General features: G+C 36.9%; 2 long non-coding RNA genes across 3 annotated transcripts; both read right to left on the bottom strand.

Moving 5' to 3' along the window:
- Nucleotides 1-36,499: 36,499 nt before the first annotated feature.
- LOC137488078 (uncharacterized) lies at nt 36,500-65,152 on the bottom strand. 2 transcript variants are annotated; one of them, XR_012393261.1, is made up of 6 exons: nt 65,093-65,152; nt 38,824-38,930; nt 37,761-37,887; nt 37,499-37,584; nt 37,144-37,186; nt 36,500-37,046 (listed from the first exon to the last, which is right to left on the bottom strand). It is a non-coding gene; the product is annotated as an uncharacterized lncRNA (long non-coding RNA). The 2 variants fall into 2 exon arrangements; XR_011006976.2 differs by lacking the exon at nt 65,093-65,152 and adding an exon at nt 39,263-39,318.
- On the bottom strand, nt 61,306-63,056 carry LOC137488077 (uncharacterized). The gene is made up of 2 exons (XR_011006974.2): nt 62,968-63,056; nt 61,306-62,870 (listed from the first exon to the last, which is right to left on the bottom strand). It is a non-coding gene; the product is annotated as an uncharacterized lncRNA (long non-coding RNA).
- Nucleotides 65,153-72,089: the final 6,937 nt, after the last annotated feature.

Below are 72,089 nucleotides of genomic sequence, written 5' to 3'. Positions count from 1 at the left end.
TATAAGGGAGTCAGGGAAGAACGGAGATGAGGATCTAAATGCAGTTTATTAAAAATCATCAAGCAGGCAAAGGTCAAAACAGCAACAAACAGGAGCATTCAGGTAATCGAAATCACAGGCGAATGGTCGGAGCAGGCAGTAAAACAACATGAACAATAAAACAAAGCAAGGGTTACAAACCCAGCTAGACAAGGCAACAAAAACACTTTAAAATGCTCACTTGCAGTAGAACAAGACTTAGCAAAGAGTGTGTGAATGAGGTGTCTTTATAGTCCTAGTAATCAGTCCTTAAAAGTTGGGGGCAACAGAGATTAGCATCCACATGCAGTTTAAGAATTGTCAGGCAGGGAAAGGTCAACACAGGGACAGACAGAAGCATGCAGGTAATAGAAGTCACAGGCGATGGTCGGAACAGGCAGCAAAACAACGAATGAAATAAAACAAAGCAAGGGTCACAAACACGGCTAGTCAAGGCAAGAAAAAGAGAGCAAAGAGTGTGTGAATGAGGTGTCTTTATTGTCATAGTAATCAGTCCTAAAGAGTCGAGAAACAATGGAGATGAGCATCTAAATGCAGTTTCTCAAGAAACGTCAGGCAGGCAAAGGTCAAAACGGGGACAGACAGGAGAACGCGTTGTACCCTCACTTTCAGTAAAACAAGACTCAGCAAAGAGTGTGTGAATGAGGTGTCTTTTATAGTCCCAGTAATCATTCCATCATGAGCTTACAACTAGGGAATCAAGAACTGGGGCCTCATGTACGAAGACTTGCGTGGAAATCTTACTAAAACATTGCGTACGCACGAAGCTGTAAATGTGCGTACGCAGAAAAAAATTCAGATGTATGAAACACTGCGTACGCCGAATCTCACGCATATTCTTTTGTACATCTGAATGAACGTGAAACTGAGCGCAACATGCACGAGCACAAAACCCCTCCCTGCCTCCTCCCCCGTATGAATATGCTAATGACTATGCTTATGGCAAAACCCAACGAAAAAGCAATGGCAAAAGCAAGCAAAAAGAGAAACTTTGAACAGAATGTGAAATGGAGGTGCTGCTTTCGGAGGTAGACCGGAGAAAAGCGGTGTTATTTGCAAGTTTGTTCTCCGGAATTAACAACAAAAGAAAAAAATAGAGTGAGAGTTTAGCTGATACGGTTAACACAGTTGGGTCTGAACATCGCACTGAGTGCATTTAAAAAAGAAATAGTGTGGTTTATAAGTGAAAAATGTTGCAGTAACCTAAGCGGTCTCAGTGGCGCACCTCATAAGAAGCATGAGACCATGTACAGACATATTCGAACGTCAACTCGGCTCGAATCCAGCGTCTGATAAATTCTTTATTCTTTTTTCCCCCGCTACATATCAGATTTTGCCCACTATTTATCAAGAGAAAGACAAGTAGGAATCATCAATAAGTTTGTGCATCATATTTTATTTGCACATTTATTGAATGGAAATGTTTCTGATTCACGCATGCAAATTCATCTTCAGATAGTGTCTTTATAGCAATGTGTGCGGTAGATTGCTCAGATTACATTGCGACTGCTGCAATTTGCGCTTTAATGTTTAGCTGGTCAACTGTATGGTATGGAAATCTTACATACCTACTAAATGAACCCGTCTCATACAGCTGCCATTGCAAAGATCAGACACTTTGTAGAGAAGAATTTAACACAACTGCCTCTAGGAGTCGCCAATGGAAATAAAACAGACACGCACAAAAAATGTGCGTACGCCTGCCAAAAAGCTGCCGTCAAGCTGCGCACATTCCCACGTTCAGTTCATTGTTAGTAAATCCAAACGTGAGCGATTCTGAGCGTGAAACCTGGCGTACGCAAAGTTTTTGTGCGTACGCAGCGTTGATACATGAGGCCCCTGGTGTGTGTGAAGTGCATGATGGGAGTTGTAGTTCATTAAAGTGGCATATGTGTAGTCTGCACAGGCCAGATTGGTGGTGATCATAACACTTTGTTTACTAAACAAGTGGTTCTAATTGGATTTGCATTTTAAACCCTAAATAAAACTTAAAATGTTAGGTCCCGCTTTTTATTAGGAGGCCTTAACTTCTATGTTCACAATAAGTACTTTGTAACAAATTATTATTTTAGTGTAAGCACATATTAATTAAGACCACCTAATATAAATTGTGGGACCAAAAGTTTGTATTTTCTATTGTATGTGTTAAGATTTGAGTTACTACACCCTCAAAACGATCCAGCATTAATGATCAGATTTTTTTTTTTGAATAGACATTCTGCACAGAAACAGCAAAAATGTCCACAGATTCTGTCTGGCCCAGACTATGGATAATATAAACATTTGGTTTGGATGCATTTAAATTGGATGCTTGGATACATGTATGTGTGACCAAACTTCTTGGTCAATGGCCTGAGTTCAAAAAGCCAGGCGCCTGTGGTGTGAGCGGCTGAGTCTCTATAGCATGGCCTGTTAAGGGACAGACTTCTCATTAGTGCTGCCTGCTCCTTTAGTAGCGGGAGCCATGCTGGCCGCGCCATCTGTACAGGGAGGGAGGGAACGAGAGAGATAATTGCAGACAGAGAGAAACTGAGAGGTTGAGCGAGAGAATGTAAATTTCGTTCCGTGTCTAAACTGGCAGGCCTTCAGTCTGGCCGAGTCTCTTTTTGTAGGCCCCTCGCCATTCTCATATCTGCCCGGAGAACAATTAGAGTGTGTTTGAGACACACATGAGCGGTCCAGCGTCGGGTGAGTCCGCGTCCCCAAAGTGTCAACAGAATGCTCATTATCATTCGACGTTCACTTCCCGTTCCCTTCCTACAGTAGCAGTGGCGCCGCGGTCTGTGAGGCATGTTACTTGAAGCAGCGTGAGCTTGTTATCCCTTAAAGACAGAGGAAAAGAGCCCGACCGAGGAGAACCAGGGGTGTGGAAGAGACAAGACAAGGAATTTCAATGAAACCGACTCGCAAGATCAAAGTTTCTTTTCTATTTTTTTCTTTTTGCAGTGAGAAGTGGCAGTCTTCGTTTTTAATCACAGCGTTTCTTTCATGTGTCCTCTCAAACGGTGCGCAGCTGCGGTGGCCAATCAGCTTCGCAGTTGTGCGGCCCAGAGGGCTCATGGGAGGGAGAGCTGTCTGCTTGTCTTCACCCTTCGCTAATACAGAACCACGACTGATCCAGCATCACTCCTCCGTTCCTCTTATCTACACGGGGTGAGCACAACAGGAGGCTAGCTGTGTGAAGTGTTCTGAATAGATTACTTTGTTAGATTACAAAATGTAATCCATTGCTGATTCGCAATTACATGACATTGACAGTCTCTTTATCCATGGGCTTTATTATAATAAAATTTTGGGGGTGTAATGATTATCATTTGTACATAATTGTGCAGTAGATAAACTATATGGTTAGTGTAGCAAAACCATGGTGCATTTCTTGTTACCAAATGCCACATGATGTGGCCAAAAACACATCATGTCAGTCAAAATCAGTCAAACACAGCTCAAATGTGTCAACCAGAGGTGCGTTTCCAAACAATGACATAACTCGCGGCCGAACTATTATAGTATGATGCATCGATATTGACCACAGACATATCACCCTGCAACCCAAGACAGGTTACTCACTGAAGCTAAGCAGGGCTGAGCCTGGTCAGTACCTGGATGGGAGATCACATGACAACTTTAGGTTGCTGTTGCAAGTGGTGTTAGAGAGGCCAGCAGGGGCTGTCCAGTAAAAAGTGGAAGGGATGATATACTGTCAGTGGGTTCCATCTGTCGGATTAGACGTTAAACCGAGGTGTGGGACTCTTTTTCAGCCCTGGAGTTTCAAGCCTTAGACCGGCCCACCTCAGTTTACCACTGACTATATTAAAATAAGTTCATTTCTAATTTAGTTTCTAATTACACTATCACGTCTTTTTTTTTGGAGAAAACAGCTGTTTTAGAACTTCAAATGTTCAACAACCCTTACAGTATTATATGTCTTAACATTAAAAATGAAAAAAAAAAAAAGTTACTCAGACGAGGACCTAACCCGGGTTGGCGGCGTCGTAAGCTTATGTGCTAACCACTGAACCACAACAGCTGTACATTGAATGGTGACTTATCTAGTTATATCATCATTAACCTGCAGGCTGCATCTTGCTCACGAGGCTACGAGAAAATAGATAAAAAGAGCAGTGCTGCGGTAAAATAATGAATAAGAAGGCTGTGGTCAAGTAAATAAATAAATTATTTTTAAAAAAGTGTGACTGCTGAGAGCGACATATTCTGGAGCTAGGGACACCGGCCCTCGCGGCCAAAAAACGAACCGGCCCACCGGGAATTCTCCCGGTCCTCCCGATTAGCCAATCCGGGCCTGAGCCATCTGAAATGTTGTCATACATTGTTATGCCCTAATTTCATCAATATCCTTGTATTTACTAACACAAACTAGATTTGAAATATTTGTAAGTAATTTGCATTTTCCTCCTGTATGCCATAAGAGCAATGCTCTGTGGCTCAGTGTATAACAATAGTGTTTTTTTTTTAAGTCTAAACACTTTATTATTATAGTAAACAACGAATCACATATGGTCAGAACACAAATTCATCACAGGTAATGAAGAATTAAGCAAATCTCATCTAAGCAAAATGCTACAGTAGCAGGCATCTGTAGCTCCACTCATGCTCCACCTCTTTGCCCTTGTTTGGGATCCCCTGGTCTGTGCGATGACTCACGAACAAAATGGTGACAGTTGGCCATGCCTACTCATAGCTTCAGTTGCACTCTTCAGAAACCTATGGGTGAAGTTACGAAATGCACTACAAAAATGCACTACAAAGGGAATGCAATTGTCAATATGAATATCACTTAAACTGAATTGTAAAACTACTTCAAAGGCAAATAACACCTACGAGTGACGACTTTAATGCTTTTTTTTTTCTCATTATAGGTTTAAATGTTAGAATGTTCTAAATAAATAGGGCATAGGGGGCATAACAGGGAATGAAACACAAACAGGAACCATGTTTCTAACTACATAGAGGTGTAATTGCAAGCGTACAAGTTTGTGATGCAGTTTGTGAATGTTTGCTGGAATGATGGATTTAGGAAAGACAAAATCAGTGAACTATGTTTGTAACGATGTAACTCGCAACCTTAGTTGGCTAATGATGGTTTTCGGAAACGCACCCCAGAAAAGCTTCATGATCCTAGATTAAAAAAAAGAGAAAGAAAGGAAGGACACCTATGACAGTATTAAATTGAATGTCTTAGATGTAATAAATTAGGTAATTAATAAAGATGTGAGAGATACTGTGATTGGTGGTTACTTCAGTTATTTAATCTAAACCATACCACTTCATTTTGAAATAAACCAGCCAAATGCTGTTGGCAAAATGTATTGGTAAATTTCTTTCGCTCGAATCACTCACAATATTGTGTTCCCAAATGTCAGAACACAAGATAACATGTTTTTGTTTTTTGTTGCATGTGTCGTCTGCGTTTTCTGATATCAGGGTTCCTACAGATAATTACATTTTTGGAATGTCATGGAATTTTAAAAGATCTGCTCCAGACATTGAAGTTCTGGGAATTTAACATATTTCTTTATCATAGTGATGGAGTATCAGGGATTGTTGTTTGTTATTCTAAATTTATCTTCCCATTTATCAAAATGTAATTTTTCTTTAGTATGTTTCGATCACATTGTTTCATGTAATTTGCCTATTGTTATGTCTATTTCTTCTGCCATTTTAGTCATTTCCCACTTGTCAACTGGCAATCAAATACAGTTACAGTACCAGACTGTACACATTAGAACACTATATGTGGCTGTTTTTTGCCTTCTCAGAACACAACCAGTTCCTCCTAGATTTAGTGAAAAACATTTCTGGTTATTCTGCACTAAAAACTACATATTTTGCTCGATTTTTCTCAAAATTTGCAGCAATATTTCTTGTCATTTTGCTGTGACAACATGACATGACTTGTTTTAACCTCAAGAACCACTGGTCTCTGGAACACAGAGAAATAACTTTAGCATTTAAAAAAATAATATAAAAATGTCTAACTTTAGCAGTCAATACAACAAACGTAGTGCTGTGCCATGTCTATGACAGCTAGAGTTATCATACACCAGTTGAGTACTTTCTTTACACAAATGTTCGTTAATGTTAATGTTATTTAATATAAAATAATTCAGATAGCACAGAAGGATATTGAACAATGTTCTGGCTGACCAAAACCTGACCAAATCTGTGACAATAAAAAAAAAAAAAAAAAAATGGCAAGCTCCTCTAAATATTGATTTTGCATTAAATTTGCAGAATAGCGAAACCCTGGAATTACTACTTGATGGCTGCCTGTTTTTCTATTCAGGTCATGTAAATGTATCATTTTTGGAAATTTGACTCTTGGCTTGGAGTGAAAAAGCCTGTGAAATGCAATTTATTTATTATGTAATAAAAAAATGAAGCTACAGTGGTTTCCGATGTTTAATTGTTTAACCCACTTTAATTAATTGATCATTTCAAAAAGAAGTGATTTTATCATGATATATAAGGAATGGAAAAAATGCCACCGCCAACACCCCCACCCCCATCCCCCCCACACACATATATTATTTATGTAATATTCAACCCTGGCTCATGCTAAAATTGTACCGCTATATACATTTCTGGAGAGCGCCAAATACTTGCCAGGAGGTACGTTTTTTTTTTTTTTTTTTTTTTTTTTTTTTTTGCAGTTTTTGTATTTGCAAATCCACCAGAGTCAGCTTTTAAGATCTCAGATTTCTCTTGCGAGTGCCAATGACGCCTGCTGTTCTTGCGTGAACCTCCAGAGCCCACTGTTGACTGACTGACTGACTTACTGAAAGACTGACTGACTGACCAATCGACTGACCCTCCCTCCTCCTTCCTTAAACCCAACCAATGGTGTTTTAAAAGCACCGATTGACCAGCGCCCACTAACTTCCCTAAACACAACCAACATTTTTCAAAAGCAATCCAGAAAAAGAAAAGCCCTTGTCTGATTTTTCAGATTTTACCATATTCTCACCCTGTTATTTTCTTGGTAATTTTTTATTTTGTATTTTTTTGGCCTCTGTTTTTGTTTTACCAGCTTTCTCGAACCATTCTTTACTAGACTGGAACCCTGTAGTTGTGGGCAACTCCTCTCTGTGCCTCAAGTTCACCGACATACATGGCGAGCTACTGGACAAACGTAACCTCGGGAAAGCCGTCCATATGGATCTAAGCCGTCAGCTTGTAGCAGTTGTTTTAAAGATGAAATACATAGTTCTGGCTAAATAATTCATGATCTCAAGAAATGTATATAGGGCTATATTTTCAGAATGAGCCTGTGTTGCAATATTCGACTCTTTTTTTTTTTTTTCTTCTTCAAAAGTTAAGCTTACAGCTTCAGACTATTTTGAGAGGGTATTAAAGAGTAATGTTCTGCCCTGTTTATTCACTATAGGCATAACAATGCTTTTAATTCCATGTTTCCTCTGAGCACCATCTATATGAGGCGCACATTAAATTCCTTCACTTTGCTCACTGCAATGGGAGATACGTCATCAATTATTCATTGATAAATACGTTCATTTGCTCTGCTTTTGCCTAACCAGCCGTAGAGAGAGAGAGAGGGAGCCAGAGGAACAGGGCAATATTGCTAAAGAGCTATTTTTAAAGCCACGCTGTGGGAGCTCCACGAGTCTCCTTGTTAGTTATTGTTTTAAGCAATTTGTGTGTTCAACTAGAAATCGAGCCTGTGGATTTCATTAGATGTCGTGAAAAAAATGGCTTTTGTGGTTATATCTTTAATGGATTTTTGCTTGTAATGGTTGCTGTCAAATGGTTTTGTGAATGATATGATTTAAGTGTGATCTGATCATGCTAATGGTAGATCTTCACAACTGTATCGTGATTTGTCCTTCGAGATGAAGACTGCTGAGCTCATTTGACAGATGTGATATATTAATGGATTATCCTTATTAGATGAAACAACAGCTGCATGGTTGAAGCTGATGAAAGCTGTGAATCTTGCAAGTGTTGTAAGTTTTTCTTTAAAAGCACGCAAAATTTAAACAAAATTTTAATAAAGAGGAAAGATCCAGCCAATCATAAAAGCACATTAAGTTTAAATTCTGTCTTTTTTGAATACCACGTTTTAATTTAAATGTATTATCTTTCTATTTTTGAGCGTATTAGGTGACCACTACCTTTTTCCAAATGATTAATTGTTTAACAAAACAGCTTTGGTTAAATGCATTAAAATATATTGTTTATAATCACAGAAATTGACGTTGAAAAGGCGTTGTACTTGTATGCAGTGCAATGTACACACACAAACACACAAAATGTGATTGTTGATTTGTGATTAGTACAATTAAAAAATAAAAAAAACAAAATTAACTTTTATTTAGGAGAGACTCGTTGAGGTGATAAGATATATCCACTTGCCAGCCACTTTATTAGGTACACATGTCCAACTACTTGTTAACGCAAATTTCTAATCAGCCAATCACATGGCAGCAACTCAGTGCATTTAGTCATATAGACATGGTCAGTACGACCTGCTAAAGTTCAAACTGAGCATTAGAATGGGGAACAAAGGTGATTTGAGGGACTTTTAATGTGGCATGTTTGTTGGTGTCAGATGGGCTGGTCTGAGTATTTCAGAATCTGCTGATCTACTGGGATTTTCATGCACAACTATTTCTAGGGTTTATAGAGAATGGTCCAAATATGAGAAAATATCCAGTGAGCGGCAGTTACATGGAAGTATATGCCTTGTTGATGCCAAAGGTCAGCGGAGAAAGGCCATCTCTGAAAGCACAACACATCGAACCTTGAGGTGGATGGGCTACGGCAGCAAAAGACCACACTGGGTATCACTTCTGTCAGTTAAGAAAAGGAAACTGAGGCTACAATTTGCACAGGCTCACCCAAATTGAAAAATGGGAGATTGGAAAAGCATTGCCTGGTCTGATGAGTCTCGATTTCAGCTGCGACATTCGCATGGCAGGGTCAGAATTTGGCATCAACACCATGAAAGCATGGATTCATCTTGCCTTGTATCAACGGTTCAGGCTGGTGATGGTGGTGTAATGGTGTGGGGGATATTTTCTCTGCACACTTTGGGCGCTTTAGTACCAACTGAGCATCGTGTTAACGCCACAGCCTACCAGTATTGTTGCTGACCGTGTCCACCCCTTTATGACGACAGTGTACCCATCTTCTAATGGCTACTTCCAGCAGTATAATGTGCCATGTCATAAAGAGGAATCATCTCAGACTGGTTTTTCGAACATGACTATGAGTTCACTGTACTCAAATGGCCTCCACAGTCTCTAGTCAGAACTCTATCCAATACCTTTGGGATGTGGTGAAATCTGAGATTCACTCCATGATAGTACAGCTGACAAATCTGCAGAAACTGCGTGATGCTATCATGTCAATACAGACCAAACTCTCTGAGGAATTTTCCAGTAGCTTGTTGAATCTATGCCACAAAGGATTAGGGCTGCTCTGAGGGCAAAAGGGGGCCCGACCCAGTACTAGTGAGGTGTACCTAATAAATTCAGTTCAATTCATCTTTATTTCTATAGCGCTTTTACAATGTAGATTGTGTCAAAGCAGATTCACATAGAAGATCATAGTAAATTGAAACAGTGTAGTTCAGTTTTCAGAGTTTAAGTTCATTTTAGCTCAGTTCAGTGTGAATAAATATTCAATACTGACAGTCCAAACACTGAGGAGCAAATCCATCGAGGCACAGCTCTACAGGTCCCGAACCATGCAAGCCAGTGGCGACAACGAGATGAAAAAACCTTCACCAATTGACGAAAGTGAAGAATTAAAAAACCTTGAGAGAAACTAGGCTCAGTTGGGCACGACCACTTATCTTATGACCAAATGTCTTTTGCAGAGCTGCAGTCTTGGCACTGGAGGACTAGGCTGGAGAACGCTGGACATCAGCGAAAACTCGTCTGTCCCTGGAGCATCACAGGAATCAGTCTCATGCTCTCCACTCTTCCAAGACCACCACAGCAGCTGCTCAGGATATGGCCTGGTCCAGGATTATGGAAACCTTGGGATCATCTCGTCACTGGTCTTGAATCACATCAGTGGCGTTGCGTAGTCTCTTGGGGCTTCGGGATAAGTATCCCCAGGTGAAAAAAGAGAATACTTAGAATAAATATTGTAGCTGCTGTTCAAAGTGTATGTAAACGAGATGCAAAAAAACATGCGTGGGGCACATTCATGTATCATACCGCTATGTGACACATTGAGTGTATGCTTTACTAAAAAGATAGGTCTTTATTCTAGTTTTGAACAGCAAGAGTGTGTCTGATCCTCGGACAATATTAGGAAGGCTATTTCAGAGTTTACGAGCCATAAATGAGAAGGCTTGACCTCCTTTACTTGACTTTTAGGTACTACCAGTAGCCCTGAGTTTTAAATAGCGGGTTGGATTGTAGCGAGACGGAAGGGTTGGTTGGATGAACAGGAGCTAGATTAGGCTGGTGAGTGTATATCAGAACAATAAAAAATATATATGCTTATATTAGTGCTGGCAAAGATTAATTGCAATTAATCATATTTAAAATAAAAATTAGTTTTGGCATAGTTTAAGTGTGTACTGTGTATATTTATTATGTATATATAAACACACACACACAGGTATGTATATTTTTGAGAAAATGTTTATTTGTATTTAAATATAAAATATATGTGTATTTGATACACACACACACACACACACACACACACACACACATATATATATATATATATATATATATATATATATATATATATATATATATATATATATATATATATATATTTTTTTTTTTTTATATATATATTATTAATTTTAATAATAATAATATTATATTATATATTTTTATATATTTATTTATTTAAATATCTATGTTACAAAATTATTCCGTATAGTTTTGTTTCTATGGATGGGTGTTTATCACATATACCTAATAAATATAAATAACACATATATTATATCAAAACAAACATTTATTTTGGATGTAATTAATCATGATTAATCGTTTCCCAGCACTAGTTTTATTTTAATCATTACTCAGTAATGATTAAATCACACTGAACTGAGCTAAACTGAACTGAACTGAACTTAAACACTAAAAAACTGAACTACACTATTCCAGTTACTATGACCATTTATGTGAAGCTGCTTTGACACAATCTACATTGTAAAAGCGCTATACAAATAAAGCTGAATTGAATTGAATTGAATAGTTTTAATATAAATAATATTACTTAAAATATATTCATGAAATAAGCAGCATTACGTATCTAAAATAAAGTATCTTTTATTATTAATGTAATTATTCATTCAGAATTCTTGTGAAAAAACGACATGAAAAGAGGAAGTGAATGACGAGACGTGCTGTAATTGTAACACTTTTAATCTGCTATCTCAGACAAGACAACACTGCCTGATAGGATTCCCGCTTTTATCCAGTGTGCTTTAATGGAAGTAAAATTAACTCAGCAGATTGTGTTTAAACCCACAGTGCATACAAGCAGAAAATACAAAGGTAACAGGCCATATGTTTAGCTGTAAGCTCTTAAGGGGATCTAGAGTAGAAATCGCACCGGGGAAGGATATCTTTGAGTCCTGTCCATATGGAGGAATCAGACATGTGCTTCACATGTGTGTGCATGAACAGTCTGTCTTTTTCTAGAGCGCAAAACATTCACACATCACCACCACCATCCTCCATTATCTCGCTCTGCATCTGCTGCTGGAGCTGCCATTTAAATCCTCCACATGTGCGTTGTGTGTGAAATCCCGGCTCTTCACAAGCCCAACAGGAGATGCTGTTGTCAGGCCCGTTCAGTTCTGCTGTCTGAGCTGGAGGTGAAATGGCTGCTGGAATGTTTCTCCAGCCATTAGCTCTGTTCTGTTCAGAAATACTTCAGCTCATATCCTGTAAAATTGGCTTGTGGATAAGGCTGTTTAAATGGCAGGGATGTACTTAAAACCTCAAAATTGCTGTATTATACGTGTCAGGCCAGTAGTTGGCGGTGTCACTTTGTAAAAAGGGTCCTGTAGGTCATTATTGTTGATTTGATTGTCGTGTAGACATGCGTAGGATTTCACATTTTCAAAAAATAGTCAAAAATGCATGATTAAAATGTTGTTGTGTCATTTTGGTTTATTTATTTGCTGATTCTATCATGCCAGATGTGCCTTTAGACATTTTGTTTTTGGCTTATTCCCTTTAATAATCAGGGGTCATCACAGCAAAATGAACTGCCAAGAAGAGGAATTTATTTATTGTAATTTATTTGTTTATTATTTTAAAATATATTATTTAATAAACTGCAAAAAAGGTGTACTGTATAAACATTACACTTTCCTTGTAAAATAATTGGCAAGTAAAGCATTTAATTAAGACGGAGAGTAAAAACTTTATTTTATAAAGGAATAATAGTCTTTTCTTGGAGTAATATTTTCTTTAAATCTTAATCTACAAATGCATTTTTCTGTGGTGTGTTCAAATATTTCAGTTTCAGCTCATATTCTGTGAAAATGGCCTGTGGATTAGAGTGTTTATGGCAGACATGCACTTAAAACCTAAAAATTGCAGTATTATACGTGTCAGGCCAGTAGTTGGAGGTGTCACTTTGTAAAATATGGTCCTGTATGTCGTTATTGTTGATTAAGTTGTCGTGTAGATGTGCGTAGGATGTCACATATTCAAAAAATTGTATGATTTAAATGGTTTTGTGTTGTTTTGGTTTAGTTACAGATTCTATCATGTCAGATGTGCCTTTTAAACTTTTATTTTTTAAGAAGAGGAATTTCCTTCATTCATTTTCTTTTCGGCTTAGCCCCTTTTTTAATCAGGGGTCATCACAGTGGAATGAACCGCCAATAAGAGGAATTTATTTAATTTATTTTAATTATTTGTTATTCTAAAATATATGATTTATTAAACTAAAAAAATGTGAATAAACGTTTTATTTTGCTTATAAAATAATTGGCAAGTAAAGCATTTAATTAAGAGGGAGATTAAAAACTTTGTTTTATAAAAGAATCATAGTCCTTTCTTGGAGTAATATTTTCTTTAAATATTAATCTATAAATGTATTTTTCTGTGGCGTGTTGTTCTGTTCAGAAATACTTCAGTTTAAGCTTATATCCTGTAAAATTCGCTCATGGATAAGAGTCTTTAAATGGCAGGCATGTACTTAAAACCTAAAAATTGCTGTATTACATGTGTCAGGCCAGTAGTTGGGTATGTCACTTTGTAAAATGTGGTCCTGTAGGTTGTTATTGTTTATTGTGTTGTTGAGTACCTAAACAAAACTATAAACTGATAATTTAGAAAAAATATTTATAATTTAGAAAAAAGGAATGGCTAAACAACGATTTTCATTTTAAAAGCAATGTTGTGTTTGTTGTCTTTATTTAAGTGTTTTCTCCAACCCTGGCTCATTCTGAAAACATAGCCTTACATACATTTCTGGAGAGCGCCAAATGCATCCCAGGAGCTACATTTTTTGCATTTTTTTTAATCCACCAGAGGCCACTGTGTACGCTTTTTGAGATCTCAAATTTCTCTTACATGTGCCATTTGTGCATGTTGTGCTCAAGTAAATCCATCAGAGGCCGCTGTCGACTGACTGACTGATCAACCGATTCTCCCACCCACCACTTTCCCTTGATTGACCCGCCCACTCAGTTCCCTATTTTAAAACTCGATCCAGAAAAAGAAAAGCCCTCTGATTTTTACTATGTTTTCAGATTTTACCACATTCTCACCCTTTTATTTACTTGTTTATTTTATTTTTTGGATTTTGTTTTAGTCTTACCTGCTTTTTTGGAACTGTTCATCGCCAGACTCGAACTCAGTCGGCATAGTCAACTCTTTTCTGTGTCTCAAGTCCACTGACTTGCGCTTTGAGCCTCTGGACAAACTGGTAACAGCAGGAAAGCAGTCCAGAGTTTGGCTGTCAGCTGCAAGTGCAAAAAAGAACAGTGTCATCCCGCCCTGTAGCCTTCATTTAAAGTCGAAATGCAGCCATACATACTTCTAGCTTCATAATTCACGATCTTTATATGTATATAGAGCTACTTTTCAGAATAAGCCTATGTTGGTTTACTCGATTAATGACTGTGTAATTGCAAACTTTTTAAAGAGCAATTCATTTAATATCATATAATTATTTATTACTCTGAAAAAAAGGATGTATTTCACATTATGTACAAAATAATTGGACCACAAAACCAGTCAGTGAACCAGTGGATCCTTTGGTAAATTGAGATCTATGGATTATTCTAATCTGACTAAATAAGCTTTAAATTGATGTATAATTTATTCAGGAAAGGACATTATTTGACAGATAGAACTATCTATTTGATCCTTACAATTTTTAGATTTTACCAGAAATCTGTGAAACATACAGTAAGACTAGTAATTTTTTTTCTTTTCTTTTAAAGTGTGTGTGATTATAAACACTTCAGTTTCAGTTCATATTCTGTGAGAATTTCTTAGGGATTAGGATAAATCTAAATGGCTGGGATGTACTTTAAAACAAACAAAAATAATTTAATAAAAAGCTAGTAAATTTAGTGATTTTTGTATTTTTAGAGTGTTTTATAGCTGTCTGGCAAGTTTGATTTTGCACATATATGTATAATTTATAAATAATTTATAAATAAGATTATAAAAATAACAGATAACCTCACCAACGCTGTGGTTCGACACACACACACACACAAACAGGGGTAGGATTTAATAGGAGCGATTCATGAGCTAACAAAGGGAGATCTGTGTGGTTTACCAGGTGAACCCGCTGGGTAAAAGCATTTGTTTGAGCATCATCAGAGCGATAAATTACCCACAAGGCTCGCAAAGTGTTCAGTTCCATCACACTTACAGGAACTGTCCTCGTCTGCGGCCTCCAGCACCTCACGTCCAAACACTCGTCCTCTAATTGTACCAACTCTGGTGCTCCTTACTTATCTCTTTTATTTCCTCCTGACCTGCACAACTTTCCTTTCTGTCTCCCTCGTTTTCTCTGTTTTACATGAAAACCGAAGCATAAAACCGGTTTACATAAATACAGGTTTGTAACCTTTGGTTGCTAAAATAAGTCAGCGTTTGTTGGATTTTTTATTTTTATTTCATTCAGCACACTTTCTATGTCTATATACTGTATGTCTACGTTGTTTATAATGAATGGTATTTGAATTTAAGTTTAATTTATTAACCCTATCAATGACTAGAATACACAAGACATGTCACTCATATTGAATGGGGACAAGTGTAATGGTCAATTGCGAATGAAGCCCCGTCTACTAGTACAGAGCCAATCATCGATCGCTTTAGACTGATGTTTCTCTAGGAGAGAAGCTCGGACAAGACGTGTGCTATAACGACAGTTTGTTGGTCAAAAAACGCACTGGAATCTCAGCGAATGCTTGCTCCACAGACATAAGATATATATTTACATATCACATGGTTTTGTAATCGGTATGAAATGAACGCAATGTACAGTCTGTCTTGTCAAGCGTACATCACATGACAGCAACTACTCAAACGCCCACAAACTAGTGAACAAAGAGTTGCTGTAATTTCTGGAGGGGATTCGCCATCAAGACTAAGTTGTGAGTTACTTCTGAAGACCAACGTGATCTGATGAAACATTATCCAGAGGCAGTGTTGCCAACTATTTCCAATAAAAAGGCACTAAGCTCTGCTCAAAAAATATCGATAAATGTTGCTAGATTACGCCATTCGTCAATACATCAACTACAAAAGAAATGCAAATATTACTGATGCCATCAAGTCCAGCAGTTTTTGTTTAGCAGCCTATGGTTAATAACGGGGTATTTATATTTACACTACGCTTTATATATGCATGTCAATTTAATTAAATGTGTTGTTTGAGTACAGTATATCGATATAGATGTATAATGAATTTGCAGTAATCTCATAATACACTCATACAAGTTCCAAAACTGTCACTAAAATCTCTCTGATTGTGAACAAGTAAAGAATAAACGGCCAATTTAAATTGTTAAATTTAAAACTATGGAGAAGCAGATCGGCTTGAATGTAACATTACAAGTAAAATACTTCTCGCTGGCGCACAGAGGGGTAATCTGCTCTCAGGTTGCTGGTGGGAGAGACTGGGCTGTCTTTGAGTGCTCTGAGGCAGGGGAGGGGCTGACGGCATCACCCACAGCTCATTGAGAAGAGTTGGAACAATAGAGTACGAACACGAGAGTCTATAAAAAATCTCCAGTAGCACCAAAAAAGTTGCTAGTCGCTTTTTTGAAAATTTGTCGCTAAAGGGATCTGAAAAGTCCTTAAACATAGCAACAAAGTGGCTAAGTTGGCAACATTGTCCAGAGGATGATGATGTGTAACATGGCCATACATAAGGTTATTGTAGTGAGCTTTGAGTGCTCTTGCGCATTAGCAAAAATGCAGATTTTGTTTGATTCGAACATTTAGAAACTAAACCTTTGAGACGGTTGTTGTTAATTTTATTTGTGACTCCAAATATGAAATGTAATTGTAAGCTTGGCAAACATTTTTGGAGCATTTGATGTTTCTAAATTCAAACTGAATGCCCGAGGCCTGTTTCAAAGATGGCCGCTGAGTGAAATGACTTGCCTTAAAGCAATGATCTCAAACTCCATTCCTGGAGGGCCGCAGTTCTGCATAGTTTAGCTCCTGCCACCACCAACTCACAACAGCTTAATAGTCTCTAGTAGTCTTGAACACCTTGATTATTTATATCAGCTGTGTTTGATTAGGGTTGGAACAAAACTGTGCAGAGCTGCGGCCCTCCAGGAATCGAGTTTAAGATCTATGCCTTAAAGGGACATTAACCCTATATAAATATTTGGTCACTTTAAAGGGTAATTAAAGGCTCTTTATTGAAATACTCATTGGACAAACCGAGAAGAGTTACTGCACAGTTTTTTAGTTTTTTTTTTTTTAGTTTTATCACCTAAAAACATATATTGTAAGGGTTAATTGTTATACAATACATATTTTCAGATTTTTGGTAGAAAGATTCAGGTAGAAATAAAAGTATTTGCTTTCAACAATTTTTTTTTTGTACAAATGCAGTTTAATGTTAGATGCATGTTCTAACAAATTCTATTAAAAAATCTTTAATTGTATAGTTTTTTTTTAAATATTTTCTGACTGTTTTGTAATATTTAAGGATATTTAAAGGATTTGCTTCAAACTTAAATGTTTTTTTGTTTTTTTTTACACTGCGAAAAATCAAATGCCTTAAATTTTCTTTAGATAATAAATGTTCATTATGGATCAGTTGACATTTCTATGTAGGGTTTGCATGTTCTCCCTGTGTTTGAGTGGGTTTCTTCCAGTGCTTTCGTTACCCCCACAGTCCAAAGACATGCGGTATAGATAAAGTCTTAGTTTGTTTTAATTTGGCTGCAATAAAAGTGACTTTTTAAAATAAAGGTTAAAGATCAATATTGTTAGTCAAGAAACAGCTAGTTAAATGATTATACTGTCATCACAAGAAAGACAAAAGAAATTCATTATTAAAACAATTTTGTTTAAAAACAGCACTTTGAATATGTTTGAAAGTATGTACAATTTTAATGGAGGGCAAATAATTTTGTCTTCAACTTTTAAAAACTATAAAAAAAAAATTACACTCTGATTGCCTGTGTAACTAGTTTTAATATAATCACCATCTATAGGCTACAATTTAGCACTAGACTAAAAATGTACAGCATCTTGTAATATTTGTGGAATGTAGTGGAAATACCAGTCTAGCCCCTTCTGACCCTGTGTCCATTACAATGGACATCGCATGTCAACCCATGTTTTTGTGGTTCTTGTGCATTTCATCTAATTTAAAGCCTACAGTCTATGAGAGATTGTCATCCAATCAAATGGTGGTAAGGCTTGGCATGTTGTAATTTAAAAAAAATCCACTACACTGAAAAGCAGCATGGCATCACTTCACCCCAGACACAGACATAAGCCACATTTATAATGTTTTTATTCAGATTTATAGATTTGTTTGCCAATAGCTCATACTGTAGATTGTATGTAAAAAAAAGAGGGATTACGCTTACCAATTAAAGTTTAAAATCTTGGTAACACTTTACAATAAGGTTCATTAGTTAATGCATTTTCTAACATGAACTAATCACGAACAACACATGTAAAGCATTTATTAATCATAATTGAACATTTACTAATGCATTATTAAGATTTAAGTCCATGCTTGTTAACATTAGTTAATGCACCATGAGTTAACATGAACTAACAAAGAACTACTGTATTTTCATTAACTAACGTTAACTAACATGAACAAATACAGTAGTAAATGCATTGTTTATTGTTTGTTCATGTTAGTAAATGCATTAGTTAACTTTAATTAATAAACCTTATTGTAAAGTGTGACCAAAATCTTTATGATGTTTTTTTCAAATATATCTGTCCATTAGGATGGACAATGGGTTCAAAATCTGTTACTGAAAGTAAATCTCCAGTAATACCGATTGAACTTTTTTATATAAGTGAAGTTTATTTATGAACTAATTTCGAGAGGATCACATGCTTATGAATGCTTGCGGCTGGTCCTGCATTATCCAATTTATGATCCACCAATCAGACGATTCCTAAGCCACTATAATTATCCAAAGTTCATAACAGCCATCTTCTCTTTGAAGAATCCCTCCCCATACGGTGGCCTAGTGGTTAGCACTGTTGCCTCACAGCAAGAAGGTCACTGGTTCTAGTCCTTAACAAGCCAGCCAACGTTTACACGTTCTCCCCATGCTCTCGTGGGTTTCCCCCCAGTTTCCTCCCACTGTCCAAAAACATGCAACTTAAGTTAATTGACTAATCCAAATCTGCACCATAGACATGCTCCTAGTAAGAAGTTATCTCTTTAGAGCAATCACTATCTGTTCATTAGCTACTACAGCAGGGTAGTTCTTGAGATCTACCTGAGCTCAAACTCCCCTTTTGCCTTGCAAACGGGAGGGAACCCTGTGCTTAAGGGTCTTATGAGCTCAGGGCTCTCTCTCGGGACGGCATGCCAAACAAGCTTTATAATCAATCATCAGCTAAGTGTGAACTCTTGAAAAAAGACTATATCGATGTACTAATCATATGCTGTTTCAAATGCAGAATATACAGATCTTGAAGTTCTTGAGCATATTAGCAGATGGAAATATATGTGGACATTATTATGATGAAGATACATTTTGCTATAAACAAGGTGCAGTCTGTACAACAAAAACCTCAAAATGAAAGTAAAAATGTTACATTATTGATGTTTGTGATTTTAAAAATAAATTTCAAGATTTTACCAGCAATCATGTATGGTTTTTATATTTTATGTGGGTATAATATTCAGGAAGTACAATTGGTCTGATCTGATGTCCATTGAAATGGACAAAAATAAACTTAAAGGGTGTTGAATTGTTATTATTATAATTTGCTCTGATTTATAGGAGCCTCAAGAACTGTGAAAACATACTTTTACATTTTTCAGAAACCTGGAACCTAATTGGGTCTGAACAGGCTAGACAAAGATCATTTTACTTGTAAAACGCCATTACAAAATACAATCAATCGCATTAGTGTACATGCACCCTTATTCCTGCTCATTCGTTCTCATCTGAAGGCGTTGCTCTGAGGTAGCGCTTTCTGCTTTGCTCTGACTCAGAGAAAACACTCATCTGTTTAGATTGAGTTCTGACACCCGGCTCTCCATCCACATTAACACCTGCAAAGCTCCCAGCAGAGCCCGAACACACGCACACACAGAGACACACACATGCATACAGCACCACAGCAGCTCCAGCCCCTCTCTATCCGACAGCAGGCCAGCTTTAGCATGCTTACATTAACACCTTGAGCCGCCCGAACAGCCCAGGCCTGTAATCGGCTCGCTGCTGTTATCTAATGTGGGTCATTAACTTCCTGCTGTCAGACCAAACGAGGGAATTCACTCAGCTGCACACCCGCACTCCACTTCTCATCTCCCTCCGAGTCAATCAGCCTCTGAGAAAGATGGAGATGAGAGGGATGGGAAAAAAAACACCAAAAAAAAAAAAAAAACGAGTGACAGAACAAACGAAGAAAAGATGGCACTTTCGTGACATTCACAGAGAACAGATGCAAGAAGCAAGAAAAACAAAAGGACAAATGATTGATGAAAGTAAAAGAAGATGAACAACGACAAAATATATAAAGTGAAAAGTGATCAGTGCCTCAAACTCAAAAAGACATTTTAACAATGCTCTTTGCAACAAAAACATAAAGAAAAGAAGCAGGTGAACAAGAAAGAAAGAAAGAAAGAAAGAAAGAAAGAAATAAAGAAAGAAAGAAAGAAAACTATGAATAAGAAAAATAATAGAAAAGAAAGCATGAAAGAATAAAAAAAGAAAGAATTTGTTCATTCATTCATTTTCTTTCAGCTTAATCTCTTTATTTATCAGGGATTATCATAGTGGAATGAACCGCCAACTTATCCAGCATACATTTTACACAGCTGATGCCCTTCCAGCTCTAACCCATCACTAGGAAGCATCCCCACACACACTAATTCACTTTCATACACTAGGGACAGTTTTTAGCTTACCCAATTGACCTATTGACCTTATTCTCCGCAGACGAGCGGGTGCTGTTATTTGAATCTTTTTGGCACGAGACTTCCGGTCTCATTCACTTCCATTCATTTTTAGACATTAAAAACTGCTCGTTTCGCTGTTTGATGTTGCAAACTGATATTTTCTTATTATATTATTCTACTTGGTCTGTATAGTCATGCAAACATTTGTTTGTAGAGCAAGTAGTTTGACCGTTTTTTGCCGTTTATTATTCCTTGTCATTTCTCCCATAGGCGACTGAAACGGAAGTTCTAAGACAATCACGAAAACAGGCACACTTCCGCATTTTAGAATAAGGTCAATACCACGTCTTTAAACTGTGGGGGACACCCACTGCGCCACAATGTCAAAATTTTGAACTTTCTTTTAACGAACATTCACACTATTATACTATTATCTGATTCAAATAACAACCATACCTTGATTTCACTAAACTGGATATTTTTTCCTTTTTGAAAGTTTTTTTTCCTTTTATATTAAAAGGCCAGACTCTGATTAAATATTAAATATGATCTTTTTTTTTTTTTGGCAATAATCTATTGCAACAATACATAATATCTAATATTATGGTCAAAGTAAAAATAAATAAATAAATAAGCATGTAAATTTTACTTATTCATCCAATCATTCATTTTCCTTTGGCTTAGTATCTTTATTTATCAGGGGTTGCTAGAGCGGAATGAACCCCCAACTTATCCAGCCTATGTTTTACACAACGGATGCCTGGGAATACCCAGCGGAGTACTGGGAGACATCCATACACACTCATTCAACACACGTTTATACACTACAGCCAATTTAGTTTACTCAATTTACCTATAGCGCATGTCTTTGTACTGTGGGGGAAACCAGAGCACCCGGAGGAAACCCACGCCAACACAGCGAAAACATGCAAACGTCACTCAGAAATGTCAACCAGCCATGCCTCAAACCAGCAACCTTCTTGCTGTGAGGCAACAACGCAAAACACTGAGCCACTGTGTTGCCCCATTTTCCTTATTACTAGAATGCAATATTTAAATAACTGTCTTAGACTGGCTCTAAATGAGATTCTGACTTATTTGTTTTTCCAAATGGCCTCTATGGTCAGTTGTTGCTTATGCAGTTCAGCTTGACCCTAAAGAAGTAATTTTCTGACACTTTCCCTATTTAAACAAGATTGAACCAGAATCGAATATGAGAATCAGTGTGAACCCCTGGATAAATGAAATATTCAGCAGCTGGATTGCTTCAGAGGATGTTTAGACATTTATCTATAAACAGAATCCCAAATGCACTCGTCTTTTGTCTTTCAGTCAGGGCTCTTGGGCAAAGGTTGTGTTTACTGCTTTCTGAGCAAGCATTTGAGGGACTGCTGAAAATGATCCATGGGTTAAAGTAATGCTTTCACAATAGTTTGAGTAACCTGCAGAAATCACCTCTTTCATGGCAATGCAATATTGCTCTATAGATCTGAGGAACTGTGAGCTGGAAGAAGTCTTTTCTCAAATATCTTCAGCTCAGGGTCAGTGACTCTGAATGAATATAAAATCTTCAGAGCTGCTTTTGTACCAATGTTTATGCTACAGTATATATAATAGGTATACTGGATTCCACCACATATATAGGTCACATATAGCACAGGTTGAAAGGACGCTAAAGTTAGCCCACCGTTAAACTAGATACTATTGAGCTCTAAAGAATCACAGTTGAACTGTTGTTGATTTTTGAGGTCATTCACCATTATATGTTGTGGATTTTGGTGTAATAAATAAATGTTTTTACTTAGCAAGTGTGGGTAAACTGAGTTATAATATTTCCGTTTTTAGTTTTTTCATCAGACAAAAAAAAATCCTGACAAAGGCTGTACAGCTGTATTTAACGCTAAAACTGCAAAATAAAAAAACTACAATAATTTATAGTAAATATAGTGTTACTTATAGTGTTTTTGAACCACAGTAAACAAAAAAAAAAAAAATAGTTGTGCTAATTGTATAGCCCTAGCTCTGGTATTGCTACAGTACAAGCAAATGACCCATTACTGTACTAAGTTCTCTGTAAGTTTATATATACACTACAAAAATAAAATATTTGCAACACTCCAATAAATTAAATTAAAGTTATGTATAAAAAACTCTCAACAATCCAAACAATATTGTTGGAGCAGATTTTGAGAGCACTAGAATCTGATTTATGGCATGCTTTTATTTAAAAAAATAATAATTTAGAGGTGTCCTATAAAAAGATTACAAACTGTACATATAATAATAGTTTGTTAATATGGTGTGAAATAGTTCATTAGAATCAACTCTCTCTAAACTTCATCCTTCTTAGAGTCTATTCTACTTTGATTGGTCAGATAACCTCGCCAGTGATTTGTTTATTTTTTTCTGCTTACAAAGTCTGCCATGTAAATGGCAAATACACCATGGCATTACTGCAATTCACTCTTAAAACAAATAATAGAAGAGGGTTCCGATTGGTTTAATGCATGTTACACACGAAACACAACCATAAATCATTCATTCATTCATTTTCCTTTGGCTTAGTCCCTTTATTCATCAGGGGTTGCCACAGTGGAATGAACCGCCAATTTATCCAGCATATGTTTTATGCAGCGGATGCCCTTCCAGCTACAAACCAGTACTGGGAAACACCCATACAGTCTCACATATGCTACGACCAATTTAGTTTATTCAGTTCACCTGTACCGCATGTCTTCTTGCTGTGAGGCGACAGTGCTAAACACTAAGCCACCGTGTCGCCCACCCATAACTCATGAAAAGAATAAGCACAACCCTTTTAGACCATGCGCCTGATGCACCAACTATTTTTCCCCTATATTTAAAATAGCATTCAGGGCGTACTCACACTATGCTATCCAAACTGTGCCCAGCCGCATTTCCCGATTTGTTTGAGAAGTGCTCTGAATCAATTGGCCAGCCCTGGACGAGGAAGAGTTGTGCTAGAGTACGTTGACTTCTGTTTTGGCGCGGTACACTTGTAGTGTGAGTACAAAGTACACCTAAGCCAGAAACTGAAGACGCAATGTCATTTAGATGACTGTTTGTTTTGGATTTATTAATCATCTTTTTATTTTCAATGAACACAAACTGTCGTGGTTTATTAAGGGTGCAAACCCCTCGCTGCACATCAGCTACACCTTCAAGAAACCTCATAATACCTGCAGCACGAGGACTTTTTTAATAATTTATGAGCGTCGAAAATGGTGGATCTGTTCGGCAAAGTAATTGACTGCATATCACTGCATCCCAAAACCCTTAATTATAATACATAACAACATAACTAAAGCAATGTCCACTGTGCTGAGCGAGAGTGCTTCTCTTTCTGTTAAACTGAACAGTCACGTCATCGATGATGTAAGCGTGCTCAGGTCAAGGCAACTGTATCAATTGTGAGTGGGCCCTTAGTTTCATTTAACATTTAGCTCAAATAGCAAGTAGATTCAGACATGCCATAAGTGCACCTGCGCTATGCGCCTTAGACGATGTGCTTAGATCATTAAAATAGAGCCCTGTATGTTCCTAAAAGGAACATTTAGGCGACAGTTAAAACTTCTGTTATAATAGAAACAAAACACATAGGATAGAGGCGGATGTTTGCAGTGCTTTGAATTATGGGTGTATTTTCTTCATTGCATTTTCATGTTTCTCTTAATACTGCATGTGCAACAGTTTAGAGAGCATAAAATCTCTGTTTTAATGGAAAAGCTAAGCAGAACGGAATGAAAAAGAAATGTCAAGAACACGACAAGGTGTCAGACAGAGTGAGACAGAGGTTTGCTGAAGCTGGGTCTGCAGAGATAATGTGGCCAAGAATTTGCCTTGAGAGACTAAGTGGCGGCTTTGTTTTTTTTTCCTGGCCACTGCTGGCTACGTTTAAACTAAAGTTATTAAGAAGCTGAATAATTCTTCGATTTTGCCAAAAGCAACAACATCAAGCTGTTCAAGCCCTAATTAATTTTTTAGCCACCTATGTGATTTGTTTACCTCCGGTGGAGAAATGTTTCATTCAGGCAAAAGTTCATTTCTTGGAATTAAGAGCAACTTGAGAACCGCACGTATAAATTATCTTGTTCCCACCATCGAGGGTTTAATATGGCATTCAGAACACAGTATTGTGATTCATAAAAGCTTTATGCAAGCATGCATTGTTATTGATGTGGCTTGATTATAGTCCGGAGAGGATGTGCGTACAGGAAGAAACGGATAACAAGGATGGAAATCTAGTATTGATTTTGTATGTATGAAGGTGAATAAACCTTCCCACGTACATTGATTCGAAAGGAAACAATGGTTTGAATGGATAATCAGGGGTGTTTTGTTTATTTGATTTTTTGCTCACCGTGATTTAGACTGTATTATTTTCATTTTCAGACGTCTTAATTTGTGAATAAAGATGTTTTGTTTTTGTGTTTTGTCTAGTCGCTCCTGGAGCTCAAGAACAGTGACTGATGTGTGATTAATTGACAATGAATGAAGGAGAACAAAATAAATAACATCAAAGCGTTTATTCAGCTCACGCACATCCGCAGACAAAACAAAAAACAAGTGCAGGTGGGGCTGACAAATGTTCTACTGCATGTCTCAGATGTGAAATGGATTAGTTTCTCAGGTTTTCAAGATTTTTCCCCCATTAGTAAATCCCACAAGTAAAACTTTCTCCCAGAATGTTTTTGTTCATGTTTTTTGAAAAAAATGGAAATACTTTTCCTTGGAAATTTCATCATTGCAGAGTCTTTTAATGCTTTTGTTAACTGAAACAAAGTCCTTTAGGCTCTTATTCTTTGCATGCATAGACAGCTGTTTTCTATTGAGTACAAGGGTTGGGTTTCGTAAGTAAAAACTTAATTTATCTTCTCCATAGAGAAAGTGATTTTACAATAATGACTAAATCTAAATTTTAACGACTAACAACTACAGTACGTGTTTTGTAAACAATTGTGTGTGTTACTGGAATGTGTTAACTAAAACTTCTTTACCCATAATGCTGTGAAGAAAGTTCCACCAATTAGAAAAAGCCATGAAGCTCACCCCACCCTCTGTCTCAGCAGGGTGTTTTCACACCTTTAGTTTAAAAAAGTGAGAAAAGTGGGTGAGTCCAGCTTTGTTTAAGTTAGAGTGTTGAGTGGCGAAAGAGGAAAGGTTTGCATGAAAAGGGGAGTTTCAATGCATGCATATGCTGATTTTTAGAGCGGCAAAACAGACACAGGAGATAAACAGTGACTAAGGCCCTATTTACACTAATATGTTTTAGTTTTAAAAATGCACAAGTTTTGCTACGGTTTTGCCATCCGTCCACACTACTTCGGACTTTTTGAGCGCTGAAAACGGAGCGTTTTGAAAACAGTGAAGTGGCTGTTTTCATTCTAAAATGTTGCTACTCCTTGTCAGTTTGGATGGAGGAAAAAAGAGACATCTGAAAACGGAGGCGGGGCTACATGCATTCTCCTATTTAATTGGGGCTTTTTCCTCAATATTAAGTAGCCTACACACAGATCAGTCCTGCATCCTCTCCTTGTGAGTTCAGACTTTGCAAGTTTGAAATGGAAAACAAACTCCCGAGTACACATCGGGTAAATCTTCACAGGAAAAAGTGTAGACTACTTTATAACCTCATTCACATCACTCTGGCTACGCTGTTTCACATAAATTGAAAACATAATTAAAGAAACTGATATTTTCATTTTGATATTGGCAACTTAACAAACACCAAAAATGTTGAGGCATCGTGTAGCTACATATTTATATGTGCGTCATCCTTACTCTATGCATATTAATAACAAAACAGAGCCTATAACATTACTGCCTCCTTTCATTATCATTGAAAATACAATCCTCTTTTGCTGAACATCAGTTTCAATAATCAACAGTGACTGTTATAAAAGTATAACGTACAATAAGTTTACACAATATAGGAAACAAAAGCAATCGATCAGTCAATATACAGATGGGTGACGGGTGTTTCATTTTTAAATTGGTCGACTTTATCTGTAGTTTGGCACTTTCATTCAGGAATATTTTATGCATGCCTCCCATGACAAGCGAGACATTGGATGCGAGTATGAACTGCTGGAAGAGTGCTGTTTTGATGGAATTTGATATCACATGCTGTACAAGAGGAAAAATCCCTCCACATTTCTTGGTAGATGCAGAGACTCGGTAGGTGCAGAGAATAGTGTCAAACAGTAATGTCTACATAGACTACTCTGTCACAAAATGCGGTGAAAATCTTACAAGACCAGTTTAAAAAATGTGTTTACATTTGGAGAGCAACATTTAAAGATCTTTCAGTCTATAACATTGTAATTATATTAACTTACTGTAAACTTAGTAGCTAAAAAATTTTGACTAAAGTATGTCTTTAAAAAGTGAAAAAGTACTGCTGATGGTACGAACTAACTTTGCCTCTGAATAATCATAAACAAACACGAACTGGAACTGCGTCTTTTTTTTTGAAAGGAGGCAAGTTGCAAATCCAGATTTCACCATTTCCAGGTTCTAAAAGCTTATGGGTGTTGTGATGAGTCAGAAGGCATTGAATCCATTTGCAAGCTTTATTAAAATCACACATACAAACAATAACAAAGGGCAATCCAGGAGTCAAAACGAGGGACAGGCAAGAGGTCAAAGGCAGGCAGATATCTTACTTCGTGAGAATAACAGGCTGGAGATCAGGGGCAGGCAGATGTCCTTCTTAATCGTAGAGTCGAGCAAAGGGTCAGAAGTACAGATCAGTCCGGGATGTGGAGTATAGAACGCTCAGAAATGACAGCAGGGCAAATCAAGACTTCGCAAAGAACCAGAGCGTGAGTGTGGTATATATACGCTGAGCTGATGAGAGGCACCTGGACCGCAATCAGTGCCAGGTAGCAGGGCTTATGGGAATTTGAGTCCGTGAGTCGAATTAGATTTCGGGCGATGGCTCCCTCTGGTGGTGCACAAGAGGATTGGCATCGCCCTCATTTACAACAATGGGTAACAAATGTTCCTTACAAAGATATTTTTGTTGCGTGTTAGCAGACCACTGTAATCCACACATGTGGGTTCATACGCCAGATGCGCTCTCAAAGCGGGGAAATGGAAAAAAAAAAACGTTGTTTTGGCACATTTATCAAAACAACACTGACGACCCATGTTTCCAAACAATTCTTCTTCTTCCACTTGTTTTAATTACAGTTGGCAACCCAACGTGTCACCTCTCTGCTGTTTGAACACTGTAACAGGTAAAAACAGTCCTCGAAGCTATCATGCATATTTATTAAGTTGTACTCAATCACAATAGAGCGCGCTGATTGGTTTGAACCAAGTCTTTCTCATGAATTGATGATAAAAAAAAAACTCAAAGACTTTGTACTGGCTGGTAGACATCCAGTCTCCATGCTGGAATTTACACAAGGATCTCATCGCTGTGACGTGGCTTCAGAATTTATTTTCAAACCAGAAAAACGAATTTGCTCGAAATAACACAAATGGATTATATATATGTCTTAATAGTGTTTTAGCAATGTGGGACATATATATGACTGTCATCATCTCAAAAAATAGCCAAAAATTTTCAAATCTTTAAAAACTTCCTGAAAATCAGCTTCCCACATTAGCTCACAAATATTAGCTCATTTACATAATTAAACGGCAACAATTTCAACAAACTAGATTTTATGGAAGCTCTGAATGTTCATTTATACATCACCAGCAAGATTATGGAGGCCTGAAAACACAAATATTTTAAAATCGCAGTTTTTTTTTTGCTAATTTTTTAAAAGCGAACACCATTGGCATACAATCGTCTCAAACATGATTTAATTAACACACATTTTATTAAACATTCAATATATATTGAGTAAGTACTTCACTGTTACAACTACATTACATCACTGTATGTGAATATTTCACATTTATTTTTATGATCTCATTTGGACATTTTTGTATGGTTTACACTTCCCTAATGAGCGGAAGGTAGGGGGTGGGATTCGGGGGCATGCCTCCTTTTAAAAAAAATTTCAACTTTATATGAATTAAATTGATCTAGCTGTTTTTCTGACAATACAAAAATAGTTACGTTTCCATGTGAGATCGACCTGAATAATTCACATGAAAATGTTGCGATATATTTAAATGATGCAGATTGAAGGCTTTCAGTGAATTAAAACTTTGTTCTCACTATATTCTTAGCAAAAATCTACTTGTAAAACATTCATTCATTCATTCATTCATTCATTCATTCATTCATTCATTCATTCATTCTCTTGTCGGCTTAGTCCCTTTATTTATCCGGGGATGCCACAGCAGAATAAACCGCTTACTTATCCAGCACGTTTTTACGCAGCGGATGCCCTTCCACCCGCAACCCATTTCTGGGAAACATCCACACACACTCATTCTCTACGGACAATGTAGCCTACCCAATTCACCTGTTCCGCATGTCTTTGGGGTGTGGGGGAAACTGGAGCACCTGGAGGAAACCCATACGAACGCAGGGAGAACATGCAAACTCCACACAGAAACACCAACTGAGCCGAGACTTGAACCAGCGACCTTCTTGCTGTGAGGCGACAGCACTACCTACTGCGCCACTGTGTCACCTACTTGTAAAACATTGAATGCAAAACAATTATGCAGAAGTTTATTCACCTCAGGCTAAACTTATTTATATGTCATTTACATTATTTATAATGTTTATATTAACAAAATGTTGAACTGTTCTTTCAATCAAAACATATATAAACAAAAAATATAACAGACTCCAAAATTTGATCTCGTTGCTTAAATAATTTTAAAAATGAATGTTGACAGCAGAGTTTTACACAGAAATCTGTTCTATTCACCTTTTATGATGATTAAAATGAATTAATATCCTTCTTAAAAATGTGTTTTGTGACCCTTTTAATTTGAGTACTGTGAATGGGATAATTGAGTCAGTCTCAAAAAATGTTATTTTTACAGCAGGGGTCACCAATCTCGTTCCTGGAGGTCCGGTGCCCCGCAGGGTTTAGCACCAACTTGCCTCAACACACCTGCCTGGGTGTTTCAAGTATACAGACCTTGATTAGCTTGTTCAGGTGTGTTTAATTAGGGTTGGAGCTAAAATCTGCAGGACACCGGACCTCCAGGAACAAGTTTGGTGACCCCTGCTTTACAGTAACTGTCATTTACAATGCTTCACCTGCAAAACCTTCCTATATAAAATTATTTAAAAGGAAACAATGGTTTAAAGTGACGATAAAGGGGTGTTTGTTTAGTTAATTCGCAATTGTTTTTGGCAGAGGTGACCAAGCCTGTTCCTGGAGATCTACCTTCTTGCAGATTTCAGTTGCAGCCCATATCAAACACCTGCCTGTAATGATCTGCTGTTCAGGTCTTAATTAATTAGTTCAGGTGTGTTTGATTAGGGTTGGAGCTGAACTCTGCAGAAAGGTTGAGCTCCAGGAACAGGGTTGAGAATGGTAATGTCTAGAGGGGATACAGCTGCAGATACACATGCCAATATAGCATCATTTTTGTAACACTGTATACCAATAACTAATATTTTTACAGTACTGTGCCAGTTTACTTTAGGGTTGGGGTGGAGGTAAGTGTTAATAAAATATAATTTATTGGGTAATTTAATAAATAACATAATACTCAGTACAGGTTGTCACGGTGGCGAAGTGGGTAGCATGATCGCCTCACAGCAAGAAGGTCGCTGGTTTGAACCTCGGGTGGGTCCGTTGGCATTTCTGTGTGAAGTTTGCATGTTCTCTTCGTGTTCGCATGGGTTTCCTCCAGGAGCTCCGGTTTCCCCCACAGTCCAAAGACATTCAGTACAGGTGAATTGGGTAAGCTAAATTTTCCGTAGTGTATTTGTGTGAATGAGTGTGTATGTATGTTTCCCAGTGATGGGTTGCAGCTGGAAGCACATCCGCTGCATAAAACATATGCTGGATAAGTTGGCGGTTCATTCCACTGTGGCAACCCCAGATAAAGGGACTAAGCCGAAAAGAAAATAAATAAATACTCAGTACAACTACTTTTTTAAGTTACTGTGACGGTTGGGTTTAGGGTTAGGGTGGGGGTAGACGTTAATAAAATATAATAAATGGAAAATTTTATAAATTATATAAATAATTCACAATATCTTCTGACTGCAACCGTATCTAGCAACAACCGTTAAGCACCCCTGGTTTATGGTATTGTTCTTTATTAAATCTTGTGCTGCTTCCTCCTGGGATGTTCATAATAATGACGTCACATGCGTTCAAATCTCTTGTCAGCAAACGATGATGCTACCTTTAATAAATAACAAGAAAATACAGCAGGGTTTGTTTACTCTGCTGAAAGAAAATGAAAAGCAAATAATTCACATCAGTTGGGTTTTTTTCACTGACAACCCACAACAGTTATTTATACATATAGTAAGATTTATATTGGTATATTCAATCATTCATTTTTCTTTGGCTTAGTCCCATATTTAACAGGGGTCACCATAGCGGAATGAACTGCTCACTATTCCAGCTTATGTTGTATGCAGCAAATACCTTTCCAGCCGCAACCCAGTATTGGGAAACACCCAAACATACACATCACAGACCCTCTCATACACTACAGACAATTTAGCTTATTCAATTCACCTATAGCACATGTCTTTGGACTGTGGGGGAAACCAGAGCATAGGTTAGAGAAAATTTTGAGTATCCCACCCGCTATGATTTTTTGGTGGCATCCATAGGCAGTTAACTTGCAAATATGACTTATCCGACATGACTTGAAAGCTCCATTGTACCTTTGTCTATTTTTTCTGACCTTCATATATTTCTTTGCTTCATAAAAAAACGTGTAATGTAGCTTTTTGTAACTGATTTGGTTCAAGGCTTAAAGCTTAAGGCTTTAACAAAGTATTTTAAAAATCCTTCCAGGAACCACATCTGCTAAAAAAAAATTGCTCTAATGCTCTTTATTTGTATCAATAACCATTATGTAACATTACCAAAAAAATGCATTGTTCTCCACAGGCAGAAGCACCACACAGATAATACTTTTCTTGGGAGACACAGCTTACAATTATCATGTTCCACACTTAAATCATTTTGTCCACAGAATAAACAGTTCATTATTTATTTACTAATGTACTGTATATCTAAGCTGGGTCATGCATATTTAACCTCTCCTAGCACAGACACTTTTCATATAATGTAGTTGTTTGCTTATTGAGTTGCCAATGTTTTATAATGTTATTTTAGTTGTATATTACTATTAATGTTTATTTGTTTGTTTGTTTGTTTGTTTGCTTGCTTATTGCATTCTTGAAAGAATTTAATCTTACTGAATGTCTTTAAATAAAATGTTACCCTTCATCTTAAAGGAACAGTTCGCCCAAAACTTAAATATCTGTCATTATTTAATCATTAAATTGTGTTTGTGTTTGTGTTTCTTTTATTAATTATTAAGAGACTTTTATCTCTGATCTGTCAACTTTTAATATTGAAAAAACAAAGTGACCTTTATTGACATTTTAGTTTGGATCCAAGTTTTAGGAATATCAAATAATAACTTGACTTCTTGTTGATCATTTGGTATCAGAAGTAGCTTATACTGTATGAAGGGCAAAGACCTCTAGATTACTAACCCTACTAACCATAACCAAAATAAAATGTAATCATGCCTTGATTTTTTTTCATTATTTAATTAGGACAGTAAGATCTGACTTTGTATAGACAAAAGTCTTGTCACTTAAAAGAAATAATGTACAGTATTGAATATTAAGTCATAGTGCAGTGTAAAAAGATTTCAAATTATGTACGACTTCCATGAGTTGGAGGACTTCATCCATACATTTCTGCAATGACACAAATAACTTATTAATCATCTGGAATAGCAAATAAAGCGTTCCTGCAGGACTCCCTGAGTTCATCAAGATTCTTTGGATTCAATTTTAATGCCTCCTCCTCCATCTTACCCCAGACTCAATAATGCTCAATAATGTTCATGTCTGGTGACTGGGCTGGTCAATCCTGGAGCACCTTGACCTTCCTTGCTTTCAAGAACTTTAATGTGGAGGCTGAAGTATGAGAAGGAGTGCTATCCTGCTGAAGAATTTGCCTTCTCCTGTAGTTTGTAATGTAGCGGGCTGCACACATGTCTTGATAGCTTAGGCTGTTGATGTTGCCATCCACTCTGCAGATCTCTCGCACAAAGGCTGAATGTAACCCCAAACCATGTTTTTTCTTCAAACTTGACTGATTTCTGTGAGAATCTTGGGTCTATGTGGATTCCAGTAGGTCTTCAGCAGTATTTGTGATGATTGAGATGCAGTTCAACAGGCGATTTATTTGAAAAATCTAACTTTGGCCTTTTTTTAAATGATCAACTAGAAGTTGTTATTATTAGTTATTATCTGTTGCTCTGTATATGTGAATAAAATTTCAAAGTAAATTTTGCACAGTAATTTGCAACAACAGCCCAGACAATATCTTACTTTACACTAAAAATTCCACAACTATTAAAATGTAAAACTATTAAAATTTTTTTGTTTGTTTCAAATGTTTCAATATTGAAAGCTGTTGGAGGAAAGATCAATGTTTTACAAGTACAATGCAGAATAAATTGGGGTTGGTATTTAAATATTTGTTTATTTATGTTTAGAAGTTTAGTGGAGAAGAATTTGTTTTATACACTAGTGCAGTTATGTGGAACAAACTACCAAAATTAATCAAGAAAATAAAAGAGTTGAGGTTTAATGTTTGATAATTATACGTCAGTAAGTAAGCATGGTGGGTGAGTGTGTTTTATTTATATATATATATATATATATATATATATATATATATATATATATATATATATATATATATATATACATATATACATATATATATACATATATACATACACTGTAGTGTGTGTACTGTGTAAAAAATGCTGGGTTCCATACAATCAATTTGTGTTGGGACAATATGAAGGAATTAAAAAACCTTATTTAAAAAAGCCCTCAAGAATTGTGTTGTTTCAGCTTATTTTAAATAAATAGTTTGAACAAACACCATACGTAATTTGTTTTGAGTGGGTAGTGTTTGTTTTATGGATTGGACGGCAATGGAAGTAAAAAAGGTTTTATTTTGTCTTTTTTTTATCCTCGATGGTTTATTTCAAGATGTATGGGATACTTGTATTTTGTACAGGTTGTTTAAATCTGTCAAATAAAAATGCAATTAAATTCAATTTAACAACAACAACAAAAAAAACAAGTTTACAGATATTTTTAACGATATTGTATTCTATTGCTAAATTGATTGTCATCAGTAAATCAGTTTTACGAGAAGAAAAACTGTAAGAGAAACATTTCCATAATTATCAATGGCTTTTTATTTCAGGCTTAACCTTGCTTAAATAATTCTAGCTGAGCAATACTTTGAGTCCATGTGAAATAAGTTTTTTGCAAATTCTAAATTTACAGAAGTCAATTCCAATGCACATGTTTCATGGTGTTTGAAATCATTGTGAATTGGAAACGTCCCAACAACATCAAGTATCAGCTTTTATTAGGTTTCTTTAGCGAAGGTGATTGAGAAAGAGATGGAGGGTGATAAGTATAAATGCTAGAAAAAGACGTTTAAGGTGATGTCCTCAAAGAGTCCCTCAACTGCCTAGAAAAAAAAAATACTGTTACAAATGAGCCAGAAAAACAAATTAAAGGCCAGATATTGTGCATTTCACATTTAATAGGTTTTTTTTTGTGACTATGAAACAGTGGTGAACTACCCAACCGTGAACACCGGCTCTGCAGACATTTGTACAGGCAGACCACACAGCTGTTTTTGTAATGCTAATTTCACTTTCAATTTGTCCAGATTTATCATGCTTTGGAGTACATGTGCTGTAAACCTGCCTAGTGGCTTATCAGGAGTTTCTTCTGTATGCTTAACAAGGGTTTATTTCATAAAATGCATTTATTGAGACATTCGGTACAGATTTATCTTCTCAGGTCATGCATATTTTAAATGTGTTTCTTTTTTATCTAAGCCTCAAATATCATGCCCAATATTTTTGATATTCACTCCTGAGCAAAATCTTTAGAAACATTAGGGGGGAAACATTTCAAGTATTCACATTTTGCGCTGGTGGATCGTAATCAGGTTGTAAGTGCTGCTTTAAAATGACAAATGAAGACTCAAGTGCAACACGTAAAAAACAAAGTTGGACGCAGTAGGTCAAAGTCATTTAAAATTGCTTAAAAGATCCTGAGGGTTATAGGAAAAAAAGAGTCAAGTGGTAGACCCCAAAACATTTCCCCTACACTAAGCCGGAGGATCCGATCGGCTGTCTGAGAAGACACAGGCAGATCCTCAACCCAAGTTAAGGCCCTTACTGATGCTGACTGCAGCCCAAGGCCTAAAAAACAACAACTGGAATTTGCAAGGGAGCACCAAACATGGGACATTGAAAAGTGGAAGAAAGTTTTGCTCTCTGTTGAAAAAAAAAAAAATTAACTTCCAACTTTACTGGCATACTTTACTGGCATACTGGCTTTACTTTTTTTACAGAAAAGTAATGTCAAAAGTGATACATCTCTCCAGTATATGTTTTAAATTTGATAGTAATACACAAAATGAGATTTGTGGAATTGTTAAATAGTTTTTTAATTACTTAATGGTTGTTTCCAATGGTTACAGTAACAGTTATAACTTATTCCATCCAAGTAATTGATTTAGACTACAATTTTGTGAAACCGCAAAAACTTTTAGGACTGATTACAGGATTATTTAAACAGCGTACACACACACACACACACACACACACACACACACACACACACACACACACACACACACACACACACACACACACACACACACACACACAGCAGTGCTGAGTCTTTTTTATACTGATTGTGAACATTGACTTCTTATCATTACTAGCCTTGCCTTCTGTGTTTAAACCTTGCTTTGTTTTGTTTGTTTCACTTTGTCTGCTGCCTGCCTTTTGACCCTCTGCCTGTTTATTGATCATGACTCTAGATTCCCAGTATACATCTGTTTGCCCCATTGTTAACCGTTGCTTGCCTGGCCATTCTGCTAGTAAACCCTACATTTGGATCTGCACTAGAGGTCTGCATTTCCACGGCTGGACCCGACCAGTTTTCTTGTGGCCTGGGAATAAATTTCCATATAAAACGCGAAAGCGGTTGAGAACTCTGGTGTAATTTGAAAGCAGGTGGTCTAACAATATGGTACTCCCAAGAGAAAGAGTGCACGCATTCGCCATAGTGCTGTGTGTGTGTGTGTGTGTGTGTGTGTGTGTGTGTGTGTGTGTGTGTGTGAAAGGGCACTACTGCTTTGCACTAGTGCCCTTTTTGTCTTGTTTGTATGCAGCAGTGTGTGTGTGTGTGTGTGTGTGTGTTTGTGTGAAAGAGGGCACTACTGCTTTGCACTACTGCCCTTTTTGTCTTGTTTGTATGCAGCTGTGTGTGTGTGTGTGTGTAAATGAGAGAGAGCGCGATGATCCGCCATGGTAATAGGCTAACTGTACTCTGTAACATCCAGCTGGGTGTTTTTGGGAGGCCTATATTTAATCGCTATACATTATTCCTTGGCCCAGTATGTGCCTGCTGCGTGGATACACAGCAAAATATGGGGACCCAAAACAACTCTATGGGTGTTAATTTCAACACTTTGAAAGTGTCTCATGGGGTCCACTCAAAACAGAGTTAAATCAACACTTTCAAAAGGGTTGGCATATTGACACCGAAGTAAGGGTTAATTTTAACTCTGGGCAGAGTTAAAATATGTAACTATATTTAACACCGCCTGGTGTAATATATTATTTTATTCAACTCTCTTGAGTGTAAATATGGTAAAAAACTCAAATAGACTGTAAATTACAAAATAAAAAACATTTTATTTGAAAACATTCACCACTTCAACAATTCATTCAGTTTTTAAAATGCAACAATGTCAAATATGCTTTAAATGTTTTATTAGTACAGACAGTATGAACAAAATATGTATGACCAGTGCTCAAAAAGGCTGTTTCAGTCCTTTGGTCCAAACTTGATGTTTCATCAGAGCAATTTGAAAGTTCAATATACAGTATCGTCACTCATAGTTTTCTTCTGAACGCATAGTTTTCTTCTGAAATTACATTTTAAACAACTTGGCGTGCAAATCTTTCACTTCTGGTGTTTCCTTGGTCCTCCAAATCAAACACAGCAGTTTAAATGAAGGTATAAATGCTGTAAACTTGTGTGAAAACAAACTGGAGCTAGGAAATCTCATTAAGCATGTCCTGTGAATGAAGTGCTTCCCAGCCACAGGATGACCTTTTTATCCATGACGATGTAGCAGCTGCTGATCGCTCGTCTGGTGGTTCCTGATGCACGGATATAGGGTGATGCTCTTCTAAGAACTCTTCAAGACTCAGCATGACTAAGATAAATGTTTGAAAACAAATTGCAATCAAATTCTATGATACATTTAAAAGAACATTTAAAGTAAATAAAACATTCAAGAAATCTAAACTCACCTTTTGAAAATCTTCATGTTGATCCACAACTTGACTCTCCCAGCTGGTTGAGGTGACAGGATATGGAAAAGTAGAAAAAACACATATATCACTGTTGGATCTCCAAAAACAATTAGGTTTAACCACTATGACTAGAACTGGAAAACAGGCAGCTGTCTGTCCAGAATCCTGAATTTAACACAACACTTGGAGCAAAATTTAGAGGAGCTTAAAATCTTTTATATCACTTAGTGATGCTGACTTCCCCAAAATATTGGCCACAGTGTAAAATATATTCATAAACCTAAAGTTTTCTGTAAGCGTGTGCGTGTGTGTGTGTGTGTGTGCGTGTGTGCGTGCGTGCATGTTTCTTTACCAGATTCAACTTGTTAGGCCCTTTCAGGACCAGTATTGACGCCACCTTTCCTGGAGTCTAGCAGATGTTTCAGGTCCAAATATAATCTTAAATATTAGGATAAGCAGAAGAGGAAAAGTGCAAAGCAAAGAGCAAAACATTATTTAAGTAACAGTTCACCCACAATACAAAACTTATCACCTTCATGTCATTTGTTATTCTCTAATGCTCTAATACCCTCTCAGCTTATTGTGAAACAAATACAGAACTTTATCAAACATACCTTCATTATTATCACCACATATGACCAAGAAGGTGTGCTTGGTCATTTCACTAACTCTGGAAATACACCATCCGTCTCTAATCAGCCACCGTCACAGGGTCTTGTGTTATTGTATAGAGAACTGTGGCTGTTAAAAAACAACAAAACATTAGTATCTAACACATATGCATAACCTTCAGATAAAAAAGAGAGATGAACATCACAAAGTATGCCTCACACTTTTTCAGATATATTTTGATTCAGATGTTGATTATTGATAATAAATCTACAAATCAAACCCGTATTATCATTAGGCTGCTCAAATATTAATAAGTTGATTAATTTTACAGACAGGTGGCTGTTTACAACGCACTAAATTGTCTTTAATAAAACGGAAATGTTGTGTACAGTACATGCTAAGTTTAGCCTATAGTTTTAAGCACAATATCATGCGGGAGAAAAAGCTTGACTAAGATGTTCCTGACTACAGAAATAGCCTAACTTACTAACGTCAGACATCCCGAGTTGGGAAAAGTCATTTTCGGGGGATACAGAGTTGATTTGCGGGAGGTAGCGGGAGAGATGAGAACCTGAAGAGCAATGGGATGAGTTGCGCGCGACGTACCTAAAGAGCTGGGAGGGATGCGGTGGAGAGGGGTGTGCAAAGTGTTTAATGACCGGGCGGGAGACGCGCGATTTCCGGGAGATTATCATTCATTTGCGGGCATCTACTTGGGCATCTGGGAGTCTCTGTGCATTTGCGGGATAACGTTAACGTTAGTCCCGCAACTTCCGGGAGACTTCTGTAACGTCAAATGTCTGAGAAAGTGCAAACGCGGTTTTTAAAAACATTTAAAGACATTAATGTTAACATTCCGACTTTAATGGTTGTCAACACTTAATATAATTCAAGCGTACGTTATCATGCGAGTCTATGGACTAACGGTATATGGACGGCCACGAATGAACCTGTTTAAAAGGGCTGCGGTGTTTAAAATAACCAAATTAACATACACGGATAACAAACAATCATATGTTTTAGTCAGGAAGCCTTTTACAAGTAAGCATATGTTCATTTACTCACCAGATATGTTTTAGAAACTCTCCAGAGCTCATGGAAACCGTCCTGTGTTGCCGTTAGCATCCGGGCAGAGTAGGCTAGGCTGCTCCGGGGATTCCCTCGCTAGTTTGCTTGGAATTAAAGGAGAAGTGTCGATTTTATTTTACAGATGGGTAACAACGCACAAAAGGGCATTAAGCGTGACAGAAATGTGTTGAACATGAACATTTGATGTTTTTATGCACTATGTATGCGTTAGCATATATAAAAATATTCTTGAAAAGAAGTCAATAGTAACGTTAATGCAGTTAAGCTAGATAACGTTACACAAACGACCATGAATGAACCGCAGAAGTTTAAAATTGTCACTCCATTCTAAAGTTATTAACTTAACAATATGTTTACAACTGAATTTCCTTAAAGAAAGTCAGTAAAATACCAACATTTAGGTAGTTTGACTCACCAGTTGCTGTTCTAAACCTCAGATGGAGAATGGCGTCTGGAAAATTCTTCAGTGACAGGGGCTGCATGAATTCCCGGATGTTGGAAATAACACCACCAAGTGTAAAAAAGATAACTCCTTGATTTCGCACTGAATAAAATCAATTCTAACTCTTATTATATTAATTTATCAAAATCTAACTCTTTAACGTCAACACTTTACTCTGAAATGCTTCAACACCGAGAATTTAACTCTGATGAATTTGCTGTGTAGAAACGTGACCCCCCACCTGCCCCTGAAATCTGAGGGGGGAAAAGGGAAATCAAAAAAACTGAAGGGCATTCCATGGACAAAACATGAGTTGGAAATGTTTAAATTATTTTTATCATCAGCAGATTAAATATGCCTTTCTCCCCTCAATAACATCTTTGGAGAGAGAAAATAGCAGCAGTGAAGGAGATGCAATGACTAGAAGAGAGATGTTGAGGCATTTCTCAAGAGACAGACGGAGAGATAGAAAGAAGAGTAGAGGGCAGAGAGGGAAAATAACAGAGACTGTCTGAGAGAGAGAGAGAGAGAGAGTGAGAGAGAGAGAGAGCAGGGGGTGGGGGGGATAGCTGGAGGATGTTCTATATAACTCATTGACCTCTCAACATCAGCAGCACAAACACACATGATTCCCTCCGAATGAGCACACATGATTGAGAGGTAGGCCTGTAGTAGGACAAGAGGTTAGATAGAACTCAAATGTCAACCAAAATCATTTGTTCCAGTTCCAGCAGCAGACAGATCACTCAGAGCCGTCCTTCATTATATCTGTTCCACCCTTGAGCAAGACACAGATCTTCACTTCTGCTACTGGCAATTCACTATGATGGCTGGATCTCCCTTATGGGCTGTGTACATATGGACAAGTACGTGGAGAGATTGGAAAAGTACGAAGCATAGAATTGCGTGGAGAGGTTTTGACCTGGGCTGGTTACATAAGGTCTGCAGGTTTGAGCTTTGCGAGTTTTGATCCATGAACTAATCACCGCTGAGCTCTTGAGTAAGACCTCAGGTTGCTCTGTGGAGACTGACAGGAGATGTGTTTACATTTATTTATTTAGCAGATGCCTTTATAAAAAAAGTGACTTACAAATGAGAATGTTTGGAACTGAATACTCAAATAAAGATGCTATTTTTCAGAAAAAAAACACCGTTTCAAAATTGCATTAAGCAAAATAGAATTTGCAATGGTGTCCAAGGCATAAGTCCCTGATGAATAAAGGGACGAAGGAAAAAGAATGAATGAACCTTTCATTCTTATACACCACCAGAAAACAACCAGCACATGACTGATTGCATGATAATAGTTGTACTTCAAAAGACAGGAGCATCAGTCTGATAATGAAAACGCTAACAGTGCTTTCCTTTTAGCATGCTTGAAAACGTCTTTCATGATTAACCTCGTGTGATTGTAAATAAGAGGAAAAACAGATGCCTGAACAGATGAAAGCATTTAGCACAAAGAAAGACTGAGGAGTGAACCAGTGAAATAACATGCCTAATCATGCTTTTACTGAATGACACTTCAATCATGTTGTTTGTGAAGCCCATTTCCTTCATAAAAAATGTGTATGTGATGAAAAGTGGCTCACAGGGGTGTATTTCAGCACCATGGACAGCAAACAGAGAACACATCAAAGAGGTTTAACATAAACAACAGTCTGAATGATGCATGTTTCCCTAAAGAAAAACCTGTTTGGAAACAACCATTATGTCTGAAGTTTATTTGCTTGGAAACAAGCAGAATTAACTTCAATTACACACTTCACTTTCAAGTCTTGGCATAAAGAAAACTATACAACTCAGGCTCATTGGAAATATGTGCCTGAGCCAACAATATAACATGTTAAAAAAAAACATTCTAGACACATTAATTCACGTGGCTTTAAAATGTGACTTGGACACCAATGCAAATTATTCATTCATTAATTTTCCTTTGGCTTAGTCTCTTTATTCATCAGGGGTTGCCACAGCGGAATGAACAACCAACTTATGCAGCATATGTTTTACACAGCGAATGCCCTTCAAGCTGCAACCCAGTACTGGGAAACATCTATTCGCACTCATTTACACTCATACACTGTGGCCAATTTAGTTTATCCACCTATATCTTTGGACAGTGGGGGAAACTGGAGGACCTGGAGGAAATCCAAATAGACACTGGGAGAATATGCAAACTCTACACAGAAATGCCAACTGACTCAGCCGGGAATCGAACCAGTGACCTTCTTGTTGTGAGACAACCGTGTCGCTGCCTAAGTTTTACTAAATATAAAATACTTATCTCCGGGTATGTTTTGTTGCACGTTTCATATGGCAAATCCACTAGATGGCGCTCTCTACATTTTTTCAATCTGAAATTCATTACTTAAGATTTACATTTATTGCTTAACATTTTGCTATTGATAACATTTTAACCTTATTGGTTTGAGACTTCCAGTATAATTCACTTTCACTGTTTTTTAATTGTAAAGAAGAGATTATTGTGCTGCTCAATGTTGCAAACTCGTATTTTTTATGTTTAACATAAAATTACAATCAGTAACATGTTTCAGATTTGCAAAAAAAATGCAGATATTACACTTTAGTGGATTTATAATTTAAAATGTGCAGCGAGACGTACTCGGAGCAATGCATTTTTAGTTATATAAGTACAAGTTATATAAACTACCTGACAAAAGTCTTGTCGCCTTTCCAAGTTTTAGGAACAACAAATAATAGCTTGACTTCTAGTTGATAATTTGATATCAGAAGTGGCTTATATGAGAAACCTCTAGATTACTAATTAAACCTAATTAAAACAAAATATGATCATGCCTTATTTTTTAATTATTTAATGAGGACAGTAAAGTCTGACTTTGCTTAGACAAAAGTCTTGTGTTGCAGTGGAAAAAGAATGAATATTGTGTATGACTCCCATGAGCTTGGAGGACTGCATCCATACATGTCTGCAATGACTTAAATAACTTACTAATAAAGTCATCTGGAATGGCAAAGAAAGCGTTTTTCCAGGACTCCCAGAGTTCATTAGGATCATTGGGATTCAATGCCTCCTCCATCTTACCCCAAGAAATGCTCAATATTGTTCATCTCTGGTGACTGGGCTGGCCAATCCTTGAGCAACTTGATCTTCTTTGCATTTAGAAACATTGATGTGGAGGCAAGTATGAGAAGGAGCGCTATCCTGCTGAAAAATTTGCCCTCTCTTGTAATTCGTAATGTAATGAGCAGCACAAATGTCTTGATAACTCAGGCTGTTGATGTTTCCATCCTCTGCAGATCTCTCGCACACCATTCACACTGAATGTAACCCAAAACCATGATTTTTTCCTTCACCAAACTCATGCAGTTCAACAGATGATTCATCAGAAACATTTACCTTCTGACACTTTTCCAAATGATTAACTACAAGTCAAACTATTATTTGTTGCTCTTACAACTGGGATCGACGACAAGACTTTTGTAAGGTAGCGTATTTCCAGTGAGTCTGTTGTTTCCAGTCATATACAGATTTGTGAAAGTTTATTTGTCATTATTAGGTTGAACATTCAAAAAATGCCAATGCATACACTTGAACTTTCCAGCGGGCACCTTGATGTCAACATGTCATCAAAAAACATATCAAGATGCAAATCGAATTGATGTCAAAATCTTGATGTCCATTTGACATCAACACATTGATGCCCTTTTGACCACCCACATAACAACATAAAGTATTCTAATATTAGAAAAGTTTTATTTATCTGAAAGCTTCAATTCCAGATTTTAAATTTACACTGAATTCTGTAACTATTATTGCCTGTAAACTACCTTGATGTCAAAACGACATCAAATTGACATCTAAAATTGTTGTCAAAAACATAAAAAAAAATAACTTTTAGACAGTTTTGTAATCTTTTTTCTGATGTATTTTTTGACACCAATGTTATAGACGTCAATTTGATGTTGTTTTGATATTAATTTAGTCAATTCCCATTAAATCGATTTGCATTTTTGTGTTTTTTGACATCAATATGGCCACTGGGTTAGATGTCCCCAGTTAAAGTTAATAAACATGGTCAAAAGAGATCGATTAAAACACCAAAACAGAAATATGTCTCCTTCATCTACTTGTGATCTGATCTGAAATCCATCTTAATACCATCTCAATAAATGAACTAGGCATATCAATCCAGGCAAACATCTATCTTTTCATTCTCCTCGCTCAACTCCCTCATGTCTTTCAGATCTCCTTTCTGTCCTTTCCCCCTTCTCCTCAAATTGCTCTCCTCTCTCGGCTTGTCCTACATTAATACTGCTCTCCTTTCGCCTCATCTCTTATTTCTCAAATCATCCTCGTCCTCTTCCTTTTCTCATCTGCTCGTTTCATTTCCTCCTCTTTCCTATTCATAATGCAACTTTGATTTTTCCCATTTCCTTTTATTTCCCCTCCTCTTTTCATTTTGCTTTCAGTTTTAGCACACCTATTTCCATCCATCCATCCCTCCAAGCCCTCACGGCATTTCTTTTGTTTTCATTCCTCATTCCTTCTCCTTCAGTCCTTATTCAATCCGTCCACTTTTCCTGCTTGAGCTTCTCATTCTCTGTTCTTGTCTCAAGGTGGCATTCCTTCCTCTAATCACTTTCACACTCCATTGATCTTCTCTCTCTCTTTGCTTTGACCCTCTTGTACGATTCGTCTGTGTGACAGTGCCGGGTTGAGGAGCAAAGCCTCCCATTACCTTCTGAAAAATTAATTCATGTTGAGTTTTGTTGGGTTTGGTGGCAAACCCCTGTGGCTCAGAGTCTCCTTGTATTAACATATCAGCCATTTCATTACATGCTTTGGAATGTGAGGGACATTTAAGTTAAAGCCACGTCATGTAATTCTTCTTAAAGTCTTGGGTTAGGTGTAAACAGCCTAATGAATTTAATTAAGCGATGTATATTCTGATTTTTGTTAATATGTTAAAATATTTGTGGGGTATTTAGAAGTTCACTGTTAAGGATTTTTGTAAATTATATAGATACACTGATATATAGATCTGACAAAAGTCTTTTTGTCGATCTCAGTTGTAAGAGCAACAAATAATAACTTGACTTCTGTTGATTAATTGTGGCAGAAGGTAGATTTTTCTGATGAATCATCTGTTTAACTGCATCCCAATCATCACAAATACTGTCACGACTCTTAGACAAGGAGGATCCAGATGCGAGTATTTTAATGAACAGAGGACACACGAAAGTTCAAACAAAAGAGAGCCACAGACCACAACGAAGACATCAAACAGACAGCGGAGGATACTGGGAGACAACAGTCAGGAACAAGGACAGACAAGGACAACAAACGGACTGATAACCAGCACATACCACAGGAGGAATTATATAGCCAGCCAAATGAGGTTCAGCTGGAGGATGATAAGTCAGCTGATCCTAGCACGCTGTCAGCACAAAAGGTAAACAAACACACACCCTCACGCATGACAACACACAAGGCATGATACATAACATACAGGAGGAACACACAGATCCATAAACCGTGACAAATACTGCAGAAGACCTATTGGAACCCACATAGACCCAATATTCTCACAGAAATCAGTCATGTTTGGTGAAGGAAAAATTATGGTTTGGGGTTACATTCGGTATGAGGGCGTGCGAGAGATCTGCAGAGTGGATGGCAACATTAACAGCCTGAAGTATCAAAACATTTATGAAACCATTGCATTACAAACCACAGGGCAGGGCAAATTATTCAGCAGGATAGCGCTCCTTCTCATACATAGCCTCCACATCAAAGTTCCTGAACACAAAAAAAGGTCAATGTGCTCCAGAATTGGCCAACCCAGTCACCAGACATGAACAATATTGAGCATGTCTGGGGTAAGATGAAAGAGGATGCATTGAACATGAATCCAAAGAATCCTGATGAACTCTCGGAGTCCTGCAAGAACTTTCTTTGCCACTTATGATACCAAATGATCAATTAGAATTCAGGTTATTATTTGTTGTTCCTAAAACTTATATAGACTTTTGTCAGGTAGTGTATTTAACTGTCATATGAACGGTATTTCACTGTGGGACCATTATGCAGTATGTTGCTGTATTTTAGATTACAGTATATTTTACAGTAAGGCTATATAATACTGTAAATACAAATAGAGCAGGATAAATGATGCTGTAAATGTGGTGTTTTTGCTGAAATTGTTAACTGTAATCCACTCATAGTAACATCTTTGATTACTCTGAATTACTGTATAATACTGTGCTAATTATTACGGGGGTTTTAAAGGATTCACCTTAAAGGGATAATTTGCTCATTTACTCACACTGAATTGTTTCTAAACTTTTATGAATTTTTGTATTCTGTTGAATACAACACGGTGGCTCAGTGGTTAACACTTTCACCTCACAGCAAGTAGGTCGCTGGTTAGAGCAATGGCTGAGCTAGTTGGCATTTCTGTGTGGAGTTTGCATGTTCACGTGGGTTTTCATTCAAGTACTCCGGTTTCCCCCACAGTCCAAAGACATGCGGTGTAAGGGAATTGGGTAAAGGAAATTGCTGTGAATGTGGGAGTAGTTGAATGCTTCTCAGTGCTGGGTTGCAATTGAAAGGGCATCCGCTGCGTAAAACATCTGCCGGAGAAGTTGGCGGTTCATTCTGCTGTGGTGACCCCTGATAAATAAAAGACTAAGCTAAAGGAAAATGAATGAATGAATTCTGTTGATTACAAAACAAAATATTCTGAAGAATGTTGGGGAATAGCAGCCACTGACATCAATAGTAAGAAAAAAACACTATGGAAGTCAATGGCTTCTTTTCCTCAACATCCTTCTGAATATATTTCTTTGTGTTCAACAGAAGAAAGAACCTCAAACCGGTTTGGAACAAGTTAAGTGTTAGTAAATGATAAGAAATTTGTTATTTTTTGTTATTTTTGTGTAAGCTTGTCTCTTCAAGCTTAGGTAACAGTTATAGTAAAGAATTGAGTCATAATATTTAAACTAAAACCATAAAACTGAAACGGCTTTTAAAAACCAGAGGACACTCTACAGTTTGATAAATATTGCTGCTGTTGGACAACATAATGTATTTTTGAGGCTATTAGTTGAGAATGTAGTTGTTTAGATTGCATCTATATCGTTTATTTATAAGGATATGCTGCCTACTTTAAAATATTTATAACTTTGAAGATTCAATGCATCGGCCACGATCAGCGTGTCTGAGCAGACTAAAAAAAGTGACGGTTGATGTTTCGCCACAAGATGCCAACAGAGAACGCATACTTCCTTATAGGGAGAAAAGCGTATTCTCAACATGAGTTTCATACTACAGCTGAGCAAATCCTTATAAAAAAAGTAATTAACATTCTAAGTCGATCTCTCTCTTTTGTATGTTGTAGCGCTGTATTTATACCACAGAAACTGGTAGTGTTTGCTTTGCTTTGGTTTTTTGGGGCTAATTATTTTATTGTGATCTTCTGTTGCAACAGAGAAATACTGGGAAATCTTTGTAGACTGATGGCATTTCATGACGTTCAGCCTTATAATCTTAAAATGGGAGCAAAATCACCAGTTTTGTCATCATTTTGGACATTAAGCTATAGAGGATTATTTAAACACTACTCCCTGTAACTGTTTTATGAACGCAATATCACATGAGTAGCAGTGTGATATGTCTGTATTTTGTCACTGGTAGGGGCTTGCATTAGGAGGCCTGCAGCCTCAAGCCAACGCTGCTACTCATGTGATATTGCTCATAAATGTAATATTATAAGATATTTTATATGGATATATGTAAATCTATAAATATTTATGTAATTATGATTGTTCAACAATGATAGTAAAATAAAGTGCTCAGCATTGAGTACACCCCATTTTAAAAATGAATATTTTTATCAATTTCTCAGTGAATATAGGCCAAATATATTGGTGCATTTAAACAAAACATTTATTAAACAAATATATTTATTCAAATAATATTTTAGTCACCAAACGTATTTGAAAATTGAAAGATAATACAATTAAATTCAAGCAAAATATTGAAAAAAATTACAAACTACAAAATTTAAACAATTTTTCCCTTTTTTTTTTTTTTTTTGCTTCTTTTTTAAAATTTGCATTTAATATTTTTCTATTACATATACTTTTGGGTGTACTAGTTTTTGGACCGTTACCGTAAGTTATTTTGTTAAATATGCTCCAGATTTGGCTTCAGTACTGACTGTATATGCACAAATATAATATTGTATAGCTTCCTATTAAAAATATGAATTTATAAGATAGCTTTGTGAGGGGTTTACTTATGCTGGCACTGTATATGTTTTAATAAACTTTAAAAAAATGTATTAAACTTTTACTGAACTAAAAATAAAATAAGCTGTTTTAAACGCATGCATTTTGTCACATGCTGAAAAAAAAAACACCCTTAAAATAAACTATGAATACATCAAATGCTTGAAATGCATTAAAAAGTGCTGCGTTATTTATATTTTCTCTTAAATCTGCAGAACATTGCTTTTGCATATTTGCATTTTGCTGAGATTTAGGGCCACCCAAATATTTCCTGATCCCGCTGTGTTATTTTATAACTATCAAAAGTTGATTTTCCGCCGCCGCTGAGCAAACACCCTCTCCAACTTTAAATGAGAAGTGGATCTAGTGTGATGATTTTAGATGAGGCTGATGCAGTGCTGCTCCCGACTTTATGAATGCATTTGCATCTCAATCAAGCGCGATGCGAGGACATTTCTGTGTGGATTGTGTCCCTGTCCATCAATATGCCGCTAGTCAGCCAGAGAGAAAGAAGAGAGAGGGGGAAAAAATCAACTCTGCATCTGCTTGGGGGAGAAAGAGATAGAGAGGAAGAGCGAGGAGAAAAAAAATAGTGAGCGTGGACAACAAGAGATTTAATTAGATAATGACATGTTTCTGCGGTATCTCTGCTGTCAAAAAGCCTGTCTTTTGTTGGACGCTGGCGAATAGCAGCTGTGAACGTGGAGCTCCGCTGTGTTTTACATGCCATCCTGGAGCTTTGCCAGAGTCCATTAAATTCCCCTTGGTGTGTCTGGCATTAAAGGGGACATATCATGAAAATCTGTCTTCTCAGAGTGATGTAATCGTGTCCCCAGAAAACATGAAAAGGACAATTTGGTAACTATGTTTTGGTTTCTTTTTACTTCAAACTTATGGAAACGTGCCATTTTAATAAAACCTAGGTAGGAAGGGGAATTAATTGAATATTACAGCCAACACTTCATGCTTGTGTTGGAAAATGTATATTTATCATGGAAAAGTTTAAATCTTATGTGATGTTCAGGATGTTTTTATCCACTCTGGGGTGAATTTGAGTCTTAATTTGGCCACAACTTTCCCTGTGATTCAGCAAATGGAATGATTTTGGTGACAAATCTTATTTTGACACATATTCTGGGAAAATGCTTTGAAAGTTTTTGAAAGTTTAACAATACACTCTGGGGAAATTGACTTTCGTTATGTTAGTGGCTGTTTTTGCCCCATCGACTTCCACATGTAATTACATTTTTTAATTCACGTTTTTGACAAATTTATAATTTTTTATTGTTCATCATCATCAGTTGGCAGTATTAACCTTCAGATAAGCCAGTACAAAAATGTTTCTGGCTTTTATTTGGAGTTCTATGGAGTAAAAAAGCAGATTATTGTGTGCATGCATAAATACACTTACTCTGTTCTGAGATCTGAGGGGCTTATTTTGATTTTCTCAAACATATCAAGGTAAGAGCGCAAAGGTTTCTGTCACACTCTCACATGTACCCCATATACCCATATAATTTTTATCCATAATTAATATTATGTATGACTCCCATGAGATTGGATGACTGCATCCATACATCTCTGCAATAACTCATATTAATTAATTAATTAATTAATTAATTAATTAATTAATTAATTAATTAATTAATTAATAACTTATTAATCTAAGTCGCCTGGAATGACAAAGAAAGTGTTCTTGCAGGACTCCCAGAGTCTAACAAAATTCTTTGGATTCACCTCCAATGCCTTCTCCTTCATCCTACCCCAGACATGCTCAATAATGTTCATATCTGGTGATTGGGCTGGCCAATCCTGGAGCACCTTGACTTCCTTTGCTTTCAGGAACTTTGATGTGAAGGCTGAAGTATGATAAGGAGCGCTAACCTGCTGAAGAATTTGCCCTCTCCTGTGGTTTGTAATGTAATGGGCAGCATAAATGTCTTGATACGTCAGGCTGTTGATGTTGTTATGCACTCTACTAGATCTCTCGCATGCCCCCATACTGAATGTAACCCCAAACCTTGATTTCTCCTTCACCAAACTTGACTGATTTCTATTAGAATGGTGGGCCCATGCTGGTTCCTATAGGTGTTCTGCAGTATTTGTGATGATTGGGATGCAGTTCAACAGATTCATCAGAAAAATCTCTCTGCCACGTTTCCAAATGATCAACTAGAAGTCAAGTTATTATCTGTTGCTAATACAACTGGGATCGACAACAAGACTTTTGTCAGGTAGTGTAGATACTGCATATTGACTTTATTTTTATTTCAATATGTTGATTTACCTCCTACTGAAATGGAATATTGAAAAGGGGTGGGGCATTTTTCATGCATAATTCTCTCATAGCTAATTAACATTAAGATGGGAGTGGTTAAGAATATTGGGGCTGAAGGACTCCAACCATGGAAGCAAACAGACTTTGATTAATTGACTTAAGATTAATTGTTCATCTAAAAAATAACAATGTGTGCTAGGCTGCTAGCAAAATACATTCAAATTTAAGGCTGTAATCTTTTACTGGTCATTTCTGACTTTCCAACATGAGATTTGATTGCTTTGTTGTTTCTTCTGGAATGCAGTAGCTTATTTGCATCTAAAGGGAAACGCATAAACATGTTTTTCTGCACACGTATGGGCAACTCTGACAAGTTGTAAACAATGGTCTTTGTGGTATTTTGAGCTGAAGCTTCACTGACACATTCTGGGGATGACAGAGATTTATATTACATGCTATGAAGTGGGCTATAGCATGACATCTTTAAGCAGAGGAGCCCCAGTTTGGGAGGAGATGATTCTCTTTAAAGAGGAAGGTCACAATTGTCAGTCTTTGAGCCTGTCTGATTAGTAATCACTGGGCTCACTCTCTGCCCCCCCCCCCCCCCCTTTTTCTCACTCTGCTCTTTCTCTCTCTCTATTTCTCTCTCTCTCTCTCTCTGCCAAAGATACTCTAATTGTCCAGTCTGTTTAATCAGGGCTTGATTCTTTGGCTATCTCAACCTCATCCCACCAGTCCGCCTTCAAAGGACACACACACACAGGTGGCTGGAATTATTATGGCATTAAGAAAGTAATTTGAGGATCATATAAAGACCTTCCGACCTTTTGATGTGCAATATTGAGATAAGAAAAAAAAAAGGAAAGAAAGAAAAGCCACTGCTGTCTACACAGTCTACACATTGATGTTTGATTTCAAGACATGTTAATTAATTAATTAATTCATTCATTTTATCAAATTGCATTAAAATTATAATACTGTAAATCATTACATTTTAATTGTAAATCGCAATAAAAAAAACACACACACACACACACACACACACACACACACACACACACACACACACACACACACACACACACACACACACACACATATATATATATATATATATATATATATATATATATATATATATATATATATATATATATATATAATAAAATGTAACCACAATTTACCACTTACTAAAATAACTACAACAATTATAATTATTATTATAGTTGTTGTTTTATATTATTAAAATGATTATTATAATAATAACATGTAACTATAATTAACACCAAAACAAGAATCATTGGATGACATTCATTCATTCATTTTCTTATCGGCTTAGTACCTTTATTAATCCGGGGTTGCCACAGCGGAATAACCCGCCAACTTATCCAGCAAGTTTGACGCAGTGAATGGCCTTCCAGCCACAACCCATCTCTGGGAAACATCCACACACACATTCACACACACACACACACACTCATACACTACGGACAATTTAGCTTACCCAATTAACCTGTACCGCATGTCTTTGGACTGTGGGGGAAAATGGAGCACCCGAAGGAAACCCACGCAAACGCAAGGAGAACATGCAAACTCCGCACAGAAACGCCAACTGAGCCAAGGCTTGACCCAGTAACCTTCTTGCTGTGAGGATTGGATGACATAAAAAAAAATGCTTTAAAACGTTTTAAATGCTTTCTTTATACTTTGGCACTATTCTTTTTATCACTATTACAAATTTGTCAGCAAGAGGAGACAATATAATAATACTTGGTATGATTGTTTATTCTTTTTTAAATACAGACCATAATAAGTATGTCATTCCACTTTTACATAAATATGCTGAATGTTAATAAAACATTATTATACACATATTTTGACGGGTTTTTGGCAAATATTTGACATATTAATGATGCTAAAAATACTTTACTTGCCTTTAATATGCTTTTATGTATACAGTCTTATGCAAAAGTTTGGCCACCCCTGATCAGTTTTATATAATGTAATGTAATGTGTATTTATGTAGCACATTTATTGTGTATATTGGGGGAGGGGGGATCTCTCCACACCACCACCAGTGTGCAGCATCCACTTGGATGATGTGACGGCAGCACAGGACAACAGCGCCAGTGCACTCACCACACACCAGCTATGTGGAGTGGAGAGACAGTGATAGAGCCAATTTGGTGGAAAGACGAATTATAACTGCAAGAAATTTCATTTGGATATATTTTATACCCTAGGGCAAAAGGAACATGTCAGTTCAGACATAAAATGTATTTAATCACCAGATGCAATACAATTTAAGCTAAAAAACAAAAACAAAACAAAACAAAACAAAAAAAAAAAAAAAATTGTGCACCCCAGCAGAATAATGACATCAATCTTTTGTACGGACACCTTTTGCTGAAATAAAAGCCTGTGGACTTACAATCAAGCATAAGTCCCCAAACTCTTGCTCAAGGCATTTTTGAACCTCTCTTCCTTGCAAAATGTCTCCAGTTCAATCAGGTTTGATGGGTGTCGAGCATGAACGGCCCTTTTCCATTCAATCCATGGATTTTTGATGATGTTCAAGTCTGAGAACTGGGATGGCCATTCTAGAACATTGTATCGTGTCTGAGCATGAATTCCTTGGTAAATCTGGAACTGTTCTTTGGGTCATTGTGCTGCTGAAACATCCAAACCTGTCTTAACTTCAGTCTCCTGAATGATTCCTGAACATTTCTTCCTCAGAATCTGCTGACGCTGGGTGGAATCCATGCGACCTTTAACTCTGACAAAGTGTCCAGTATCTGTGCTTGCCACACATCCGTACAGCATGATGAACCCTCCACCATATTTTACAGTAGAGAGCAGGTACTTCTCCTAGAATGCTCTGTTATTTTTCCACCATGCAAAGCATCTATGGTTGTGGCATCTGTTCACGATATACATTTTCTAAAATGATTTAGGCTTGTCCAGATGAGCCTTTGCATACCTCAAACAATTCTTAGGAAAGGCTTTTCTGCATCACCTTTCATTGAGCTGTTCTTTGTGAAGACTGCACTGGACTGTGGAACGATGTACAATGACATTATTAGCTGGAAGATGTTGCTGGAGCTCTTTGGAGGTGGTCTGTGGTTTTGTTTGTGCCTATTCTAACCATTCTTCGCCTTTGCCTTTCAGATATTTTTCTTGGTCTAGCACATCTTTCCTTCACAACAACTGTTCCTGTGACCTTCCATTTTCTTACTATATTTCAAACTGTGGAGATAGAAATGTTAAACCTTTGTGTAGCTTTTTGCGTCCTTCTCCTAATTTGTGTTGACAAATTATCTGAGTTTCTAGGTCATTAGGAAGTATTTTTGAGGTTCCCATGTTGCTACTTTCAGGTTTACAATAATGAGAAGCACAAGTAGCAGTCAGGTATGTTGAATATCCTTTTTCATGATTGGTTGCACTTTTGTTAGGATTGTTAAGGTTCACTGAGTCACTCAAATAATTGTTTGTTATAATTGATCAGCATTAAATGACTACAGGTTTTGAAATCCACACAAAAGAGAGAGTGCCCAAACTTTTGCATAACCTATTTTTTTAAGTTTCAATTTAATTTTTACACATCTCAATACAGCTACACTATGGATTTCTGTCTAAAAAATACATTATCTAGCTTTCTCTGGAAATCAAATGGCATTTCACTGTGATCTCTTATAAAGAAAGAGCACATTATTATGCAGCCACAGAGGGGTGCCCAAATTTGTGCATACGATTGTATATATTTAAAGCTGAAGTATGTAGTAAGATAGCAGATTGAAACACTAGAATGAGCCAAAAATGCTAATGCAAAAATATGTCTGTCTGTCTAATAACTTTTGTATGTAGTTAGATAGTAAGCAGAGACATAAAAAATGTTATATGCGTTCTTTTAACGTTCTCTTTTCATAATTTGCTGTTTTTGATGCAAAACTGTTGCTATTATGAATGGAAAATGTACACAAACATTGCTGTCACAACATTCATTGCAACTTCAGGCACATTCAATAATGAGACTTATTTGCATGGAAATGTGTGTTTGCACTGAAAGCAATGTAATAAACTTTTCTAACGCTCGGTGCTCAAGATAATACTGCTAATTCACATATTTCCCTTTCATATTCTAATTTTATGATGTTATTGAATTTTTTTCATCTATTTTCATGGACTAACACTTTAAAAATAAAGCAAAAAAGATGTATAAACAAACAATCTTAATCAACTGTATTATGTTTATTAGGTAAATAAAAATGTTTACCATGCTATAATGTAGGTAATGTTTGCTAAGACACGTTTTCTATTAAGCCTTATATTTGAACAGAAATGTATTTATGTATACTGAAAGCAATTAATTGATAATACTTATTCACATATACTGTACATATATTATCCATTTACATTTTAATTTAATTCTTGCAGATGTTATTAAATCTTTATCCCTCAGTTTTACCATAAACAATAGGTGTCTTTTATTATTCCTTTTATATTTATATTATTTTATTTGACAACATTTATTTATTACTACTACTACAACTACTACTACTAATAATAATAATAATAATAAGTTATTATAAATAATATTTTAATAAAAGTGCTTACATTTAAATATTTACATTTTGCAAAATTCATAAATGCACTCACCGGCCACTTTATTAGATACACCTTACTAGTACCGGGTTGGACTCCCTTTTGCCTTCAGAATAACCTTAATCCTTAGTGGCAGCGATTCAACAAGGTACTGGAAATATTCCACTGAGATTTTGGTCCATATTGATATGATTCACACAGTTGCTGCAGATTTGTCAGCTGCACATCCATGATGCGATCTTTCACCACATCCCAAAAGTGCTCTATTGGATTTATATCTGGTGACTGTGGAGGCCAATTGAGTACAGTGAACTTATTGTCATGTTCAAGAAACCAGTCTGAGATGATTCGCGCTTTATGACATGGCGGGTTATCCTGCTGGAAGTAGCCATCTGAGGATGGGTACACAGTTGTCATTAAGGGATGGACATGGTCAGCAACAATACTCAAGTAGGCTGTGGTGCTGACACAATGCTCAATTGATACTAATGGGCCCAAAGTGTGCCAAGATAATATTCACCACACCATTACACAACCAACACCAGCCTGAAACATTTATACAAGGCATGATGGATCCATGCTTTCATATTGTTGATGCTAATTTGCTAAATTCTGACCTTACCGTTCCAATGTCCCAGCAGAAATTGAGACGGGCAATGCTTTTTCAATCATCTATTGTAGAATTTTGGTTAGCATGTGTGGATTGTAGCCTCAGTTTCCTGTTCTTAGCTGACAGGAGTAGCACCCGGTGTAGTCTTCTGCTGCATTAAGCCCATTCGCCTCAAGGTTGGACTTGTGTGCTCAGACATGCTCCTCTGCATACCTCAGTTGTAACAAGTGGTTACTTGAGTTACTGTTGCCTTCCTATCAGATGCTGCCAGTCTAGCCGTTCTCATCGGACCTCCGGCATCAACAAGGCATTTGCACACAAAGAACTGCCGCTCACTGGATATGTGAACTGCAGCACATTCTCTTGACCATGTCTACATACCAGGTGTACCTAATAAAGTGGCCGATAAGTGTACTTAGTAATACAAATAAAAAGTTGCATGCAGGGTAATTACAACTCCTTTTCAGCATAAAGCAATTCTTTCCCAACCTTGATAATGCTTATTTCCATAAATGCATTCTCAAACCTGCAACATCTGTCGCTAAAGAGGACAACATTGCTTATGAAAAAAAAGACTCTTGAAACAGGAGCTTTATATCCTGCAAAAACGGAATATACTGAGACTGTAAATAGGGACAGGAAATAAAGGGAGGGAAGGAAAAAGTGAAGAAGAGAGAGAGAGAAAATCAGAGGGAGCATTAAAATACTTGCATGAATAATGCAGAAGGAATTTTCACACTGCTTTTAATGCCTTGCAGGGACTTGTGTTTCAACTACAATCAGCACCAGTCTGGCAGGTAGGATACACGACTTTGATATATTACCTTTCTATAACACGGAAAAGAACGAAAAATCAGCTCCCTAGGCAGACACAAGTTTCCTGTGCACATGGCAAATCTCCACACCAGCAACCACAGATCAAACAACAAGCTTATTAAAAATCAATCCAATAAAACTTATACTTCCCCTGATTTGATCTTAATGCTCTCTTTGATGGTATGTGTGTTTTAAACGGGATCAATGATTGACTGATAACTTATTCATCAGCTGTCAGTCAGATTTACTGTAGTGTTGTTTATTCATAGGCTAGCAATATGTTTCTCTGTGGGATGCATGAATTACATAAGCTTGTCTGTGTATTCAATTATATCACACAAGGACAAAAGAAAAACACAACCAAATAAATTGTGGAATCAAAAGCATTCAGAGCTGACCAAAGACTCCGTTACAAGAGGTAAACAAGGAAAAAAAACTGAACAGACTGCTAACTTTCTTTTTACACTCTCTTGGTAATACTGTGCATGTTCTGAAAGGTCAAATGGTGAATGTTTCTTAGAAATGATGTATGTCTGGTCAACAAATAACTAATCCAACAAAGCCACATTGGATATATGTGCCTCAAACTCAATTTTTTTAAAACCGCAAAAATTTACTTCATTAGACCGCATTTTCTAATAACTAGGTAAGTCAATAACTTCTGTTCCTTTTCACACTAATGATATTTACAAGGAAATACAGTATCAACAAAAAAATATAGTGTTGGAGGAAGATACGTTTGAAAGTTATAATTATACATTTCTATATTAAGTTACTCCCCCAAAAAAGTAAACAAGTGCGTTACTTAGTTATGTTGAAGTCCATCTATTAGCCCACTGACGAAACTAAGGGCCTACTCACACTATGCCATCCGTACCGTGCCCAGGCCCATTTCCCGGATCGTTTGAGAAGTGTGAGTGCGCTGAATCGGGCTCAAGCACGGTTCACTTGGCCTGCCCTGGCCCGGTTGGAAGAGGTGTGCCTGAGCCCGGTTCACTTGGGCTTTGGCGCGGTACGCTTGTGTATGAGTGCAAAACGCGCCAAAGCCCAAAACTGAAAGCGAGACGTGACTTTTAAGGCACTGTTTCATATGGACTTATTAATAATTCTTACTGTTCAGTGAACACAAACTGCCGTAGTTTATTAAAGACGCAAACCCCTCACTGCACGACAGCTGCGCGCCTTCAGCAGACCTTCTCATTCCTGCAGCACAAGAGCTTTATGATTGTGTATGAGCGCCAAAAGTGGCAGATCTGTTCGGCGAAATATCTGACTGCCTGTCCCCGCATCCCTAAGGACTGTTTGGCGAAATATTTGACGGCATATCAAACGACTGAAACGATATAACTAGAGAAATCTCCACTGTGCTGCTGAGTGAGAGAGTGCTTCTCACTAAACAGCACAGCATCGATGACGAAGCCCGTTTGTGGTGTGAGCGCGGGCCGTCGGGGGAGACGGGAGGGGGGACAAGCGTGCTTTGGCCTGGTTCGAGGCAACTGTACCTAGTGTGAGTACGGCCTAATAGCATGGTTAAAGGTTAAAGTCATGTAGGCCTTTTCTAGTGCTTGTTAGTTATTTATTAGAATTTATTTATATTTGTTTTTCACCTCCAATTTTAAGTGACTGTCAAATTTAGACTCTATTTAATTGTTAGAATGGATCACATTCATCATTTATGGCTCAATTTAGAGTTTTGGTTTATATCTGATTCCTTACTCTTCAGGGACTTAATGTCGCACAGAGTTGTCACGCCCTGGAATTTGCATACATTCTCACGAACAGGATCTCGACATTCTGAAGTTAATCACAGGCAGTGGTGGAAAGAGTACTGAAAAATCATACTTAAGTAAAAGTAGCATTATTCGTCTAAAGTTGTAGTACAAGTAGAGTAAAAGTATCTGTTGTAAATATTACTCAAAATAGGAGTAAAGACCTTTCAAAAGTATTTATGAGTAGTGAGTATTACGCTGTAAGAAGCTGTGTTTACAGTACATGTAATATGTACATGTGTGTGTAAATGTAACATTCTGTAGTGCATCGAGTTATTAGGTACACAATGTCACATTAACACATGTTAATATTAGGTTTACCCCCCTTTGAATTATTTTCCCCTTTTTTAAATATTTCCCAAATGATGTTTAACAGAGCAAAGGAATTTTCACAGTATGTCTGATAATATTTTTTCTTCTGGAGAAAGTCTTATTTGGCTTATTTTGGGTAGATTAAAAGCAGTTTTGAATTTTTCAAAAGCTATTTTATGGTCAAAATTATTAGCCTCTTTTTTAAGCTATGTTTTTTTTCAATTGTCTACAGGATAAACCATCGTTATACAATAACTTGCCTAATTACTATAACTTGCCTGGTTAACCTAATTAACATAGTAAAGCCTTTAAATGTCACTTTAAGCGTTATAGAAGTGTCTTGAAAAATATCTAGTAATATATTAGTTACTGTCATCATAGCAAAGGTAAAATAAATCAGGTATTAGAAATGCATTATTAAAACTATTATGTTTAGAAATGTGTTCAAAAAACTTCTCTCCGTTAAACAGAAATTGGGGTAAAAAAATAAACTGGGCTAATAATTCAGGAGGGCTAATAATTCTGACTTCAACTGTATGTCTATGATTTGTAATCGGTAGGGCCAGACGGAATCTGTGGACGTGCTATTTCTGCGGAGAATTTTGGTAAAAATCTGCAGATTTCTGCGGAATTATTTTGGGAGTATCCAGTGGAGTATCATAACTAAAACCTTAATATATTAAATAAAAGGTAATAAATTACTAAATAAAAACTGAACAAATTCAGATTTACACATTTACTCAAGTAAATAAACAGAATTAATGATGGGCTAAAAATCTGCCAAAAATCTGTGGAATTCTGCGCGCGCAGATTCCGTGTGGGCCTAGTAGTTGTATATGTTTGCCTCATTTTTCATTGCCTCATAGTTGGGATTAAAACCATGTCGCCTTTTCTCTTGTGTTTTCTTTTGAAAACAATATTGGTTGGGTTTAGATTCAGTGGTTCGCTTGGTGATCTGAACAACAAACCCTGCATTCTCATGTACCAGAATCTGAAGCATAACAAAACAATCCCTAAGGAACGTATTTTAAATTAGCAAAATCTACACAGCGCCCTCTAGTGGATTTGTAATCTGAAACGAAATATAGCCTGAGGCATGTATTTCCAAAGAGCTTAGAGTGACTTAAATTTAGAGTTACTTAAATTGTTTCTATATGGAGGTTAAACAAGATATTAATGTAAACAAATCTTTCAGCATACAGTCATTTTGATATAAGTGCATCTTTATAAAAAAGCACAGAATGTGATGCTGAAAAGTGCAGAATACAGTTTTTGTCCTAAACATTAGCCCTGCTTACTCTACACAAAGGACTTATAATAATTTGAAATATTATTAAAGGGATAGCCAAAAAGTATAATACCTTACCATTTATTTTCCCTCTCCTGTGGTTTATATGTAGTTTTTATCTTCTGTTTAACCCAAAAGAAGATATTTTGAAAAATGCTGCTTGATGATACCTATTGATTTCCATTGTAGGGAAAAATACTGTGGAACCACCAGCATTCTTCAAATTAACTTATTTTGTACTCAACAGAAGAAAGAAACTCAAATAGGCTTTGAGCAATTGAATGGGGAGTACATGATTGCTTTCATTTTCAGGTGAACTATCCCTTTAATGTGTATATTTTTGCTTTATCAGATGCTCTGACAGACACATGTGTTCCTGACAGATCCGCAAGTTTACACTTACTATTTAATGTGTTTGAGATCTGGTGTTTTCATCAGCGAATTATTTACATTTCACTGGTGTATTCTCCATCTGTAAGTGTCAAAAAGCCATAAACATATTTTCAATTTGCTTTCATGTGTGCCTGAGCCGTCTGTGTGCGTTTCTGTTAAACTTCATAAACCTCAGTAAAGAGCACAGCCATGGGGAAGTAGTTGCAACAAAATTTACATTTTGCTAATATTTCTGACGTTGTACAATAAATTTGCATATCATATATATATATATATATATATATATATATATATATATATATATATATATATATATATATATATATATATATATATATATATTAATTATCTGTAATAATTTACAGAGAATGTAAATTTGTAAATTTACAAAAAAATAAGTATTTTGTAATATGTAAATTTATAAAAATAAGTATTTTGTAATGCATTGCATTAAATTACATGTAAGGTGTGGTCCACAGTGTATTATTAAGGCTTGAAGATGCATAGCAATGTGTGCTTATGCTTCATTTGCAGAAAAATCACGTTCCATATATCTCATTTTGATTATATGCTGCTTCTCAGCTAACATGAAAACGACTGTCATATTTCCTAGTTATTTTGAAAGGCAGAGGCTCTGATTGGTCAGCTAACCTAATTTGCTGTGATTCACGGATCAGTTCCACGTCATCAAGAAACGACACGCCTCTACAAGCATGTGCTTTTGCCCTGTGTAAACAGTCAGTGAGAGTAGCTGTTAGATTAGACAGAAAATGAAGAGCACACAGCTGAACCGCACACCTGCTCTCTAAAATACAATCCGACAAGTGTCCTTTACATATATTTAGGTTATAAACATGTGTAAGCACCATGAAATGTTATAAAAAATCTTTTGCGAGTTTGTTATTTGAGATGTAGAACGCACTGAAAGCAGATGCAAAGAGAGACACTGCAGTGCTACTGAAGACTGTGAGTGTTTACAGCGGTTTGACTGATAAATATGAATTAATAGCTAAGTTTTTAGCGACCTCGCAACAACATACCATTAGCGCTAGAAACTGTGCATCAAATTGATCAGTTTTAACAAATAAAAATACTTAGCTTCATCTGTTAGAGGAGTTTTAACCAAATCCTGCACTGAACTAAGATTCTTGAAGCTGTCCTTTGTCAAATGCTAGAGCTATATCTTTTAATTATAATTCTCTGGAATAATTTAAATTAAATTCTTAGCACTTCTGTCCTTTGGATGCCCAAAACCAGAAAAAGAACAAGCTCTGTGGAAATAGCAGCGTATGGTAAACACGCGTAACTTGAAGCATTTGTGATCTCACTACACAGCAAAATATGGGGACCCAAAACAACTCTATGGGTGTTAATTTCAACACTTTGAAAGTGTCTCATGGGGTCCACTCAAAACAAAGTTAAATCAACACTTTCAAAAGGGTTGGCACATTGACACCGAAGTAAGGGTTAATTTTAACTCTGGGCAGAGTTAAAAAATTTAACTATATTTAACACCCCCTGGTGTAATATATTGTTATTTTATTCAACTCTCTTGAGTGTAAATATGGTAAAAAGGTCAAATAGACTGTAAATTACAAAAGAAAAAACATTTTATTTGAAAACATTCACCACTTCAACAATTCATTCAGTTTTTAAAATGCAACAATGTCAAATATGCTTTAAATGTTTTATTAGTACAGACAGTATCAACAAAATATGTATGACCAGTGCTCAAAAAGGCTGTTTCAGGCCCCGTTTACACTAATGCGTTTTAGTTTGAAAACGCATAAGTTTTGCTACGGTTACGCCATCCGTCCACACTACGCCGGAGTTCTCGAGCGCCGAAAACGGAGCGTTTCGAAAACGATGGAGAGGCCGTTTTCATTCTAAAACGCTGCAGCTCCGTCTCAGTGTGGATGGGGAAAGACGGAGATATCTGAAAACGGAGGCGGGGCTGCAGACATTCGCCTCTCTGATTGGGGCTTTTCCTCAATATTAAGTAGCCTAACACACAGTTCAGTCCTGAATCTTCTCCGTGTAAGTTCAGACTTCGCAAGTTTGATCAAGGCTGCATCTCTTCTTCTCAGTTTGATATGGAAAACATACCGAGGACACGCGTCAATCTTCACAGGGAACAGTGTACTTTATAACTTCATTCACATCACCTTGGCTACGTTGTTTCACTTTCTCAACAATAAAATGTAAACTTGATATAAGGAACTGCCTATTTTTATTTTAATATTAACAAGTCATCTTCACTGTGTGCATATTTATAACAAAACGAGCCGATAACAACTGCCTCCTTTCAATTTCAGTGAAAATACGAAACACACCCTCTCTTTTGCTGAATATCAGTTTTAATAATCGATAATGGCCATTATAAAAGTATAACATACAATAAGTTTATACATTATAGGAAATAAAGGCAAGCGATCAGTCAATATACAGAATGTAGGCTACGTGCTTACATTAATCATTAACTTATCTTTGCGCTCAGCCAAAACACGTTACCTGAGAACAAGTAATAGATTCCAGTGACCAAAGTCAGGGAATATGTCGTTAGATAAAGACAACAAGATGAATGAAATATCACGTTTAATAAATATAGTGAGATTAGATCCAGCGGGAGATGCTTGATGAGAAGTCCGACTAGCAGAGCTCTCATCTGGGTAGATGGGCTCCAGCGATTGCCAAAGTGTGTGTGTGTGGTCACGTGATGTGCGTTTTCAGCGTTTTGGTGTGGACGGAGAGCAGTTCAGAAACGCTGGGTAAAACGCGAGTGTGGACGCGGATCGTTTTCATTCTAAAACGCCGTTTTAAAACTAATACGCACTAGTGTAAACGGGGCCTCAGTCCTTTGGTCCAAACTTGATGTGTTATCAGAGCAATTTGAAAGTTCAATATAGCGTCACTCATAGTTTACTTCTGAACGCATAGTTTTCTTCTGAAATTACATTTTAAACAACTTGGCTTGCAAATCTTTCACTTCTGGTGTTTCCTTGGTCCTCCATATCAAACAGAGCAGTTTAAATGAAGGTATAAATGCTGTAAACTTGTGTGAAAACAAACTGGAGCTAGGAAATCTCATCAAGCATGTCCTGTGAATGAAGTGCTTCCCAGCCACAGGATGACCTTTTTATCCATGACGATGTAGCAGCTGCTGATCGCTCGTCTGGTGGTTCCTGATGCATGGATATAGGGTGATGCTCATCTAAGAATTCTTCAAGACTCCAGCATGACTAAGAAAAATGTTTGAAAACAAATTGCAATCAAATTCTATGATATATTTAAAAGAACATTTAAAGTAAATAAAACATTCAAGAAATCTAAACTCACCTTTTGAAAATCTTCATGATGATCCACAACTTGACTCTCCCAGCTGGTTGAGGTGACAGGATATGGAAAAGTAGAAAAAACACATACATCACTGTTGGATCTCCAAAAACAATTAGGTTAACCACTATGACTAGAACTGGAAAAACAGGCAGCTGTCTGTCCAGAATCCTGAATTTAACACAACACTTGGAGCAAAATTTAGAGGAGCTTAAAATCTTTTATATCATTTAGTGATGCTGATTTCCCCAAAATATTGGCCACAGTGTAAAAAATATTCATAAACTTCATAAACAACAGTTTTCTGTAAGCGTGTGCGTGCATGCGTGTGTGTGCGTGCGTGTTTCTTTACCAGATTCAACTTTTTAGGCCCTTTCAGGTCCAGTATTGAGGCCACCTTTACTGGAGTCTAGCAGATGTTTCAGGTCCAAATATAACCTAAAATATTAGGATAAGCAGAAGAGGAAAAGTGCAAAGTAAAGAGCAAAACATTATTTAAGTAACAGTTCACCCACAATACAAAACTTATCACCTTCATGTCATTCATTATTCTTTAATGCTCTAATACCCTCTCAGCTTATTGTGAAACAAATACAGAACTTTATCAAACATACCTTCATTATTATCACCACATATGACCAAGAAGGTGTGCTTGGTCATTTCACCAACTCTGGAAATACACCATCCGTCTCTAATCAGCCACCGTCACAGGGTCTTTTGTTATTGTATAGAGAACTGTGGCTGTTAAAAAAAACAACAACACATTAGTATCAAACACATATGCATAACCTTCAGATAAAAGGAGAGATGAACATCACAAAGTATGCCTCACACTTTTTCAGATATCTTTTGATTCAGATGTTGATTATTGATAATAAATCTACAAATCAAACCTGTATCATCATTAGGCTGCTCAAATATGAATCAGTTGATTAATTTTACAGACAGGTGGCTGTTTACAACGCACTAAATTGTCTTTAATAAAAAGGAAATGTTGTGTACAGTACATGCTAAGTTTAGCCTATAGTTTTAAGCACAATATCATGCGGGAGAAAAAGCTTGACTAAGATGTTCCTGACTACAGAAATAGCCTAACTTACTAACGTCAGACATCCCGAGTTGGGAAAAGTAATTTTCGGGGGATACAGAGTTGATTTGCGGGAGGTAGCGGGAGAAATGAGTACCTAAAGAACAATGGGATAAGTTGCGCGCGACGTACCTAAAGAGCGGTGGGGGTGACTTGCGCGCGACGTACCTGAAGAGCTGGGAGGGATGCGGTGGAGAGGGGTGTGCAAAGTGTTTAATGACCGGGCGGGAGACGCGCGATTTCCGGGAGATTATCATTCATTTGCGGGCATCTGGGCATCTGGGAGTATCTGTGCATTTGCGGGATAACGTTAATGTTAGTCCCACAACTTCCGGGAGACTTCTGTAACCTTAAAAGTCTGAGAAAGTGCAAACGCGGTCATTTAAAGACATTAATGTTAACATTCCGACTTTAATGGTTGTAAACGCTTAATATAATTCAAACGTACGTTATCACGCGAGTCTATCAACTAACGGTATATGGACGGCCACGAATGAACCAGTTTAAAAGGGCCGCGGTGTTTAAAACAACCAAATTAACGTACACGAATAACAAACAATCATATGTTTTAGTCAGGAAGCCTTTTACAAGTAAGCATATGTTCATTTACTCACCAGAAATGTTTTAGAAACTCTCCAGAGCTTAACCGTCCTGTGTTGCCGTTAGCATCTGGGCAGAGTAGGCTAAGGTTAGGCTGCTCCGGGAATTCCCTCGCTAGTTTGCTTCGAATTAAAGGAGAAGTGTCGATTTTATTTTACAGATGGGTAACAACGCACAAAATGGCATTAAGCGTGACAGAAATGTGTTGAACATGTACATTTGATGTTTTTATGCACTATGTATGCGTGAGCATATATAAAACATTCTTGAAAAGAAGTGAATAGTAATGCAGTTAAGCTAGATACACAATCGACCATGAATGAACCGCAGAAGATTAAAATTGTCACTCCATTCTAAAGTTATTAACTTAACATTATGTTTACAACTGTATTTCCTTAGAGAAAGTCAGTAAAATACCAACATTTAGGTAGTTTGACTCACCAGTTGCTGTTCTAAACCTCAGATGGAAAATGGCGTCTGGAAAATTCTTCAGTGACGGGCTGCATGAATTCCCGGATGTTGGAAATAACACCACCAAGTGTAGAAAAGATAACTCCTTGATTTCGCACTGAATAAAATCAATTCTAACTCTTATTATATTCATTTGTCAAAATCTAACTCTTTAACGTCAACACTTTACTCTGAAATGCTTCAACACCGAGAATTTAACTCAGATGAATTTGCTGTGTAGCCTGGATGTTTATTTATTTTTTATTTTTTTGTAGTCCCTGAATTCGTTCGCTGTAGGCTTTATTGAAGCCAATGTCTCCCTTTGCATTGAACTTTGAGCGCATTACATTCAGAGGTGTTTTATATGTTCACACAGCTACATTACACATCAACTAAACTTTAAAATGTGATACTGTTGTGGACCACCCCTTTAAGTGTCCCAACCATACAAGGCAAACTCAAAGTTTAGAATTGCAAGGTTTACATGTTTTTTGTTTGTTTGTTTGTTTGTTTGAAATTTTATTTTAAAAAAATACCAGTGCTGAGGTTTTCTTTTTTTATCTTCTTTTTATGTTTATATTGGAATTCGACATATTTTTGGACACTTGACTTTGCAACACACACACACACACACACACACACACACACACACACAAACACACACACACACACACACACACACACACACACAAATGTACATTTCTCACAACACATTTTACATTTGCACAACAGTTAATGCATTTCTCAAAACAATTAGTACAAACTGCAAAACCTAATTGATAACCTGCAAAAGCGTGTCACTTACTCAAAATGGACAGCTCATTCCTCAAAACCAAGTATTGATGTCAATAAAAGTGTCTGTGTCATCAAGATGAAAAGTCCAGACACCATTGTTTATGAAGAAGATAGTCAAATGGCTGTCATGTTTTCATTATCACAGTTTGCTCTGTTAATTTTTTCCAATGCAAAAATGTCAGATTTTGGTGACACTTCCTAAAAATGCTCAAGACAGCTCTATGTACTATTTGCACAGTCATTTGAAAACTACAGTAAAGTTAGACATCACTGCATTTAGTGAGGTATCTGAGTACAAGACACTGAATATGTATGTTTCACAATTTTACTGGATTTGCTCTTTGCAATTCTAATTTATTCCCATAATTGTGCATAAGAACAAATACACTCTTATTTACAACAAACCTAAACTCCCTTTGGATAGAGCTGTGCACAACTGTAAACAATATTGCAGTACATATTAGAACTGAACCTACAACACACACAGGTCTGTAAATCATTCATAAAATTGTTCAATTTAGAACACATTTTCAGGAAGAAAAAAAAGTTTTAAAACGCTTTGAATATGAGATGAATATGACCACTGTTTAAATGCATAGTACAGTTACAGGCTTATTGCCACATTTTATCATTATAATAGCATGATATAGTTGCCTTCAGTTATTTCTTGTAGATATTAATACCAAAAAATAACACAACTGGAATAATTACAGTGGTTGCGATCGTCAATCTCAAATGAAGCAAGAGATCGCGATGATATGATGAGGTGTACAGGTGTTGTAGTGGTGTCCCATTTTTTAGAGGGAAAATTTTAAAGCCCTTCCCTTTCACATCTTGTTTTAAGGGCCAAGGAGAAGGGAAAGGGATAGGGGTACAAAAAAAGAATTGGGATTGGGTATAAATTTCAAAGGGAATATCAGAACAAAATATCAAAGAACAGATGGCTGAGAAGTCCTTCCCAAATGTAAGTTTGTTATACATTTGCAAGTCTGTGAGGGATTCATTGATGGCCAGCGAAGATCCTCTTTCACCCTCAAACACTGTAGTTGAAGCTGAAGCTTGAAAGAGTTTGGTTTGTTGTTGTTGACATGTCAAGAAGCATGCATTGCAAAATGATGATCACTCGCACTCAAATTGATAGGGTTTTACAACTACTGAAGAAGAGCTGACATTCAGATATACTAATGAGACTTTCCTTTCTAGTGCAGGCTGTAAGCATGGAGTAGGCCAATTAGAATACTGGGCTTTCTGACCAATCAGAGCAGAGCAGATAGTGTAGCATTGGAGAGAATTTATCTTTAAACGTTTCAGACAGTGAAAAACAAGCTGATGCTGCACTGTTTTTAAAAAACTGAAGTGTTTTTGCCCTTCAATTGATGGAAACTATTGTAGGAGAGCTCCAAAAATACCAGAATAGAGGCACTTTAAACATGCATTAGGAGCACCCTGTGGGATCTTTTGACATTTGCTTAATTCTGAATATTTTTGGCTGGTATATGTTTCCAAACAAAGCTAATGCAGTGACAATACAGCTTAATTGCCATCTGTAAAGTCATCATCCTTCAGCTCAGCCTGAGACATAAACAAAGCTGCTTGTGCTAGACATTTCTCCTCATGTAGATCTCAAAAAACAAAACAAAAAAAAAAAACTTTTGTGGCCTTCTTTTCTAGTACTTTCAAGCAAAACTGGGAAACTACATCTTGCACAGCAATGCTAAGACTCAAATGTTAAATAAAAATATAAAGTTTTAGTTATTATATTTAACTATAGGTATTGTTAGATAGATGGATGGATGGATGGATGGATGGATGGATGGATGGATGGATGGATGGATGGATGGATAGATAGATAGATAGATAGATAGATAGATAGATAGATAGATAGATAGATAGATAGATAGATAGATAGATAGATAGATAGATAGATAGATAGATAGATAGATAGATAGATAGATAGATAGATAGATAGATAGATAGATAGATAGGGAATCACTTCAGCTGTGGTATTGAGGTGGACATTTATTCACTCTCCCTACCCACATTCACTGCTGGTGCCATGAATTGAACATACAACCTTTGGATCCCATGTCCGACTCTCTAACCTTTAGACCACATGGATGGATGGATATGAAAAATGGAGGCTACAAACCTTAATTTGCCAAATACTGTTATGTACAAAAATGCGTGTTTGAGTCCTGTGCAAGTCAGTTTATTTTAGTAACTAGTGCTGCTGAAATGACAACAGTCATAAGATTTAAATATAAAACTGTGCATAATTTGCCAGAAAACTATCCCTACAGCAATAGTCATGCTCTTTTTTACTATGTCACGAATAATTTAGACCAAAAAAAAAAGTAAAACTGGCTTGCAGAGCACTGATATCGAGGGCTGCTTTCTGACAGACATTTTGGCTGACTTTAAGAGCCTGTAGTTTAGGACTGTGAATGTGGTGTCACGCAGCAGTTCCTTCTACCCTGTGTGAACCTGGCCTGTCACGTCGCCTCTCTGAAATCACTGCACTTTCAGCTCAGCGCTGGTAACTTATGTAAGGCTAAATGAGGTCTTTCGGCTCTGCTCTTTTTCTCCAGAGGGTAAAAATAATCTGCTTCATAAAATTGACACCTTCGAGAGTACAGTACGAAGTCAGCTTCAACGCTTGCTCTTAATTATACAGCTTTACCTTGAGATACATGTGCAAAAGAGCCATTTTGTGAAAGTGCTAAAGGCCTGTGCTAGCTGCCTGAATGCAAACGTTGGTAAATATGAGCCTTGGAGGCTGGGGAAATACATGTCTTTTGATTGTGTTCTTTAAATATTTACTAAAAGAAACTATGCTGTCATTAAAGAAAGTACAGTTTTATCAAAGAAAAACTATAAACTCATAACACAAATATTCTAATGGATTTGTATGCGCAAATTCATCCATCCATCCATTCATCCATTCACTCATCCATACATCCATTCATTAATCCATTTATTTATCCACCATCCATCCATTCACTCATCCATCAATCCATCCATCCGTCCGTCCGTTCCTTCGTTCGTTCGTTAGTTAGTTAGTTCGTTAGTTAGTTAGTTAGTTAGTTCGTTCTTTCGTCCGTTCGTTCGTTCAACCGTCCATCCGTTCATGAGACTCTCTGTGGTCATTAAAAATCCCAGAATGTCCTTCACAAAAGAGTAGGGGTTTAACCCTAGTGTCATGGCCAAATTTGGCCACTGGCCTATGTCCAGACTTTGTTTTCACAATACAAAATAAATAATGTAGGCAGATCATTCCGCTGTGCCTGTGCCCCAGATTAATAAAAGGATTAAGTCGAAAAGAAAATGAATGAAAATAGATATTCCAACTTGAGGCGACGCGGTAGGGAATAATGCTTTCGCCTCACAGCAAAAAGGTCACTCATTCGAGCCTTGGCTGGGTCAGTTTCTGGGGCATTTCTGTGTGGAGTTTGCATGTTCTTCTCGTGTTTGTGTGGGTTTCCTCTGGGTGCTTCGGTTTCCCCCTTCAAGTCCAAAGACATGCGGTACAGGTGAATTGGGTAAGCTAAATTGTCCGTAGTATATGTGTGTGAATGAGAGTATACAGTATGGGTGTTTCCCAGTTCACGGTTCATTCCGCTGTGGCGACCCCATATTAATAAAGGGACTAAGACGAAAAAAAAAATGAAGGCCTAATCCAACATGAGTGCTCGAAAGCTCTGCACCTTCTTCTACGTGAGCAAAGCTACAGTCGTTGAGTGCATGAAGTCCACACTTCTGTTTACCAGTTGAATAAGTGTATCATCCGGGTATTTAAAGTGTACTTATTTTTAGTTTTGAGTTTTCATAATGAACACACTACTTACACTATTTATGCTAAAAAATGGCGTAGAATAGTCCATAAGTATGCAATTTGGGATGCACCTCGAGTGACCAAAACAAGATGGCCAACAAGCAAGTTATGTCACGGCTTTTAAAATACTGTAGGCCAATAAGAAGCAAGCAATCAGTTTGAAGGGGCCAATCAAATGTTTTTTAGGCAGAGAGACAGACGAGACATGACAACCATAAGGTTGTAACACTTTTTTTTCTTTTGGTCAGTATTCTCGTAGCTTCATAAAATTATAGTTGAAACATCGATAACATGGACTTTTTGGCAGTATTCTTGATTCCTACGAGGGCTTTTAAATTTGTAGGACCATTGCTGTCTATGGAGGCCAGATAACTCAAAGATTTCTTAATTTGTGTTCTAGAAATGGAACTATACAATGTAGAGGCATTTTTGGACAAACTTTATCTTTAATATTTTCTGCTCCAGTAATAGTAAGAGTACAGTATATTATCAGCTTGGCTGCTCCTAATTATACAGCTTTACCTTCAGATACATGCAAAAGGGTCATTTCGGGAAAGTGCTAAAGGCCTGTCCTTGCCGGCAGATTGCGAGAGTTTTTTTAATATATATTTAATTCGTTTTTTTATTTTTCTTGTTTTAAAGGCCCTTCCATGCGGGAAGGCCACAGCAGGGAGATTATAATGCTACAAAAGCACAAAAGGCCTTCTGATTAGACTATCACAGGCCTTTCAGTGACGGCTTCATCTCGTTTGCCTTTTTCTCGCTGAACAAGAAGAAAGCCAGACATGTTTTCTATTAAGCGAGCTGTATAAATTAGCTTAATTTATGTTCTGGTAACAGAACAACTAAAGCCAATCAGTGACAGAAGACGTTATCAAACTTGTGCTGAATGAAATCCTATGGGGACGTGTCTCTGTGGAGGAGATTAAGCAGGGTCACAGATGGCAGGGATTGAAAACCTGAGCAGATAATTGAATATAGGAGACTGTCAGTCACTGCCAGAACTGTATTTCAGACCTCAGAGAACATTTATCACTGAGGAGACCATTGAATGAGCAGGAACATTTTTTTTTTTTTTTTTTTTTTTTTTTTTTTTTTTTTTTTACAAAATCAGTGTTATTGACACACGTCAGAAATAAACTATAATACATGACATATATTATTCATGAACAGTATTATTTGCATAGAAATATGTCTTTGTTTTGAAAGCAATGAATATTACCTGGGCGTCACTGTGGCGCAGTGGGTAGCACAAGAAGGTCGCTGGTTCAAGCCCCGGCTGGGTCAGTTGGCATTTCTGTGAGTATGCATGTTCTCCCAATGTTCACGTGGATTTCATCCGGGTGCTGCGGTTAAATCAACATTTGTTGATTTAAATAATTATTTTAATTAGCCATGTAAAAGGATAAAAATGTATTATTAGTAATGGGCATGTTTTGTACAGACACTTCTCATATTTCCTCTTTCTATTCTAATGTGGCAATTGATGTCAGTGAATGGATAAACTCTTTAAAATTAAGCAAATGAGATTTAAAAAAAAAAAATTGAACTGTCCCTCTTTACACTTAACACAACAGAAAGTGCTCAAGTAAACTAATTTTACTTAGAGGCCTGCTAAAATAAAATTATAAGGCTTCCGTCATTTAGAAGTTAATGGCTCCCTCCTGCGAGATTAGAAAATACCAGAAAACAATGCTCAACACTCTTAGTGGATTATTTTGAAAATATTAATTCATGGCTGTCTATCTATCCCTAAGATTTAAACCCATCCATCCATCCATCCATCCATCCATCAGATTAAAACTCATCCACCTATCTATCCACCAATCCACCCTTACATCCATCCATCAGATTAAAACCCATTCATCCATTCATATATCTTTCCATCTATCTGTTCATCAGATTTTTTTACCCATCCATCCATCTATCCATCCATCAAATTAAAACTCATCCGTCCATCCATAGCTTTTCAGTCATCATAGCACACAATAAAAGTGATTTAAACATTTAATGAGTATTGATGAAAAAAGCTGGTTGGGTTTCTTAAATGTGGTTGATGTGAGACAGAAAAAGCCAATGATTAATAGGATTATACATATAGGTTACAGTCTAAAAATAAATTCACGAGTTCACACTTACAGATGTTTGAGGAATAAAGCATATTTGGCGTGCTTTCCAGGGAGAGGGCTATGAGCTTGGGAAAGACACCCCAACTTATGTTATTCCCCTTGTCAGGAAAGGGAAAGACAGGGTTTGAGTGAAGTGTCTAGCCCAGCCCCAGAACACTCCCCCTTGGTAGATAGGGTTCAAGTGGCGAGGTGTCGGGGTGGTGGAGGGATGCTAAAGTCGAGAGATAATGCA

This window comes from Danio rerio, chromosome 17 (genome assembly GCF_049306965.1).
Source record: "Danio rerio strain Tuebingen ecotype United States chromosome 17, GRCz12tu, whole genome shotgun sequence".
NCBI classification, from domain to species: domain Eukaryota; kingdom Metazoa; phylum Chordata; class Actinopteri; order Cypriniformes; family Danionidae; genus Danio; species Danio rerio.
Note: the sequence above shows the minus strand (reverse complement) of the source record. Positions and strands in the feature narration are given on the sequence as shown.